We start from the raw sequence: 72,089 nt of genomic DNA, 5'->3' as shown, positions 1-72,089 counted from the left end.
CCTTCTACATAGAAGATTAAAGCACATAAAGTTGAGGCTCAAAGATTGGAATAAGAATAATTTTGGCAATATTTTTGTTGGAAAGAAATCTGTGGAAAATAAAATGCAGGAACTCAACCAAGATATGATTAAGGAATGTTTTGATAAATACAGAAATGATCAAGTTGAGAAATATCATCAAGAATGGGAGAACTTGTGTAAACAAGAGGAAATATTTTGGAGACAAAAATCTAGAGTCCAATGGCTAAAAGAAGGAGAGCTAACACAAGATTTTTTCACAGATCCACCATGGCGAATAGAGCTCACAACAGAATCTGTTCGATTAAAAATGAGGATGGGAAACTTTATCAATCCCATGAGGATATAGAAGCTATGTTAGTTTAGCACTTCCAAGGCATAGCTCAGGAAAACAATTCAAAAAGAGAACACTTCATCAAGGACTTAACCAGACATATACCTAAGCTGGTATCTAATGAGGACAATTTCAATCTTAACAGACCAGTGACTGAAGAGGAGGTCAGTGAGGTCCTCAAAGAAATGTAGAATGGCAAAGCACCAGGCCCGGATGGCTTCAATGTGGATTTATTTAAAGCTTGTTGGAATATTGTTAAAGAGGATATTTTGAATGTAGTGGAGGATTCCAGGGTGAACATAACTATTTTGAAGGTGCTCAATACCTCCTTCATCTCCTTGATCCCCAAATAGGACAATGCCAAAACTCCGGAAAGGTATAGACCCATAGCTTTATGCAATGTGGTATACAACATAATATCCAAGGTAGTGGCCAACGGACTCAAACCTCTGCTTCCTACTCTGGCTTTGGGGAGCAATCAGGTTATGTAGAAGGCAGACAAATATTGGATAACATCATTCAAGCTCATGAAGTGGTTCACTCGCTAACTAGCAAGAGGAAAGCTGGAATGATCTTGCAACTGGACATAGCCAAAGCTTATGACAAAGTGAACTGGACCTACATCAGGAAAGTGCTAATGGCATTTGGTTTTGATCATAACTGGGTTATATGGGTTATGGCCCTGGTGACCTCTTCTAGCTTTTCAATACTGGTTAATGGCTCTCCCTCTGCGATTTTTCTTCCTTCAAGAGGTCTAAGGCAAGGAGATCCACTATCTCCCTTTCTCTTCATCCTCATGATGGAAGGACTTGGTCGGTCTATCAAGCATGCTAGAGTAATGGGAAAAATTCAAGGCCTTCAACTATCGGAGAATGGACAGGCTTTGACTCATCAACAATTTGTAGATGATACCATGTTACAGGGAATCCCCACAGTCAAAGAGGCTCTAGCATACAAACAAATATTGAATGACTTTTCCATGGCTACAGGGATGGAAGTTAATCTTTCCAAATCCAAAATATTTTTCTTTAATACCAACATTGCTATTCAGAGAAATATCTCTAGAATTGTAGGCTTTCAAAGGGATTCCCTCCCTTCAAAGTATTTGGGAGTTCCTCTAACTGCAAAACCTTTGGATAAGAGCATTTGGGAACCGTTGATCAATAAAATGTAGGATAAAGTCAGAAAATGGACCAGCAGATCTTTAAATCTAGCTGGTAGACTGGTGCTGAAAAAGGCGGTACTCCAATCAATCCCAATTTTCATGCTATTAGCACTCCTAGCCCCAAAAGGAGTCTTGCAGCAATTTAGAAACGTCCAAAGAGACTTTCTCTGGGGTAGGGAGGAGATGAGGAAGAAATGGACCTTGGTCTAATGGGAAAACATCTATAAACCTAAGAACCAAGGGGGCCTAGGCTTGGATGATCAGGAGATTCTCAGCAAAGTTTTAGGGGCTAAACTCTGGTGGCGTTGGGTTAAAGATCAAAAGGCTCAATGGGCAAGCATCTGGAAAGAAAAATGTGCTAGCTCTTGGCAATCCAATGATATCATAAGGATGTCTAGGAATATAAAGGGCTCACACATCTAGAACAAGGCCTAGGAAAACAGAGGTTTAGTACAAAAAAACAGTTTTTGGGAAATTAGAGAGGGAGATCTAGCACTATTCTGGGAGGATAAATGGCAACAAGAACCACTATTGTTAAAAGAGGATTTTTTAGGCCTTAAGCATGAGACAGAGACCCAAGGATTGACTAGGGTAAAAGATTTTTGGGATTATACTCACAATATAGGAAAATGGAGGACATGGAAAGATATAGATTGCAGGAATGATAGAACGCTGAAAACAAAAGTAGAGGCTCTTGAGAAAATATTGGAACAAAGGATGATTTTGGTATCGGGAGGGTAGGACCAACTAATATGGGGTTACAACAAAGAAGGCACCTTTAATATCAAGGAAGCAAAAGGTATTCTCATTGAGCTAGATTCCAAGGCTCCGAAAGGGATCTAGTAGAACCTATTGAGACACCAAGGTTGGATGAAGATCAAACTCTTCATGTGGCTGGTTCATCACAATAAAATCTTGACTTGGGACAATATTAGGAAGAGGGGTATGTTGGGGCCTTCCAGATGCTAGCTCTATGAAGCCCAAGAGGAAACAATAGAACATCTTCTCAATAGCTGTAGTTTCCATCCAGGTTATGGGATTCCTTGGCCACCATTTTCCAATAGACCGACAGGGATAAAGATAATATCACTAACACCCTAAGCAGATGGAGAAGAAATTTTTCAGATAATGAAGTTCTTAACTCTGCTTGGGCTCTTATGACAAGCTTCATTATTTGGAATATTTGGAAAGAAAGGAATAAGAGAATCTTCAAAAATGAAAAGAATCCAGCTCTTTGCCTATATGAGTAGATCTTAAACTAGCTTAAGGAGATGGCCAACACTACAATTAGGATTTTCCCCAAAAATCCTCCCTCAGAGGCTGAATTGAGAACTCTCAGGTAGTTAGGTATGCAGGGGATCATTCCACAAGGCCTGGATAGAAAAGCAATCAAAATGGAAACTGAGAAGGAGTTCTGGCATCCTCCCCCGAAAGGTTTTTTGAAATATAACATAGATGGAGCTTTAAAAGGCAACCCAAGAACTGCAGGCTTTGGCGGGGTTCTTCGGGATGAAGTAGGTAGCATCCTCTTCCTCTTCCATTGTCATTTAGGAAGAGCCACCAACAACATGGCGGAATTAATGGCTCTGGAGCAATGCTTAGAATTTCTGAAGCAGGAGAACTACCGAAATGTGATTATAGAAGTTGACTATGAGTTAGTCATTTACTCGGTCAAGAGAATTAGTTGTAGAATAGAGCCGAAGAAAGTATCAAAACACTGGAAGCTAATCTGGGTATTCCATAGAATTCAGGGTCACCTTCAGGGGCTAAACTCGGTAAGGTTCAACCATGTGCGTAGAAAGGCTAAGAAACTGGTAGACATCTTGGCCAACCAAGATGTGAGCTGTAAGGAATGCAGAGTTTCGACAGGGTGGCAAGTATTGCCTCGGGGCAACCTAAAAATAATCTGTCATAACCAAGAGCAAGAGGATAGAGAAGTGTATCGAAATAAAGCTAAAAAGGAAAGGTCTCAATGATTCTCGGCTTGATTCACCAATTTTGGACACTCAGGTCTTAAGTGGGAGGCTGACCATGGTTGGCTTTAGTAGCACTAGTAATATCAACTTCAGAAATCACTGGTGTATGTTGGATGGATTGCTCAGTTCAGAGGGGGGTACCCCAGAGGGAAAGATCAGCACAAACCATGGTTTCAGGTTGAGATGTAGTGATATGGAGGAGAAGGATTGGGTTCATGATTTTTCCAGCAGCCATTTTACCCATAATTTCACTTTTTGGGAGGCAAAACCACCTCCTGAGAAGTTTGTGGTTGATCGCACCACTCTCAAGCAGAAAGTGGTTTTTGTGAATTGGAAGCGATTCCATATAGCTTGCAACACGTGGTTGAGGGCCGGAACTGGAAACCACCCTCATCACACACTAAAGTTTGATGCACATGATCCGTGCGATATTTATCTTGTCCGTTGGATTTTGCGGAGCAAATCAATGATCATAAATGATTGTGTAGTTTGGTGGAGTCAAGGCGTTATTCAGTGTGAAGCTTCTCGGGGAAAAATCCTCCTCCGCCATCGGATTGAGCACATGGATTGGATGGTCCTGATTAAAGAGGCAAGTCTAGTGAATGATGGCGAGGTAATTGGCAAAAAATTTGTCTTCTAAATGGTTAGGTGATTACTTATGTTGGGTTGGGGGATCTTGCCTTAGGCAGTAATCACTACCTTTTGTTGGGTCCACAATGCCTGATGGATGGTTGTACACTATGTAACATATTTTTGGTTTAATGAAATTGAAGGAACGACTCTTTCTTTGGCAAAAAAAAAATAACGACAAATTTATTTAATCAATAAAATAAATGTTATTATTAATAAATCATTAATTATTATTTAAATTTTAATTGTTACTTTTAAGATTAGAAAAGCATTAAACTTTAAACCTAATATGATTAGATTATTATATTGAAGATATTAAAAAGTTGGAATATGATGATAAGATAAATTAGGTCACGGAAATTTGCAATCCTAGTTATCACAATGTGGAAGGGTTCGGCTCATAAGGAAGCAAGGTCCGAAAACATGGTAAAGTTAAAGGTGATCAGCCATCCCCCAGCCAATAGTGTGAAATGTCGTAAAATGCCATTAGGAAAAAATATAACGTCAGAGTGATTATTTTACATTTAAATGAAATGTCCCATTATCTTAGGATAAGGTAAATACTATTATTAATGAATAGTAATTATTATTAAATTAATTTAGATTCATGTTAACTCATAATTGACCAAGCACCAAGAGGGCTCAAATCTCTTTTAAGTCTAGAAAAATTTTCATCTCTAGAGATTTCATCCCTCTTGCCACTTAATAAATATAAAATTAAAATAAATCTAAACTAGTTTTAAAAAAAAAATAGTTTATTTATTTATTTCTTTCATAATTTATTTGCGAAAAGAAAATAAGTACACACTAACTAGTCCTACAATATTATATTAAATTAACCATTTGTAATGGTTGTCTAATAGAAGATGAAACACTGTTTTTTAAAATCAACGCAATATATCATTTGTTCACCAAATATTTGTGTAGTAAAGCCTACACTCAACACTAAACACCCGGTTGGTGGCTGTGGTTGCAGAGGCATGCAGAATAGTGTCGAAGTTGAAAATACCTGAGGATGCACAGCTAGAGGCCAAGATTCGGAAGCTAGTTGCAGGCATTGACGATGCAAAGGCAGAGGTGGTAAGAGTTCAATTAGAACTCAACATGAATGTCACATAACTGGAGCTTAATTCACAGCCTTTGACTCCACTCAAAGTCAAGAAACAATGTGAATCTTCCATTAAGGAAGGGATGGCTACTGTAGATGCCACAATCGGGGACTACACAAATTTGTTTGAACAGGCCATGGATTTGGTGACAACCCTACAGGAAGACCCCAACCTACAGATATTGAGTAAAAAGATCCTCAAACTCCAAAACCAGTATGACGCAGTTAGGGTGACAATGCACTCAATTGGTATAGTGCAGTGCCTCTCCAAGTTCCAGGAGGGGAAGCAACTCCCTGCACAAGTAGAGCAACGCAGAAAAAGGAAGTAGTGCTTAAGGCTAGGTTCACAATGGAATATCAAGTAGGTCACCGAAGGACCAACCATAGAGGAGTTGGTTGAGCAAGTGAAACAGAAAGCCACATAGAGCGCAGCTGAAGTAGCAGTGGGGAGTTGGGGGCCTGCTGGGATGGGGTCCTCTAGGTCAGTTTTGGGGAAAAAGCCCAAGTTTTGATGTAAAAAGATGTAAAGTCTTCGCGAATTGTAGAAGTGGAGCACATAGCTAGTAAAGAGTCAAAAAGGTTTTTTACCCTCGTTTATGTAAAGTTGAGTCGACATTTGAGATCTACCCATGGTCTGCGGACCATGGGATTGTATAAATATGTGGTGGGCCCCAGTATTGTAGCAATAATGCTACAACTCCTGGGGCTTCCTATCTCTAATTTTATCAACCCGGTAGTTCGTACAAACTTGGAAGCGACGGTGCTGTATGCACAAGTACTAGCTCTTGTCGCAGCTGTCACTTGGTCAGCTGGCACAAGTCCGCTAGGGCTCAAGCCAACTTCTATTTGTTCTCAGAAGAAGCTCTATGAGTGATGGACGAAAGCTAACTCAAAGAAGGCTAATCTATTTGCAGGAAAGAAACTGAAAGCTAATGAAGCAGGAAAACCCTAGGAAACCCTAATTTAACTAGCTTGACCCTTACAATGCAAAAATGTGAATTAAACCTCTACCCATGATGCTATTACTTGCAGTGAAGTGAAATAAATGTATCTAAGCTATCTGCAATTGAAAAGACATGTTTTTGTATTTTGTCATTAAGTGGTTGGGTTTATTGTGATGGTGCTTTTGATTAGGGTTTGACTGTGCAGGAGCGGTTTGAATGGAAGGAAAGCGTGGGCAAGGTTAGGATGGCTAGGGGAGGTTCCAGAGGGTCTCTAGCATCAGTCCCTAGAATTATACCACGTTCGAAGGCTCAGCAACTGAGTTTGTAAACTCCTACAGGAAGTCTGCAGGGGATCCTACAGGAAACTCAGAGTATTCTACAGGAAGGCTGTGAAATTCTACAGGATGACCTACCGTGAAGGCTTGGAGCGATGGTGGAGTGATGGAGTGGGTATAGGAGGATGAGTGAGATGGAGATGGACCTGGTGATGGCTCAGGAGCAGCAAAGTTGGATGGAGAACGTGTGCATGAAGTGGTTTGGTGAATGGAAGGGTGGTATCAACGAAAGGCTAAGTAGATGGAGCTATGTGAGTAATGGAGGAGCTAGAAGTTGAATGAGCGGAACAGAGGTTGAGAAGATGACTTGAGGAGTGGTCAAGATGAAGAGGACGGAGATAGAATGATGTGGAGCAGTGTAAATGAAACAAATGACTTATGAATGTCACCAACCGAAAGTTAATTAACCTAAGCTACTTGTGCTATAAACTCATTGAACATCAATGTAAATTGGAAGGAAACTCGTGCATGGAAGTGGAATAAAGAAGTATGGTTCAATGTCAACAGTGCATGGATGGATCTTCAACGAAAACAAAGATGTTGCAGCTTGCATGGAAGTGGAAAGAACTACGTTTCTTTTTGGTGGTTGATGTAGATTTCACCCCAATCCCTAACAGAGATGGCAGTGATCTCTAACAACCTTTTTGTTGGAGCTCCAATGATTTATAACTATCCTCCTATTGAACTTAAGCAACTGAAAAAAATTCACCATAAACTAATCCTATCTAAGCTCATGAAAAAGACTAAGTTAACAAACTGTAAATTCGAATTGCATGTGAAAGTAAACAAACTCAAAGTGCTGGAACGAAATGCAAACACATTACAACACCGAGGAGATCTATTGCTCTCAGGTTGGGCCCTAACCTGAGAGCTATAGCTCCTTGAGAAAACTCAGAACTAGATCAAAATCTGCCTTCTTTATTCATAATCTGATGTCATGCCAAACTGGCTTACAAAAAGAACTAACACCGAGCTGTGCTCAAAAATTACAATAGTAATGCGAGAGTTTCAACAACCTATCCAAGGCTACGGCCTCTCTATTTATGCAAAAACGATGGTCCAACAGGTGTCCTTGAATTGTGGAACTCAGCTGCCCAACTGAAGTTTAACTGCTGATCCTGTAGGACAGTTGTAACTGCTGTTCCTGTAGAACAGTTTGGCTGCTTATAGGCTCGGTGGGGAGATTGTTTGGAGCTCGGAGCTTATGGTGAAAATTACGAGGAAGGTCCCCAAGATTGTGGACATCCTCTCCTAGAAACCAGCAGTGCTACGTTGTTGTCTCCTTGTCTCCCTTTTACGTGGTCTTTTGCTCCCTTTTAATGCCAAAACCTGAAATCATAATGCATTAGTCACATAGATAGAGTGCCTACCCTTCTTCCTACAAACAACATGAATAAACTAAGAAATGAATGCATAAGCAATAAAAAATGAATGGTTTGAGCAAAGTAAGTAGGCTAAATGAGCCCAAATTGTACCAAAATTGGGGCTCATCATCACCCCCCAGCTAAATCATTTGCTCATCCTTGAGCAATTTTGCCCCGGCTCCTTGTCCTTGGCCGAGAGCTGGGACCCGGGACCTGCTTATTCTTTCCTACTTTTAGGGGCTTTGCTTCCTTTGCCTCAGGTGGAGATGAGGGTGGCGCTTCCTTTGCCTCAGGTGGAGATGAGGGTGGCGCTTCCTCCCTCCTTTCTGTTTCCTTGAGCCGGGCTTCTGAGGCTGATTGGCCTATCCTTCTTGTCCAGGAAGTTATTTTCGGGCTTCCCTTTTTAGGGGTGACTGAAGGTTTAGCAGGTGATTTCCCACTGGGTGTAGTAGGGACGTCCTTGTCAGTGGGTTGGCTGCTGGGTGGAGACTGCAGACTGCCCGTTTTTACTCTCCCACTTCTCCTAGCTTCGAAATGCGGAGGGGTCTCCCTCTCCTTCTTCTCTTTTGGCTTTGGAGGTGTGCTGAGGGCGGCTAGTGCAGCTGCTGCCTCCCTTTCGAGCCTATCCGCCTTCTCTTTCTTACGTTCTGCTCTCCCAGGGCTCCCTGTAGAGGGTCCTTCCTCTTTTGGTTTCGGGCTTCCTGTAGAAGACCCTTTCTTGACCGGTTTTGGGCTCCCTATAGGAGCCTCTTCCTTTGCTCTCGGGCTTCCTGTAGGAGCCTTTTCTTTTAATTTCGGGCTTCTTGTAGAAGCCTTTTTCTCTGTCTTCGGGCTTCCTGTAGAAGTCTGCTCCTTAGTGATTTTCGGGCTTCCTGTAGAAGCCTGCTTCTGTTTTCCTGTAGGTACAGGTGTCTCCGTCCTTGCTTGCTTACCTGCCGGAATTTTGCTTTTTGCTTTGGTTGCCGGTACTGTGGAGGTACTTGGGCTGACGTGGACCACCTCAGCTTTGTCCATTCTACTCTTCAGCCTCCTTTCTCTTGCTGACAAAATAGGTGAGCCACCTTTTTCTTCATCCTCCTTTTTTTCATGCTTCCTCTTTTGTTCCTTCTTCTGACCTGCTGCCCTCTTTTCTTCGGCCACTTCTTCTTTGTCCTCACTGCTGGAGGAGCCACTATCTTCGACTAGCATTTTTATGTCCCCATCTCGTGTTAGATTCCTGAATGACTCCCAGGAGAGGGGAACTTTATATGAGTGCAGTGCATCTTCCACAAGCAATTTGATCATCCCATGGTGTGCCACCTGATCTGGGATGTCGTCCTTCAGCTTTGTAGCACACTCCATTAAAGATTGCAACAGGAAATAAGGAATGCTTAATTTCTTTTCTACAGGAAGCTCACTTCGGTGCCTCAATTCGGTAAGCAACCGAAAATGATACCCGTAGACGATGCTATAGCGGCCCTCACAGGTTATATATTTCATTATCTGTAGGTTGACTTCATTCCAAGGTGGTAACAAACTGGTCCTTCGTACTCCATTCTTATCCTCGGAGAATTCTTCCTCAAGTGGAAAGAATTCCTTCTTTGCTTGCTGGCTCTGTTTTCGTTCCTCCTTGTCCCATGGCAATCCCATAGGGAGTTCTGTGATCTGACTGATATACTGTGGGGTAATCTTGAGGCTGAGACCCCTGAAGGTTACTGTAGCCAGTGTCTTAGATTTCGGCCTTAGAGCCTGCAGAATTTCCTCGGCTACTTCATCATCGTAACCCTGCAACTTATCACAAAAAGGCATCCATTGAACCCTTGTGAAGAGTTCTACCACATCCTGGTTTTCTCTCAACTTGGAGGAATCTGTGGGTTCCCGTCGAATAAACCCACCCGGCATGATGAACACGGTGGTTTTGACCAAAGGTGGCAAATGCAAAGGAAATTCGGTCTTATAGACAGAGCATGCAATGAATTCACAAAACACAGTCTAATTATACTGCTATCCTGTAGAAGCGATAGTATAGGCACAACAATCCAATATTTTTATGATCAGACTGTGAATAATGACCTTACCACCTTTGAAAGCCAATTGCGGAAGGAGTTTCAGGGTTACCTTTTTTCGGCCACCTTTCCTTACGTGAGGAATTCACCTTCCTGTAGACTGCGTTCCTGTAGAGACTGCTTCCTGTAGGACTGCGTTCCTGTAGAAACTGTTCCTGTAGGAGCAGTGCGCAAACTTCGGGGAGGACTGTAGTTGGCCAGCGGTCGAGATTTGTTTCACCGGTGTTCTGGTAGCTGAAAGCTTGGCGTATCAACGTGCAGAGGAAATCAGAAGAGCCACTCGAGTTTTGAAGTGGAGGTTGATGAATACATGCGCATAATCTAGCCGATTAGATTTTGAATCAGCGCAGCTCGTGGCGTGGGGGGTGAGCTGTCCCTGCCGGACCGTTGGGCGACGTCACCCATCATTCGCCTACATATTCACTCGCTGCCGCATTCATTCCCACAGATCTGCCGCTGCCCTTTTCGGTTAAACTTGTTTCTCGGTTGACGGGACTATCCTCATGTGCGTGCTGCGTGTTTTATTTGTCGTGGCTGCCACCCGATCATCCGACTATACCATAACTAGCCGACGTGGCCAGTCAACTGGCCTTACGGCCGCTCAACCATTCATTTCTACGCCATGCAAACAAATCAAAGTAATACTCATGCGATTTGGTGGAAGGAAGGGTTGGGACACTTACCTGCGCGCGGCTGCACACGATTTTCAGTTTTTGGACGACGGATCTACCTGCTGCATGCGGCTTACACAGTCCCGGAGGCTCATGGTTACAGGATGCTAGCGATGGAGTGGATGTTCTGATTGCCTGCGCCCGTGTGTTGTTTGCAGATGGCGGTGCTGTGAATGGTATCCACTCATGCAGGTTTGACTGTTACAGGATTCTCGCGGGGTGCCTTGTAACAGTCTCGCCTCCTTGGGTGCATGCTGCACGACGATGGATAGAATCTTCTGATCACGCTCCCGAAGCTTCTGATGCTCGACATGGATGTGGTATGAGCTCTCGGTGCTTGTTTTCCTTTGACAAATGGCTTTTCCACGAGAACTCATTGATTTGGTTTGCTGGTGCAGGGATCTTGGTTGCATGGCGACGAGGATGGTGGAGCAAGATAACAGCAATGTTCAGGGGTGCCAAATAGTGGCATGCATGCATCCAACCCATTCCTTAGCCGCTAGATCTCCTTTTGAAACAAATTTTTGGCCATCCCAAACTTCTACAGGAAGTTTCCTGTAGAACACAGAGCTTCCTGTAGAAATTTTGCACTTTCCTGTAGAAGATCCGCGTCTTCCTGTAGAAAGACTGTCTTTTCCTGTAGAAAAACTGCATCTTCCTGTAGAAGATTCAAACCATGATAAAATTGCACATACCTTGAAAAAACATTGGCATTCTTGGAGGAGGTGCTGGTGAGGTCCTTTGATAGCATGATGAGGGCCCCTGGCTTGGAGTGGAGAGGCTTCTTCTCCTCCATAGAACATCTACAACCTGCATGCAATCTTTCATATTGTGCTTATTATTTTTTCTTTTTCTTTTTTTTTTTTTTGAAAGATAACAGGGGCACCCCAAAGAGGTTTTCACCCTTGCTACCTGCCCTGAGCGCCTCAGAGAGGTTTTCACTCAGGGATCTTTTTCAAACTTTCTCCTTTTTTTTTTGAAAGACAATAGGAGTGCCTCAATGAGGTTTTCACCCCTACCGCCTGCCCTGGGCGCCTCCAAGGGAGGTTTTCACCCAGAGATCTTATTTTCTTTTCTCTTTTTTTCCAACCCATTGACCGCCTCATGGAGGTTTTCAATCAATGAGCCAATCTAAGGCGCCTCCAAGGAGGTTTTCACCTTAGATTTTTATTTTCTTTTTCTTTTTTCTTTTTTTTTTCTTTTTTCATTTTTCTACCCTAACCTACTTGAAAAAAAAAATCATTTTCAAGTATAAGAATACTTCCAATGGAGCCATGTGCACATCGAGATTAGAGAAAAAATGATGTGAAGGCTCGAAATGCATGCTTGGACAAGTATCCAGATCTTAGAGGCCAAATGACCTGGCGTTGAAGGGATCAAACAAAGCTGAGGAAGAAAGTACTTCTGCAACTTAGTGACCTTATGAAACCATATCTCAATATAGCTTTGATATCCTTGGTTCTTTTGCTGATCTGGATCATTCTTCATGTCACCTTCTATCATGACCTTCTGATCTTCCTCTCTTTGTTGATCTTTCTCTTCAGTACATGGAAGATTTGATGGTAACCATGAGGGATCTCTCTCGATCTCTGATTTAGAACTCTTTTCTTCATCAAGTGCAGCCCATGGTTCTTTGATCTCCTCTTTTGAATCTTCTTTTGCTGGATGTGATCCTTCAATGCTTTCAAGATGATCTCTTTTTTGCAATTCTTTTCCCGAGCTTTGGTGAACATCATTGAGCTCACGAGGAATCATTTGCACATGTTGTGCCTCAGATTTGCAATGGGGTTGAGCTGCTCCATTGTGTGGTTTTGGAAATGGTACGGGTAGTTGAGTGGAGGTGTGAAATTGAGATGGAGATGGATGGCATTGTGGTTGGGTAGGCATTTGGGGTTGCCTTGGTGGAGGAGGAGGCGATGGTTGTGGATGAGCAGGTGGTGGAGGAAAATGAGCGGGATGGGAGTTGTACTGGGGCCTCCACTCCTGATAAGGTGCATTCCACTGAGGTTGTGGCTGAGCATAAGAGTGAAACGAATGAGCAGCTGGTTGGGCATAATATGGATCTGTGAAGGAATAAGGAGGAGGTGTGAACCAGGAAGGATGAGCAGGGGGACCCCAAGAAGGCATGAAAGTGGCTTGGTAGGGGTCATAATAGGTCTCAGGTGTCCCTTGCAGCTCCTGCTGGTAAGATCTAGGTCCATGCGGCCAACTTTGGTTCATGTAATAGAGTGATTCAGTGGCTCCCTTGGCTCTTTGATATGCAGCTTTGATTCTGGGCAAGGAAGGGCACCGATCTGTAGGATGGTATTCTTCACAGATGAAACACACTTCTAGAGAGTGCATTGAACATTCGTTCCTAGGATGCTTTCTAGTGCACCTAGGACAAAAAATGGCCAAAGCCCTCTTGGCTTCTTCTTGCTTCTTTTGGATCCGCAAGGTATCCAGTTGCATGGCAAGAGACTGCCTCATATCACTCTTAAAACCTTCTATCTGATCTTCAAATTCGTCTTTGGACAAGGGACTGCTCCCAACATTTCTGCTTGTAGCCATTTGCTTCAGAGGAATGTTTCTTCTTCTTCTCCCCTAGAGGTTCTTCAGATATGTCTTGATGTCCACCCAGGGGTTCTTTCATCACATCCATTGAAGAAGAACGTTGGCTGTGTGAAGCAGTGGGGGTGTTGTGCAATCATTTTTTCTAACTTATCTCTACTCCTACAAAGCATGAAATGAAATCTTTTTGGTTGTTTTTTTCTTTTTTCTACTTCTACTTGCAAAACTGAAATAGATTGAACTGCAACTAACTGTCTTGCTAAAATGAAAATGCGGAATTGAAATGAAAGTAGGAAAGGACTAATCTATTTTGCTCAAATGAAATTGCAGGAATGGAAAGGCTAGTCTACGCTTGCAGAATTGAAATACTAATCTACGCTTGCAGGAATGGAAAGGCTAGTCTACGCTTGCAAAATTGAAATACTAATCTACGCTTGCAGAATTGAAATACTAATCTACGCTTGCAAAATTGAAATTGTGGAATTGAAAGGCTAATCTAGGAAAGCAAGAAATGCTAATCTACTTTTGCATAAATGAAATTGCATAATGGAAATGAAATAAACTACTTAGCAGAAGGTTGTAGTAGAAAATAGAAGAATAGCAACAATCACCAATACTCTGCCGCTTCCCCGGCAACGGCGCCAAAAAGATGGTGGGCCCCAGTATTGTAGCAATAATGCTACAACTCCTGGGGCTTCCTATCTCTAATTTTATCAACCCGGTAGTTCGTACAAACTTGGAAGCGACGGTGCTGTATGCACAAGTACTAGCTCTTGTCGCAGCTGTCACTTGGTCAGCTGGCACAAGTCCGCTAGGGCTCAAGCCAACTTCTATTTGTTCTCAGAAGAAGCTCTATGAGTGATGGACGAAAGCTAACTCAAAGAAGGCTAATCTACTTGCAGAAAAGAAACTGAAAGCTAATAAAGCATGAAAACCCTAGGAAACCCTAATTTAACTAGCTTGACCCTTACAATGCAAAAATGTGAATGAAACCTCTACCAATGATGCTATTACTTGCAGTGAAGTGAAATACATGTATCTAAGCTATCTGCAATTGAAAAGACATGTTTTTGTATTTTGTCATTAAGTGGTTGGGTTTATTGTGATGGTGCTCTTGATTAGGGTTTGACTGTGCAGGAGCGGTTTGAATGGAAGGAAAGCGTGGGCAAGGTTAGGATGGCTAGGGGAGGTCCCAGAGGGTCTCTAGCATCAGTCCTTAGAAGTCTACCACGTTCGGAGGCTCAGCAACCGAGTTTGTAAACTCCTACAGGAAGTCTGCAGGGGATCCTACAGGAAACTCAGAGTATTCTACAGGAAGGCTGTGAAATTCTACAGGATGACCTACCGTGAAGGTTTGGAGTGATGGTGAAGTGATGGAGTGGTATGGGAGGATAAGTGAGATGGAGATGGACCTGGTGATGGCTCAGGAGCAGCAAAGTTGGATGGAGAACGAGTGCATGAAGTGGTTTGGTGAATGGAAGGGTGGTATCAACGAAAGGCTAAGTAGATGGAGCTATGTGAGTAATGGAGGAGCTAGAAGTTGAATGAGCGGAACAGAGGTTGAGAAGGTGACTTGAGGAGTGGTCAAGATGAAGAGGACGGAAATGGAATGATGTGGAGCAGTGTAAATGAAACAAATGACTTATGAATGTCACCAACCGAAAGTTAATTAACCTAAGCTACTTGTGATATAAACTCAGTGAACAGCAATGTAAATTGGAAGGAAACTCGTGCATGGAAGTGGAATAAAGAAGTATGGTTCAATGTCAACAGTGCATGGATGGATCTTCAACGAAAACAAAGATGTTGCAGCTTGCATGGAAGTGGAAAGAACTACGTTTCTTTTTGGTGGTTGATGTAGATTTCACCCCAATCCCTAACAGAGATGGCAGTGATCTCTAACAACCTTTTTGCTGGAGCTCCAATGATTTATAACTATCCTCCTATTGAACTTAAGCAACTGAAACAAATTCACCATAAACTAATCCTATCTAAGCTCATGAAAAAGACTAAGTTAACAAACTGTAAATTCGAATTGCATGTGAAAGTAAACAAACTTAAAGTGCTGGAACGAAATGCAAACACATTACAACACCGAGGAGATCTATTGCTCTCAGGTTGGGCCCTAACCTGAGAGCTATAGCTCCTTGAGAAAACTCAGAACTAGATCAAAATCTGCCTTCTTTATTCATAATCTGATGTCATGCCAAACTGGCTTACAAAAAGAACTAACACCGAGCTGTGCTCAAAAATTACAATAGTAATGCGAGAGTTTCAACAACCTATCCAAGGCTACGACCTCTCTATTTATGCAAAAACGATGGTCCAACAGGTGTCCTTGAATTGTGGAACTCGACTGCCCAACTGAAGTTTAACTGCTGATCCTGTAGGACAGTTGTAACTACTGTTCCTGTAGAACAGTTTGGCTGCTTATAGGCTTGGTGGGGATATTGTTTGGAGCTCGGAGCTTATGGTGAAAATTACGAGGAAGGTCCCCAAGATTGTGGACATCCTCTCCTAGAAACCAGCAGTGCTACGTTGTTGTCTCCTTGTCTCCCTTTTACGTGGTCTTTTGCTCCCTTTTAATGCCAAAACCTTAAATCATAATGCATTAGTCACGTAGATAGAGTGCCTACCCTTCTTCCTACAAACAACATGAATAAACTAAGAAATGAATGCATAAGCAATAAAAAATGAATGGTTTGAGCAAAGTAAGTAGGCTAAATGAGCCCAAATTGTACCAAAATTGGGGCTCATCAATATGTGTGCCTTAGAAAGTCTAAGGAAGATCTATGTCTTTGTCTATGGGTACAATGAATGGAGTCTTAGAGATTTAACATAGAGAAGTAAGTGTTAGAGGGGGAAAAGACTCTGCAGCTGAGTGCGCAAAGGCCTAGAGTAGTGCCCGCAACTAAGTGCGCGGACCCCTGCAGCTGAGTACACATGGAAGTTTTGAGTCTGTAAACCTATATTGAAGATCAATAAAGAAAACTATTGCAGAAATTCTTGTGTTTTATCTCTTTACTTCCGTTATGTTTGGTTATGATATATGTTGTGATGAAATGATGTCTTTATGAAATAATGATGTATTGATGCGCGAAATTACTGGATACATCCAATTAACTGAACACAATTAATGTTAGGTTATTACGCGAAGCTCGTAATAATTTATGTTATGTTTATTAAGCACCTAGGTATATCTACGTAAATAATGATCTAAGGATAATCTATGGTGCATGTAAATAGCTAGTTTTTATGTTCATGGTCCGTAAAAGATGATCGTAGACCTTCACGGAGGTATAGGGGCCAATTGTGGGAAATTACAACTCTAAGCCTTAAGGGCTTGAATATCTGTGCGAAGGAAGATCTAGGTCTTAAAAGGGCATCACACTGACCTTTGGATGCGGAAACTTGGTTACAACATCCCCCCACACTACTTGGGGTGAGACTTCAATCCACGCACCATGGATTGATGCTAAAAGGGCCAATACTGTAGGGTTTTGTTTGGCACAACTAACTCCAAACCTAGGTCAAGACCCACTAAGCCAACAAATGGTTACGTTGTTGGGATAGGGATCTGCATAAAGAGAACTGTGATGTCGCATCACTGGAATCTGACTAAAAAGGAAATTGAGAAGTGTTTAGATAGGAAGATCCATGAATTCATGGTGCATGCGAATAGAAATATGCACATGAGAAAAGAGCATTGGTTCCATATTTGTACACAAAAATAAATGAAATTTTCTTTTGCATTTTCCCAATCGAACTATAAGAGTGGATCGCTAAGTTAGTAGACAACCAAGGAAGGTGGAAACTTGATGGTCCAATAGTGTGGACTTCATAGCTAGTGCAGAGGTTGGAAGTTTCTGAAGATAAGATCATGTGCATTGTCGATCATGAGCTTGACTAAATCATAGGAGGATTTGTAATAAAGTTCATGTTTGATACCTCAGTTAGTTACAGCGAAGCAGATTGACGCTTCTTCAAAGGACCGTGGGGTAAGTATTTGAGATCTTTGAATACTTAGAGTAATATGCTCTTGTGTGAAAAATGGTTTATGCCATTGCCTTGATGTTTGGATCTATGCAAAGTGGATAGGGCTTTATAACCTAAGAAAAATAAGGTCTTGAATATAGCTCCTTCATCAACCTCCTTCAAGTGATGATGAGGGAGCAGCACAGGCCTCACCACGGAGCGTTTTCTAGTTGATAAAGCAAGGTTTTTCACGAATACATCATCCTTCCATGCCACCTCCACCTTCACCTCCACAACATACACCTTCACCCACACCACCACCACCACCAGCATTCAACATGTCGAATACGATGAAGTTTCCCATTTTCAAGGGCTTAGGAAGTGAGGATGCAGATCAATTTTGGTTTGTTGTGAAGGCTATGTGGATGGCACAGTAGATCATGGATGATAATATAAAGAACACGTAGTTGGTTACCACTCTTCAGGATCGCGTGCTAACATGGTACATTAAGTACTGCACCAATAATATGTTGGCGTCATTAGCACACACTCAGGGCACTTTCAACAAAGAATTTGGTAAGCCTAAGTTTGACTCGCAATCATTAATTGGATGCGAAGAAATCATGATGAGGGCCAGAGAAGCGCCTGGGAGTTAGATCAAATATTGAAGTGTGAAATCCGTGAAGCTAATATACGTCTCACAGATAGTCAGAACCGCAAGTGGTTTATAGCCTCACTCCTGCCCACCTAAGGATTTCTTTATTGTAGCAAGCTCTTGAAATCGCAATGAGATTGCATGATATTCCTATTCAGGATGCACCTTTAGGAGTCCAACACATTCACTCACATTTGCAAAACCTCTACTTGGAATTGCAGAGCTTGAAGAAAGAAAAAGAGGCTAGGCCAGAGGGCGTAAAGAAGTGTGGTGCCTCAAATGTAAGAGCCAGGGGCATGATAAAGTTCACTGCCCTGTCTTCACAAATTATATCACAAGGGGGGGCCAATGCCCCTGAGGCAGGAAGCTCCAACAGGACCAAGTGCGTGACCTGTGCTATTGTGCGCTATTTTTCAGGTGGCTGGAAAACATGTAACAAATAATTGTTATTTGTTGCAAAAGTTTGTGCAGACACTAGAACAATTATTCTGCAATTTCTGCAAATTGGTTGGCCACAATGAGTGCCACTTCCATAGCTACGAATTTATGATGGAAAGGATGCCTACATATCAAATGCAAGAAGAAACTAGACCTCCAGATTAGGATGCTGGGGGAGTGCACAGAGGATATCAGGGGCGCGGGCAAGGCTAAGGAGGAGGAGGATCTGGTAGAGGTCATGGAAAGGTCACTGCCTATAATTGTGGAACACCAAGGCACTATGCACGGGAGTGCACAAGTCAGACACGCTCATCATGTCAATACTACACTCAGTTTGACCACACAATAGAAGAATTACCTATGTTGAAAGCTAAGATGAAGGAAAAGAAGGTGCAACCTCAAGAGCCTACCCAAAACTTGTAGATGATGAGGTTTGAGCCTCACAAGGAAGATCCGAATGTGAATATTGTGTTGAGAATTGGAATAACAACTGGTGACGATAAAGGGAAACAACCTAAGGAAAGTGGGTGAGCCCACAAGGCCCTAGAAAAGGAAGTTGGCTTCGATATAGAGCGTGTGAAGGAGATGTTTATGGAGGCAAAGAAAATCTTCGCTGAGGCATCCACCTCAGCTAGTCAGGACAAGCTACCAAAACCCACCGCGGCCCCAGAGGTTGATCCCTCTGTAGTCACCATGTTCTTGGAGACCTGCATGAAACTGTTGTGCGATAGCAAGGCTATGAAAGGACTATAGGAGTTGATAAATAAGTGCATGGTAAGTAAAATGCCCCTGAAGGTCACTGCATAGTCAAAAAGATTGGTAAACATAAGAAAATGACAGGCCATGAGATGAGACTCACTGCACAAATAGGAGACTATGAGACAGACCAGGTTATTTTGGATCTGGGATCTGATGCGAACATTTTGCCTAAACAAACATGGGAAAGAATGGGGAGACTTGCACTGCAGTGGTCTTTGATTCAATTGGGGATGGTGAACTAGCAGAATATTATCCCTATGGGATGATTGCATGGAGTTATCGTATATATACAGGGTGCAAGCATGCTGGTGGATTTTGAGGTGATAGAAATTGTTGATGAAAACAATTGATCTAAAAATCACTTATGTATGATCTCAGTTAATTAATTAATGAAGGTATTACAGACTCATGTGCTGGTGTGTGTCTATGTTATCCTAGGCAATGGATTGATAAGATTGCAAAATACACAGACATTGGAAAATATTAAGAGAAACATAGCAAGCAAAATAGAACACAACAAAATTTAATAAGGAGTTCACCCAATCCTCCTAGGCTACATCTCCAGTCCAGCTTTCAGAGGTGGCCTTCTTTTATTATGTCTTTAAGCAGAGTTTTACAATGAGGAGCTCAATTTGAGTCTCCTAAAACAGATGATGCTTAGTAGGGTGGTTCTTGGATTCCCCAAGCCACTAGAGTGCATAGACTCCCCCTTACTAAGTCTCGACCTCACTAGTCTTAATGGGATGAGTCCAATTTGGTACTCAATTCTCAATAGGTATCCTCATAGGTATTGCATGAACCTATCAAGCCTAGTTCTATGTGCTCGATGATACCTTAACTCTGTAGTTCAGCTTGACTCTCTATTTTCTGCTTCTGTATCTTCTGTCTCCTTTCTCCCTTGTCTCTGTTCTCTGTCTATTCGTGACTTAAATCCAATCCATCCCTTGACTATTCGTTTCCTCTTCCATCTCTTCGGATCGCCTGTTGCTGTCTGCTTGGAATTCCCTGCCTCTGTGTCATTTCCACTGTATAATGTTTCACAGGGAGGTGGCCACTTGTCCTCTCACTAACTGAGCACCATATCTTCCTCGACGGTTCGGTTTTTTGGTTACTTTGTGAAATGATTCATCCGCCAGGTCAACAGTCAAATCGGACTTCAACCCTTTTTGCGCCGTAGCTTATTTTCTCTGTCAAATCTGGTCTCCCATCGGGTGCGATCTTCGCCGTTAGATCCGGGGCCTCCAGATCCTACGGTTATCACTCTTATCATGTGGTTGACTTGCTTGACCGTTATCCTGTGATGAGAGAAGTTTTCTCTCTTATCTGCCAACACGTGTCATTCAGTGAATGGCATCGCTGGTCATCAGCCAAACCCGCTTACCGCCTGAAATGCCTTCGATATTCCATCGGTTTTGGAGCGCTGGACCTGCCTGTCATTTCAATGCTTTTTCCACGATTCTCTGGCTTCCCTTGTGACTAAGCACTCAGGGATTTTCCTTCTTGAGGGGTTTTTCCCAGCAATGTGTGATTAGCGCTTTGCGTTAATCGCGCATCAGAAACAACCTTTGTTTCTTGATCTGGATTTTCTAATTTCTAGTTTGTGCCACTGCGTGGTCTCCATGGGCCTCGGTCACCATGCTATGACTGAGGTCCTCATCATTCTGTGCTAGCTACAAACTGCCACTGTCTAGAGGTCCTTCCTAATAGCTCTTTGTTCACAAGTTTTTGAAGTCTATCATGATTTGATGTAGTCATAGAACTCTAATAATTTTCATGGATCCAATTCAGATCATGGCCTTCCCACTGAAAAAGCTTTTGGACCACCAAAAGTTAATTTTTCAAGCATCAACTAAGTGAGGGCACAATTATCTCACTTCCAATCTCTATCCATTTTTCACTACTTGGTTTTGAACCCTTGAGCCCAAGGTACTCAACATCTCCCCTGTACGTCATCCTCACCTTGTTGTCTAGAACTATGTCTTTCTGTAATTCATTAAGATATTCAAGTAAGAGGTCATCAATAGAAGGAAATTGACTCTATTCTTTAGGATCTTCAATTAGTGAAGGTTCAAATAATCTCAAGCTATCTGCATTTACGACTGAATAGATATGCATGTAAGCTGGTAGATCAAGGCAAAAAGCATTCTCACAAATTTTCTCAAGTATCTTGAAAGGTCCATACCTGATAGCCTTTAGATTTTTACCTTCACCTTGCATTATGTCCTTGCTGATATACAGCCAAACTTGGTAACCAACTTGGAAACTATGCTCCATCCAATGCTTGTCATGCCTTGCCTTGTATTTGGCTTGGCTCTTTTCCAGCTATTCCTGTACTGCATGGTGGATTTCTTGGATTTGTTCGATGAACCTAGTTGCCCTATCCACATCATTATGTCCCTCAACTAGGGTATCCTTACCAAAGACAAAATCCAAGGATGACCTGGGTGTAAAACCAAAACAGGTCTCAAAAGGAGATCTCTATGTAGAAGAATGTTTTGCTCAGTGGTAAGCATGTTTCACATAACACAAATGTTCATCCCAAAGCTTAGGATGCTTTCTGCAATATCCTCTGAGTAACTGGATCACCATCCTGTTGACTACTTCAGTCTGGCCATCATTTTGTGGATGGAAAGCTATGCTTTTCTGCAATTTGGTGTCCATCAGTTCCCACATACTTGACCAAAACTTCCCCACAAATCGGGTGTCTCAATCATATACAATGAAAGTGGGTAATCCAAAATGAACCCATACATGTTGAAAGAACAGTTTTGCAGTTTGTTCAACGATAATCTGTTTACTACAAGGTATCAAAATACACATTTTGCTGAACCTATCCACAACAACATATATATAATCATGACCTTTCCTAGATTTAGGCAGTCCTCCAACAAAATCCATGGAAACACTTTCCCAAGGATGAGAAGGAACTGGTAATGGAGTGTACAAGCCTAGTTTTTTGTTGTTGGGCTTGCTTTTAGCACACATAGTACACCCTCTTACATATATAGAAACTATATCATTCATTTTTGGCCAATAACAAAATCTTTGCAGCTATGCAACTGTTTTACTTACCCCAAAGTGACTGATATTAGAGAAGTGTGCACTTCTCGAATTATCTTTACTCTTTCAGTTTATGGAATGCATAGCTTCCCACAATGATATAGGAGTCGATCCTTTACATGATAATCCAATTCTTCTATTCGTTTGCCTTGAATTAAAGTTGCATATACATCTTTAAATTCTATATCTTGAGCATATTGTTCAATGTAGCTCTCATGTAACATAGAATTATGATTAAGTATAGTAGATGCATTTATAATGGGTCTAGATAACATATCTGCAACTTTATTGTGTATGCCCTTTTTATATCTGATGAATAAATGAAACTGTTGTAGAAAACCCATCCATCTATAGTGTCTTGATTGTTGCAACTTAGTTTGGGAGTGTAGATATTGAAGTGGTTGATGATCAGTATGTATTACTGTTTCTTTGCCCATTAAGTAATGTTTCCACTTTTTCACACTCTGTACTAATGCATACAATTCTTTATCATATGTAGGATAGTTAACTACTACAGAATTAAATGTCCCAGAATCATAACATATGGGTTTACCGTGCTATGTCAACACTGCTCCCATGGCATAGTCACTGGCATCCATTTGGATCTCAAATGGTCTTTGAAGATTCGGCAGTGCTAGTACTGGTGTTGAATTAATCTTTTCTTTCAAGGTGTCAAAGGCTTTCTGCTATTTGCCTCCCCACTGAAACACCTTGTTCAATCTTGTTAAAGAATGTAAGGGAGCTGCAATTAAGGAAAAGTTAGAAATGAACTTTCTCCAATATTGTGCTGCTCCTAGGAAGCTCCTAACCTCTGTAGCAGATTTTGGTTTAGGCCAATTTACAATGACTGCTTAGAGGGATCTATCTTCAATTCACCACCCCCTACTATATGTCCCAAATAATTCAAAGATGTTTTTCCAAATTCACATTTTGAGAGTTTAACATAAAGTTTTTCTTTTTTCAAAACACCTAGTGTCTGCTTAACATGCTTTAAATGTTATTCCCATTTTTTACTAAATACCAGAATGTCATCCAGATACACAATAACAAAATCATCAAGAAAAGGTCTGAGTACATCATTCATTATTCTCATGAAAGTAGCATGAGCATTAGTTAAGCCAAAAGGCATAACCATCCACTCATACAATCCCTGCTTTGTTTTGAAAGTAGTCTTCCATGCACCTTGTTCTGCAACTCTGACCTGATGATAATCCACTATGCAAGTCTAACTTGGAAAAATAAACAACTTCTTTCAATTGATCTAACAGATCATCTATGCGAGGAAGGGGATAACGATTTTTGATTGTTATCTTATTCAGTGCTCAATAATCAATACACATTCTCCATGAGCCATCTTTCTTTTTCACCAAGATGATTGGAGATCCACAGGGTGATGTGCTAGGTCTGATGAACCCCTTCTCAAGCAATTCTTGCACCTGCTTCTGGATTTCTGCATTCTCTAAAATGGACAACCTGTACATTACAATGTTAGGAAATGGAGCATCTTGCTGCAAATTAATTTCATGCACTATTTCCTTTTTGGGTGGCAGACCTTTAGGTTCTTGAAACAAGATATCATACTATGAAACAACTTTTTCTAAATCAGCTTGTTGTTTAGCATCACAGCCCTCAAATTCATTGGTTTTATCAGGTTTCTTTTCCTTTACAACCATCAGTAAAAATTGTTTGCATGAATTTATCATTCATTTCATCTGCCTGAGTTTATGAGAGTATAATTATTCTTGAGCTTATGAGCTCTTACAAAGCATTTGATTCCATCTTTAACGAGTAGATACTTGTTCTCAGCTCTATATAAAATAGCTTTTCTATCATGCAAGTAAGGACTTCCTAAAACAATTCCACATATATCCAAAGGAATTGTATCTAACTCAACCTTATCTACAAATGCTGACCCAAAAGAAAACTTGAGTTTGCATTGTCTAGTCACATGTAGTTGTGCTTTATCATTTAACCATCCTAATGGGTATGGTTTCTTGTGAGGTGTAGTGAGTAATCCCAACTTCTTTACAATTGCTTTAGAAATTAAATTTACTTGTGAGCCACTATCGAACAAAGTATCAATCTTTTGATGTTTGGAAATAACTCGAATATGGAAAAGCTCATGCCTTTTTCTCCCATTTTCTTCATCAATAGTAGATTGTGTAGAATTCTTACCTTTTATACCTGTGGCTGAAATAGTTGTTTCATCTCCTGAGTTTGACCCCAAATCTTTCCGTATAGCTGCAGCAGTCTTCTTCTTTTTTCCCTCAAACTTCTTAGGTCTCAGCTCCAGATGCAGAATCCAACAGTGCTCATCATCATGCCCATCCTTCTTACAGTGAGTGCATGAAGCCTTGCTTTTTTATGCAGTGTTGGCCTTCCTTGCTTTCCATTTCTGTTTTCTTTTCTCCTTATTCTTGCTTGTAGTGGGTTGGGATGATCCCCCAACTTCTGGATTTCCATTCTTTCCTCTAGCTTGTAGATGTGTAGCTTGAACAGATACCTCATCTATACTAGTGGGATTAAACATGAGGATAGTGTGCTTCATGTAGCTGTGTAGACCACCAATGTACTTCAACAAATTCGTAGGTGAGTCTAATGAGATTCCTAGAATCAATGCTCTCTTCCTAAATTCTTGGGTGTAACCTTGTACACTTTGCCCTTTCAACTGTCGAAGAGTTTGCCAGCTCATCATGGCTTGCTGCATGTAGGCCAATGGATAGAACTTCTTTTTGATTACGGAAACAAATTCACTCTAGACAAAAATGGTCTTACCATGTCTCTTCATGTCATCTTGGGTCCTTCCTTCACACTAAACCAAGGTAGAGCCTCCATGGTGTAGGCCTGCTAGCTGAATATTTCTCTTGTCTGAGTTGATACTCTGCATTCTTCAATAAACATCAATTTGTCTGATCCAATTGTCCAGCTTTTCTGCATTCAACTCTCCATCATATATTGGTAAATCAAATTTAACATCTAGTTTAATCAAAGATGTCTTCTCTTTATGTTTAGGGCTATTAGGAGGTGTGAGAAAGTTTTCCTCTTTCCCTTTGCCTTTTGAGTGGTCATGGAGGAGAGACTCATCTTCTCCTTTGTCTTGTTTGAAGCCTGATGAATCTTCATCCTTGTGTTTTCTAAAGTCCTTATACATTTTATCTACCATGGACCTTATGCCCAGGAAACTATCTATGAATTGAGGGTCTATCCCCATAGAACCTTCCTTCGACATTTTCTTCTGAGGATAGACTCTTCCAATTTTAGGATTAGTTTCGACCAAGTCTCTCCTTCTTCTGATTTGAGCTTTGATCTAGTTAGCATTCAACAGCTAAATCTAGCACAAGCTTGTCTAACCTTAACAGCCTAGAGCTCTGATACCACTTGATTTGAAAATCACTTATGTATTATCTCAGTTAATTAATTAATGAAGGTATTACAGACTCATGTGTTGCTTTGTGTCTATGTTATCTTAGGCAACGGATCGATAAGATTGCAAAATACACAAACACTAGAAAACAGTAAGAGAAACACAACAAGCAAAATAGAACACAACAAAATTTAATAAAGAGTTCACCCAATCCTCCTGGGATATGTCTCCGGTCTAGCTTTCAGTAGTGGCCTTCTTTTATTGTGTCTTTAAGCAGAGTTTTACAATGAGGAGCTCAATTTGAGTCTCCTGAAACAGATGATGCTTAGTAGGGTGATTCTTGGATTCCCCAAGCCACTAGAGTGCACATACTCCCCCTTGCTAAGTCTCGACCTCACTAGTCTTAATGGGATGAGTCCAATTTGGTACTCAATTCCCAATAAATATCCTCATAGGGATTGCTCAAACCTCTCAAGCCTGGTTCTGTCTGCTCGATGCTACCTTAACTCTGCAAGTCAGCTCGACTCTTTGTTTTTTGCTTCTGTCTCTTCTGTCTCCTTTCTCCCTTGTCTTTGTTTATGGCATAAAGCCAATCCATCCCTTGACTGTTCGTTTCCACTTCCGTCTCTTCGGATCGCCTGTTGTTTTCCACTTGGACTTCCCTACCTCTGTGTCATCGCCACTATGTAATGTTTCACAGGGAGGTAGCCACTTGTCCTCTCACAAACTGAGCACCAGCTCTTCCTCGATGGTTCGGTATTTCAGTTACTTTGTGAAATGATTCATCCACCAGGTCAGTGGTCAAATCGGACTTCAACACTTTTTGCGCCATAGCTTATTTTCTTCATCAAATCCAGTCTCCCATCGGGTGCAATCACTGCCGTTAGATCTGGGGACTCCAAATCCTATGGTTATCTCTCTTATCGCGTGGTTGACTTGCCCAACTGTTAGCCCGCGATGACAGTGGTTTTCTCTCTCATCTGCCGGACATGCGTCATTTAGTGAATGGCATCGCTGGTCGTTGGCCAAACCCGCTTACCGCCCGAAACACCTCTGATATTCCACCGGTTTTGGAGTGTGGGACCCACCTGTTGTTTCAGTGCATTTTCCATGATTCTCTAGCTTGCCTTGTGATCAAGCACTCGGTTCTTTTCCTTCTCGAGGGGTTTTTCCCAGCGATGCGTGATTAGCGCTGTGCTAATCGCACATCAGAAACAACCTCTGTTTCCTGATCTGGATTTACCAATTGCTAATTTGTGCCACTGTGCAATCTCCATGGGCCTCGGTCAGTGTGCTTTGACCAAGGTCCTCATCGTTCCATGCTAGCTACAAACTACCGCTGTCTAGAGGTCCTTCCTAATAGCTCTTTGTTCACAAGTTTTTGAAGTCTGTCATGATTTGATGCAGTCATAGAACTCTAATAATTTTCATGGATCCAATTCAGATCAGCAATCCATACCCCACACTCCTTCGAATTGATTGAGATATTGGTATGAATGGGGTCATCAATTTGGAGAAGCAGAAATTTCATTTGAAAGGAAATCACTCCGTGTTGTAGTACCATGGACCCTGTAGAGGGATTGCGCTATACTAAACTAGTCTACGACTATGAAGAAAGTGATGATGACTTGGATCAGATCTATAAAATTATAGCGCGAGACGAAGATTGGATTAATACAATAGTTGATGGATGGATTGCATGGGAACGTGAAATATCCTCTACCTCAAACTTAGATGAAGAATTGGAGCATTGGAAGAATAGGTTGCATGAAGTATCTACGTTGTGCTGCAACATGATGACTAAATCACTACACTATGTGTCATCAGAGGTAATAAATTTACCTTATTATGATGGTTTAACTGACATAGATAATTTTTTGGATGCCATTGAATGAGAAGTCCCTGAGGATCATCGCTTTCAAACGTTGAATTTGGCACTGTGCGCTACACCCGAACGATGGTGGGTAATGCACAAGGATAGCTTTGATGAATGGCACGATTATCAGAGAATGATGAGGTTGCGATTTGGTCACCCAAAATTTGAGTAACTGAGAAATATGATGGAAGAAATGATCCATGCAATCATTTAGCAAAGTGGACTAAGGTTTATGGAATGGAGCCACAGCTAGAATGGGTGCATTTATTCTGTCACACTCTGGATATAATTCGTATGAATTGGTACTTGGAAACAAAGCACCGACGTGGCACCACGAACTGGGATATATTAAGGGAAGGATTTTTAATGACCTTTAGTTTTAAAGATGGGTTTGAAAGCATTGATGAAGCTTTGTAGGAGGTTAAAGCAACGATCTTTAGAATTCTACAGGATCCTTTGGAATTAGTTCAACAAGATTGGAGCACCCAATTGCACCATACGCTAGAATGCTATAATGTGACTACTGAGGGGGAGGATGAAGATCCAAGGAATCTCAATATCCCAGGGGAAGAGGTTCACCGTGAGGTCGAAGGTCCATAGATAGAAAATCCGAACATCACCGCACCATTGAAAACTATAAAAGTAAAAATTGGTACGGAAGCAGAGCCAAAATTTGCAAAGATTGGGGATTACTGGGATGATGCCACAGTGGATAAGGTTGATGAATTACTTTGTGAATATCAGGATTTGTTTCCTACAAGATTTTGTGACCTGAAGGGCATGTTGTAGTAGCTACAACCACCCTCCAAAATTTTGTCTTAGCTTTGTTTTGGAGCCTCCCTACCAACCTTTCACAACACCTTGTTTTCTTCATCAAGTACACAAGATTTAGTGTTTTTCTTGCACAAAGACAGCTTGACGATCAAAGCTTGAGGCATTCCCCTCACAGGTTGTTCATCCGGACTTGGTCCAGCTACCGGCTGAGTAGCTCCCATAAGAAATTGCGAAATTTTGGAGGGAAACTAGCCTTCCCTCCAGAAATTACGCAATTCTATCTGGTAGCCTGTTGGGCTCCTGAATTGCACAATCCTGCAAGATAGGCTTCACCCAGAAAATTGTGCAATATTTCCCAGTAAGGTTGCTTAGCCCAAGAATTGTGCTATCCTAGGTAGCACTCAGCTACTCTACCTAGAAATTTTGCAAATCTCCTCGGTAGCCAACCCAACTCCCATCCAGAAATGTGCATTTCCTCCCAGCAGTTGGGTTGATTAGTTCCACTCGGGACCAAGGAAACTTGACTTGCATGCATGCCTTACTTTTTCCTGGAATATCAAAAGGAAACATGCAAAACGCATCCCTTGATTTAGGGAGGTATTTTTAGCAATTGGAGGTTACATGCAAAGTTCGTTTAGAAACTTTCCTCCAAGTGTCGCTTTTTCCTAGATTTGTGGAATGCATGTCATGAGCCCAATCTTATTTATTCAACGCATCAGAGCTCATTATTTCACATCAATCTTGTAGCTTTGACATCCCACAGCACATCCAGGACTCTTTGACACATCTGACTCAACTATTCACGGGTAAGTGGCCTCAACTTGTCTTTTTCAACATTTATGTCGCTTTTTGTGTTTTCGCTTGTGTGAGTGTTGTTTTCTTAATTTATTTGAATTCTTGCTATCGTTTACATGCATACTATCTTGTACTAGAACCGCTTCAGTTTTCATTGCTATCTCACTGTTGTCGCATGCATGAAACTATTTTGCACGAACAATTGCCGATTCGACGACTCGCTTCAACCACATGCATGTTGATTTATTTACTAAATATTTCATTCAATGTTTTCATGCATGATTAATCACTTCTTCTTTTGCTTAGTGTCACCATGCATTCGCTTTCATATTTTCTTTCAGTTTCCTGTCGGCAAGTCTAGCCAACCTTGGCCTGGACTTTGCCTTCACCGAGACAATATTATGCAATCTAGGGAAGGAAGGCTCTATCTTCCTCTCAATAAATGCACATTTCTTCCTAAGCACTATCCTCTAGGACTGTTTTTCATATTTCTGAGGGACAGTGACTATTGGCTAAGAAAATTGCGCAATGCATTCCTTGAGCGTGCAATCATTTCTAGCTAGAATTGTGCATTGTGCAATCCCAACAATCAACAGTTAGCCTATATTGTGCATTATGAAAATATAGCAGCCAGACAGCCTCCCCAGATAGCCCAGACTTCCTTTTGTTTAGTTCTTGTAGCCAGTCACCAAGCCTCCCAGAAGAAATTGCGTAATATTTGCCTATCATTCCTAGGTATGTGCTATGTCATTCCCCAAATTTGCTTTGGTTTTCCTTGACAAATTTCTTTCCATGCATGTCACTTTGTCTCCAGATATTTCCAGTGTTCATCCACCTCTTAGTAGTACAGGATCAATAGCCTCCAAGGTGTTTTCGGGAAAACTAGTGTCTTTTCGATCTGCTAGTCCCACTAAGATTGGCAACTATCTTAGAAACAAACAATCAAAGCAATTTATGATTTCCTTGATAGAGCTTGCAACTCCTTTCCTGCTTGTCCCGCTTAGAGAATACCTGTACAGACAAAGTAACAAAACACCATCAAAGCATCTCGATCTATAATATCATAAACAATGCAGAATCAAAAATACATTGAACATACAATTACATTCACAAATAACAAGATTCACAAGTACACAATATAGAGGAAAACTCAAAGCACTTTATTAGAATAGAAGTGAGAATTACAACCTAGCTGTTTGATCCAACATCATCCTCTCAACATCAAAGCCCTCTTCACCTCATGAAAAGCAAGATCACCCAACAATACAATGCCTCTTCTCAAAGACAAACTAACATCACTTCCTTACAAATTACAACATTCTAGCCTCCAGATCTCTCAGATGAGGGATCCATATATAGATGTCTGCAAGGGTGTGAGTCAGCTCTGGGTTTTTTATTAGTGTCATTCCACTTGTAGTTCTTGGTTCCACTTGGAGATTTCATTGATCTCTTACTCATCCCTGGACGAATTCAGAGAGGCAAGTGTCATAGGGGATGTTTCTAAAAGATTCCATGATCATCCACTTAGCAAATTGCCTCAGACATTTGACCATTCTCACTCATTGCGCCTCACAGAAGGCATTTTCAGTATGCACTTCACCTGGCTAGTGTAGGAGTTAGTATGCATCACATCCTAACAGTGGAGCAGTTAGTATGGTCTAGTTTTAGTTTTGAGTGGTCTTTCAGGTGGAACTTCTGGGGAATGATGTAATCAGTTGAATATGATCCTTTAGAGTATGAAACAACACTTTTAGGGGTTAAAGAGCCCTTGGTTTATCGACATATAATATTTGGGTTGTAGTGCCCAAATATGTCTATAACATTTGCCCCCTAAAGCATGAAGTCATAAATCTTTTGATGTCGGGTGAAATGATTTATCATGAGGATCCGAGGTATTTGAACTGGAAGGTGACCTATATAAGATACAATACAATACATCATCATCATATTATTTTCATGATCTAGCTGAGGCGAGCATTCCCATGCTCAGCTTTATAAATTCGTTTTCATTTACATAGGACAGATAATCGTCTGCTATTGCAGACTGGTGATTCTTTATGTGTAGATTCATCATCCCTTAGCTTGGATGATCATCTGTGCAGCTTCTGTGTACATTTGATGTCTTTATTTTCCTGAATATATCGTAGCCCAGATGGATGAAACTAGATCTAAGGTCTTCAAACTCGTTCAATGTTCACTCGATGTACAAGTCGATCCATGTGAAAAGATGTTCTGAAGTCAAACATGGAAAGACATCGCCTGATTACCAGCCAATGATGTAAGCTATTAACAGGTGCGAGAGGAATCATCGATAATGATAATGACCCTCAAGGTACTATAGTACAATTCACATGGTGTGAATATATGATCTGATGTCAAACACCACGCAAAATCTTTCGGTCGAAGGTCATTGATGTAAACGTATCGCCGGAAGTGAGAAACTTGCCATTGAGGCATGCAAGCTTCAAAGTACTGAAAGGGTTGTTTCTAAGTCAACTTCTTGGATAATGAGTTGATTTAGACAAGAATTGACCCGTCATAGGAGGGCCTTATTGTATCCCACATCTACGACATGAAACAAAGCAAATGATTTTTTGGAGATGAAAACTATCTTATGATACAAGGTTCAGGAATGGCAGTCATGAAAAATGAAGGGTGAAGGTATTGCAGCGGATGAGGTGTTTAACTGGATAGTGAATTCTCTGAATGACTTCTCTTGAACATATCGGCAACACTAAGATGGACTGGTAGTGTTAACCCCAAAATATGGATGGTACGGAGGACCAATGGTGATATGACTGGTGAACGGAATAACCCAACCGGACTCAATCATGGTGATGGAGTGAAAGTGTCATGTTCAAGAGCGACCTACTACCAATAAAATTCTTCAAGTTTTCTTCCCTTTTTCCCCAGTCATTGTTGACCAGTACCTCTTTATTTTTGTCAAGCTTGAGGAGGATAACATATGCTTGTTCTATAATTTTCCCTTCAGGCAAACCTATCTCTATGTTTTAGCGAGCCTAGCGACAATGAAACTCGTTCTTGTCTGGGTGGACAAGTTTGTTGCTATTCTTTTAACAAGTTTAATGACAATGATAACTTGATCTTTTTCATGTTTAAAGAGTTTGAAAAAGTACAAAAAGGAAACTCTGTCTCGTCTTGGGCAGACGAGTTTGTTGCTATTGTTTTAACAAGTTTAACGACAAGGATAACTCAGTCCTTTTCATGTTTAGAGAGTTTGAAAAGGGAAAAAAAGGAAACTCCAGTGGTTCTTTTTCTTAGCATAATCCCTTAAGTCCAAAAAAGATTAAAATAATATGAAAGGGATGACTTTTCGATCATTTTAGCGAGCCAAAAAAGACAAGCACTCGATCTTTTTATGGGATGATCCCTCAGGTTCAAAAATATTAAAATGTACAGGAGGGATGGTGCTTCTCATTACTTTAATGAGCTGGAAAGGCCAATATCTTGACAATATTTTCATATTTAATGAGTTTGAAAATAGTTTAAAGGGGACTCATTTTTGAGGAATGAGTGGTGTTTTTAGGGTAGCAACTGGTTCCGAGTAAGCTTGGAACTTCTCAAAACATGGTGATGTGAAGAGGGTGGCTAACAAAACCACTCATTGCAGCTGTTTCTCAAAAAGGTAAACAATCAAGTGGAAGTGTATGATCGGCCAAAAGAATGGAGGTGATGGCAGGGACACAAGCAAGGCTCAAAAGGCTGATAATAGAGCAATCACAAAGGTTATTTACCGTGGGTGGTTTCATTTTTTAATGAGCCTAAACTAGGGGAAACTATGCTCAGTGGTGGGTTTATTTTTTAATGAGCTTGAACCTTGCAGAAACATTGCTCATACCAATAGTTAAAGATGTCTCTCATTGGTAGGTTCATTTTTTAGTGAGCTTGAACTCTACGATAACAGATGCTCATTGCCTTTTTACGTAGGCTAGAAACGACCGAACTAAAAGCTAGAAAAACTAAAAAGCTAAGAAACTACTAAGGTTAGGTAGGATGGTTTTGTCTTCCATCTAGACAAAACCATTCTTTTGGTCCCCCTGTTGTGCAGACATTTCCGGACCAACCGCCCAACCTAAGAAGTTAAAATTAAAAAGCTAAGAAATGAAATTGGTCGATTTTCGCTTGCATAACAAGGTTTGCATGCCCCCAGGCATCGAGAAAAGGAGCATCTCTAGTAACCATATGGAAATCACTGTGGTTAAGCAGGATTTTTTGTCCGTAGAGTAGATAAAAACATTTCCTTGGCTTTGTCCGCAGTGCAGACAAAGGTGAATGGTGTGGGTCGGCACTTCCAATCACTTAACTTACATGGAAATTCATATGGTAGGATGGTTTCTTCTACAGCGTAGACAAAACACTTCCTTGGCTTCATCTGCGGTGCAGACAAAGTGAGTAGCGTGGGTCGGCACTTCCAATCACATAACCTACAAGAAAACCTATTTTTTCAGCTAGGTTCGTCTGCTGAAGTAGACCAGGGTGCATGCCCCCTAAGCTTCGTTACATTCACCGGACTACTCGCTGAAATCAGGTGGATGGAATGAAGGTTGAAGAGACATTCTTGATGCAAAGAGACCATTTAGGGATGATGTTTGACTTAGCTTTGTGTTTGAAGTGGGAAATGAAAGCTGGTCGATAAGCTGGACAATTTTGCCTTCATGCGGGAAACACATTACTCGAAAGACTGTGGAAACAATAGCTTCCATGCTATATATATATTCACGTCCAAGAAGTAGATTGTAATCTAATGGTCCTTGGACTACCATCACGTTCAAGTGAATAGTTTTCCTTTTCAAAGTTATCGGCAACTTCGGAAGGATCCCTAATGGTCGACTAGTTCCTTTGTTAAAGCCTGATAAATTCTATGTAACAGACGCAAGCGATGGCGAACCAAGTTCTTTCCAAGTAGTTGAGGAAAGGATACTCACTGAAGCCCCTTCATCTATGATAGTGCCAGACACAATCATTTTGTAAACTTGTACTATGATCCGGAATGGTACATTAGATGGAAGGCGGGGTCTTGCTAGTTGATTCCAATTGAAGGAAATGACTAGATTGCTGGGAGGGGGTACCGGATAAACGGTTGAATGAACCCATTGAACTGGGGGAATTTCCTCCTGTAGTAAAGGAACAGGCAGATTGTCTCCAAGTTCATCAGACTCTGTATCAACAAAAAGAATTTGAACAGTATTGTTCTCATTCTCATTGAAAATATTATCATTTGAAGGTGGACCTTCTGATGGTAAGACTGGGTCGACTGCCATCTCAACCCGCTGTCTTTGGTCCAGTATGGGCTCAGAAGGTTCACTCTCAATGATAAGTGTTTTGACCGACGGTTGAGTCATGTCAGTTGGATTTTCAACTAGTAAATTACATGGGGAGAGTTTCTTGTATCCAGGTGGAAGTCGCTGCGGTGAAGCAGGACAATTATCCAAGACTCTTTTGGCTTCATCTAAAAAGGGACAACGGTGAAGAGCATGATTTCCTTCACATAACCTACATGGAAATCTAACCTTTCCTTTCTTTCCATTGACTTCACTATTACTAGTTGATGGTGTGCTGTCAACATGATCACCAGAGGTTGACAACACCTGATTTTGCGAACGGGCAGACCATTCTCTCAAGATCCGAGGGATGCACGAACATTCTTGATGAAGGTGGTCTCCTTTAAAAATTATGCATGGAGATTTGTGCTTGGAAAGTTCAGTGTGCGGATTTTCACCAAATGCTGCATGGTTGCCCCCTTGCTTAACTGACTTCTTCTTTTTCTCCTTCCCTTTCTTCTTCTTCTCGGTCACCTGGTTACTAGCATCGCTACTTTCACCAAGCGAAGAGGAAGAAGGGGAGGGAGAAACAAACAAAGTAGAAGGAAATGGGTCAACTTTAGTATCAACTGGTTGCTAATTTGATTGCTGAGGAATCATGGTATTTTGAACGACAGAGGTTGAGAATAGCCATACTGGCAGACCAATTGTGATTCCTGGAAGGGACAATGTGGCCATATACGGAGCACCAATATTTCCCCAAGAAGAAAATGGACTAGGATTGTTTCAAGGAAAACTAGTGTCGATTCGAATTGCTAGTCCCACTAAGATGGGTCGCTATCTTAGAAACAAACAATGAAAGCCTTTCAAGAGTTCCTTTAAGTGTGATAGATTAGAGGGAAGAAAAGAGAACCAACCTGGATCTTCTGCTTTGATCCTAGCTTGATTTCTCCTTTCCTTGATAGAATTTTCCACTCCTCTCCTACTTGTCCCGCTTCAAAGAGTACTTGTAGAGTCAAAGTAACAGAAAACAATGAAATGATCTCCATCTAAAACGTCATAAACAATGCGGAATCAAAAACACATTGACCATACAATTGCATTCATAAACAATAAGATTCATAAACACACGATTGTATGGAGGAAAACCCAAAGAACTTTATTAATAGTAGTGAAAGAGAGGATTACAACCCAGCTATCTGATCCAGCATCATCCTCCAAATGTAGAAGCCCTCTTCACCTCATGAATAAGCAAATCACTCAACAATGCAATGTCTCTTCTCACAGATAAACCAACAATACTTCCTTACAAAATACAAAATTCTAGCCTCCAGATCTCTCAGATGAGGGATCCATTTATAGATGTCTTGCAAGGGTGTGAGTTAGCTCTAGGTTTTTGATTAGTGTCATTCTAGTGATAGTTCTTGGTTCCACTTGGAGATTTCTTTGATCTCTTACTCATCACTGGGCGAATTCAGAGAGGCAAGTGTCACAAGAGAAGTTTCTGGAAGATTCCATGATCATCTACTTAGCAAACTGTCTCTTCCATTTGTCTATTCTCACTCATCACACCCTATAGAAGGCCATTCTAGTATGCATCACACTTGGCTAGTTTGGCAGTTAGTATGCATCGCACCTTGACCATGGAGCAATCAATATGGTCCAGTTTTGGCCAATTTTGAGTAGTTTTTCATGTGGAACTTTTGGGAAATGATGTAATCAGTTGACCATGATTCTTTACGGTATGAAACAACACTTTTAGGGACTAAAGAGCCCTTAGTTTATGGACATATGAGTTTGGGGTTGTAGTGCCCAAATATGTCTATAATAGCTACCCCCTAAAGCATGAGGTCGTAAATCTTCTGATGTCGGGTGAAATGCTTTATCATGAGGATTCGAGGTATTCGTACTGGAAGGTGACCTATATAAGATACAATAAAATACATCATCATCATATTATTTTCATGATCTAGATGAGGCGGGCATTCCCATGCTCAGCTTTATAAATTCATTTTCATGCACATAGGACAAACAATCGTCTGCGATTGCAAACTGGTGATTCTTCGGATGAAGAGTCATCTTCTTTTGCTTAGATGACTATCTGTGTAGATCCTATGCACATTTTATGTCTTTATGTTCCTGAATATATCGCAGCCTAGATGGATGAAACTAGATCCAGGGTCTTCAAAACTCGTTCAATCTTCGCCCTTTGTACAAGTCGATCCATGTGAAATGATGTTCTGAAGTCGAACATGGAAAGACATCGCCTAATTACCAGCCAATAATGTAAGATGTTAACAGATGTGAGAGTAGTCGCTGATAATGATGATGACCCTCAAGGTACTACAGTACAATTCACGTGGTGTGAATATATGAGCCGATGTCAAACACCATGCAAAATCTTTCAGTCGAAGGTCATTGATGTAAACTTGTCGCTGGAAGTGAGAAACTTGCCATTGAGGCATGAAAGCTTCAAAGTACTGAAAGGGTTGTTTCTAAGTCAACTTCTTGGATAATGAGCTGATATTGACAAGAAGTGACCAGTTGTAGGAGGGCCTTGATGTATCCCACATCTATGATGGAAACGGAGCAAATAATTTTTGTGGAGGTGAAAACGATCTAATGATATAAGGTTCAAGAATGGTGGCCATGAAAAATGAAGGGTGTAGGTATTCCATTGGATGAGGAATTTGCTGGATGGTGAATTCTCTAAATGACTTCTCCTGAACATGTCGGTGACACTGATATGGAATGGTAGCATTAACCCCATGGATGGTACAGAGGACCAATGGTGATGGTGAATGGAAAAACCCAACCCAACTCAATCATGTTGATGGAGTGAAAGTGTCATGTTCAAGAGCAACATGCTACCAATAAAGTTCTTCAAGTTTTCTTCCCTTTTTCCCCAGTCATTGCTAACCAGTACCTCTTTATTTTTGTCAAGCTTGAGGAGGATGACATATGCTTGGTCTATAATTTTCCCTTTGGGCAAACTTGTCACTTTGTGTTTAGCAAGCCTAGCATTAATGAGACTCGTTCTTGTCTGGGTGGACAAGTTTGTCGCTATTGTTTTAACGAGTTTAACGACAAAGATAACTTGGTCATTTTCATGTTTAGAGAGTTTGAAAAGGGATGAAAAGGAGACTCCAATAGTCCTTTTTCATGGCATAATCCCTTAAGTCTGAAAAAGCATAAAGTAATATGAAAGGGATGTCTTTTTGATAGCTATAACGAGCTGACAAATACAAGCGCTCAATCCTTTTGTTTAATAATCCCTTAGGTCCAAATAGATTAAAATATATGAGAGGGATGGCATTCCCTTTACTTTAATGAGCTGGAAAGGCCAATGGCTCAACAATATTTTTATATTTAACGAGTCTAAAAAGAGTTTAAAATGGAATCATTTTTGAGGAACGAGTGGTATTTTCGTGTAGCAACTGGTTCCAGGTAAGTTTGGAACTTCTCAAAACATGGCAGTGTGAAGAGGGTGGCAATCAGAATCACTCATCGTATCTGTTCCTCAAAAGGGTAAACAATCAAGTGGAAGCGTATGGCTGGCCAAATGAATGGAGGTGATGGTAGGAACACAAAAAAGGTTCAAAAGGGCTAATAACAAAGCGATCAGAAAGGTTATTTACCAAAGGTGGTTTCATTTTTTAATGAGCTTGAATCAGGAGAAACTATGCTCAGTACAGGTTTATTTTTTAACGAGCTTGAACCTTGTGGGAAAATTTCTCTTACCAGTCTTTTGGTAATGTCTCTTGGTATATTTATTTTTTAACGAGTTTGAACACTACTATAACATGTGCTCATGGCCCTTTTATGCAGGCTAGAAACGATCGAACTACGAGGTTAAAGGGTTGAGAACCTACAAACTAAAGAAAATAAAAGGTTGTTTTTCACTTGCATATAAAGGTTTGCATGCCCCCAGGTGTTTCAGTAAAAGGAGAGTTTCTAGGTTACCAAATGGAAGTCCCTACAGTTAGGAAGGATTGTTTCTGTCGACAAACATAAACTCTTCCTTTGCTTTGTCCATCGAAATGGGCGAAGGTGACTGGTGTGAGCTTCCAAGCACATAATGTAAGATGGTGAATGGTGTGAGCTTCTAATCAAAATCGTACAAAGGAAATAAGTGTTTCAAACTGAGTACATAACCTAGATGGGAATGTTTCTTCAGTCCAAGCATTATGACCTTTCAAGAAAATCTCTCTTTTCCTCTGGGTTCGCCTGCTGAAGCAGACTAGGGTGCATGCCCCCTCAACTTCAGAACATTCACCGAACTACCTATGGCAATTAGGTGTATGGAATTAAGGTTGAAGAGACATTGTTGATGCTAAGAGACCATTTAGGGATGATGGTTGATTCATAGCTGTGTTTGAACCAGGAAATGAGAGCTGGTTGACAGGTTGCACCAGTCTGCCTTCATGTGGAAAACACATCACTCAAAAGAATGTGGAAACAATAGCTTCCATGCTATATATATATAGTCACGTCCAAGGAGTAGATTGTAATCTAGCAGTCCTTGGACTACCATCACGTTCAAAGGAATGATTTTCTTTCTAAAAATTATCAGTAACTTTGGAAGGATCCCTAACAATAGACTGGTTCCTTTGTTGAAGCCCAACAAATTATGTTTTTCAGGCAAAAGCGATGGTGAACCAAGCATTTTCCAAGCAGTTGAGGAAAGGATACTCATTGAAGACCCTTCATCTATGATAATGCCAGACACGATCATTTTGTAAACTTGTACTATGATTCGAAATGGTACATTAGATGGAAGGCAGGGTTTCGCTAGTTGATTCCAATCAAAGAAAAGGACTAGATTGCTCGGAGGAGGTAACAGATAAATGTCCGGATAAATCTCATGAACTGGGGGGGTCTCTTCTTGTTGTAAAGAATTGGGTGGATTTCCCCCAAGTTCATTAGACTCTGTATTAACAAAAAGAATTTGAATGGTGTCATTCTCATTCTCTTTGGAAATTGTATCATCGGAAGGTGGGCCTTCTGAAGGCAAGACTAGGTTGACTGCCATCTCGACTAGTTGGCTTTGGTCTGGTATGGACTCAAAAGGTTCACTTTCAATGATAGGTGATTTGATCAACAATTGACTTATGTCAATCAGGTTTTCAACTAGCGAAGGACTTGGTAAGAGTTTCCTGTATCCAGGTGGAAGTCGTTGCGGTGAAGCAGGATGGTTATCCAAAATTCTTTTGGCTTCATCCAAAAAAGGACAACGGTGAAGGGCATGATCACCTTCACATAACCTACATGGAAATCTGACTTTTCCTTTCTGTCTACTGACTTTGTTTTCACTAGTTGATGGTGTGCTGTCAACCTGACTGTCAGAGGTTGATGACACCGAATGGTGCAAACGGGGAGACCATTCTCTCAAGATACACATAATGCAAGGGAAATCTCGATGGTAATGCCCCCCCATGAAAATTGTGCATGGATTTTTTGGTTTGGAAAGTTTAGTGTGCAGATTTTCACCAGATGATGCATGGTTGTTCCCTTGTTTAGCTAGCTTCTTATTCTTCTCCTTCCCTTTCTTTTTCTTCTCAGCTACTTGGTTTTTAGTGTCACTAGTTTCACCAAGCGAAGAGGATGAAGAGGAAGGAGAAACAAATGAAGTAGAAGGTGAAGGGGTAACTTCAGTATCATCTGGTTGCTGATTAGATTGTTGAGGAATTACAGTGTTTTGAATGACAGAGGTCGAGAAAAGCCATACCGGTAGGCCGATTGTGATTCCTGGAAGGGACAATGTAGCCATATATGGGGAACCAATATCTGCCCAAGAGGAGAAATGACTAGGATTCCCTCCAAGAGGGATTCCTTGATTGGTAGACTCCATTATCTCAACCTCAGATCAACGAAGGAACCGGGATGTTATTCCAATTTAAATAAATTTTAAGACACTTTGACACAACTCGCTTTTTCAATTTCTAATAGTCGAGGAAAACCTAAAGGTGACTCTAGTCACCTTTGATTTTTAATAAGCCTAAAGTGACAAGTGCTCAAATGGACCTTTTCTTTTAAGGAGTCGAAAAGGAACGAAAGTGACTACTCTGGAAATCTAGACCGAGGGATTACCAAACCGATCGCAAAACTGCAAAACACACATTGGTGATAAATGATAGAGAAATTACCAAGGACTTATGTACGACAGTCAATCTTCTCGAATGTTGTGTTCAATGCATTGCAATCGATAAGGCGGCAGACACAGCTTCCTAAGGATAAAGGATATCGGCCTATTGTGGTCTCCCAATATATACTCGACTGTACAGGGAGCACAAGTCCATATAGGCACTTGTCGTATCAAAGAGGAGGAATCACCCAACCTTCGATGAAAATGATAGTTACCAGGTTTTACAACGCCGAAAGACATCTCTAGCCTAGACTTCTAGATGTGTTGCGTTAGGTTCCAAAGCGTTTTTATGTTCATTGAGATTTATTTTAGAGTTGATCTTGCTTAGGAGTTTGTCTTTCAAGGTTCACCACGTGCTGTAGATGTAAAATTCCTAAATATGCAATATAAAATGATAAACAGTCATTTATGTTATTTTAGCAATGAAAATCCTAGCTACAAAGGAAAGAAGATTATGATTTTTCTTTCAGAAGAGAGCATAGAGCACACACTAAATGCACTTTCCTAAATCAAATTTTGCATGCAGTCAAAATGAAAATGCACATGCATGTATTTGTTTTCTGCTTCCTTAATGTGCGAATGCCAAAAAGGAAAGCTAAGTACATATCTGAACTATTTTCTTTAAAAACGACATTTCTAACAATTTTGTTTCGAAACAAAAGGATTACTAAGACGACACTTTTCATTTTCGAATTGAAAACTGTTTTTCGACACTTCAAATACTAATAACTCAAATCGAGCACAATGACAAAAGTACAATCACCTATCTAGAAGAGGAATACTTTACGACACTCTTCTTTTGATTCAAAATGACAATTACGACACTTGCAACAGAAACGACAGTTCGATTAAGCTACTTTGGATAAAGGAAGATTGTAAATGATTCACAAAAACACAAAAACATTTACAATTCCTAACTGATGGAGGCTGAAACATGTGAAGGAAGAAGGTTCCAGTAAGAAGGTACTGATCATGAACAACAAAACTATTGAATAAAGCTGAAATCAAGGAGGAAAAGCCAACTCTCAAAAAGAAAAAAATAGTATCACTCAATCATCGCACCTGCAACACAAGGAAACAGGGATGCATCTCACCTGCAACACATGGGAGGTGCGATTCATCCAGGTTTCATAGTTACAGATAATGCGATGGACCAGGGAGCGGAACTGAGCTTGGATTTTGCTCAAAATTTGCAGCTAAGTTTAGTGATTTAAGCTGAGTTATGATGGACAGTAAAAACAAAGTATAGGGGTAAGATCTTATGAGGTTCTGAGCTACCACAAGGGCACTTAGAATGTTTTGTAAGTAAGATGTTCAGTTCATAAACCAACTTGGAGATTGACTGAAGCAGCATTCATCTACTTCGCAATTGCATAGCAAAGGCATTTCGAAGGCTAGCTGGCTAACTTCAGGCTCCGTCTGTAGTTTATAAAGCAAACAATAAACAAATGAAACAAACTATTCATTCCCCAGCGGAGTCGCCATTTTGTTTCAGGGAAAACTAGTGTCAATTCGAATTGCTAGTCCCACTAAGATGGGTAGCTATCTTAGAAACAAACAATGAAAGCCTTTCGAGAGTTCCTTTAAGTGTGATAGATTAGAGGGAAGAAAGAGGACCAACCTGGATCTTCCACTTTGATCCTAGCTCGATTTCTCCTTTCCTTGATAGAATTTTCCACTCCTCTCCTACTTGTCTTGCTTCAAAGAGTACTTGTAGAGTCAAAGTAATAGAAAACCATCAAAGCATCTCCATCTAAAACATCATAAATAATGCAGAATCGGAAACACATTGACCATAAAATTGCATTCATAAAAAATAAGATTCATAAACACATGATTATATGGGGGAAAAATGAAAGAACTTTATTAATAGTAGTGAAAGAAAGGATTACAACCCAGCTATCTGATCCAGCATCATCCTCCCATTGTAGAAGCCCTCTTCACCTCATGAATACGCAAATCACCTAACAATGCAATGTCTCTTCTCACAGATAAACCAACAACACTTCCTTACAAAATATAAAATTCCAGCCTCCAGATCTCTCAGATGAGGGATCCATTTATAGATGTCTTGCAAGGGTGTGAGTCAGCTCTAGGTTTTTGATTAGTGTCATTCCACTGATAGTTCTTGGTTCCACTTGGAGATTTCTTTGATCTCTTACTCATCACTGGGCGAATTCAGAGAGGCAAGTGTCACAAGAGAAGTTTCTGGAAGATCCCATGATCATCCACTTAGAAAACTGTCTCTGCCATTTGTCTATTCTCGATCATCGCACCCTATTGCCAATCAGTATGCATTGCACCTTGACCATGGAGCAGTCAATATGGTCCAGTTTTCGCCAGTTCTGAGTAGTTTTTCAGGTGGAACTTCTGGGAAATGATGTAATCAGTTGACCATGATCCTTTAGGGTATGAAACAACACTTTTAGGGACTAAAGAGCCCTTAGTTTATGGACATATGAGTTTTGTGTTGTGGTGCCCAAATATGTCTATAACAAGGATTCCCCTCAGGAGGGATTCATTGATTGGTAGACTCCATTTTCTCAACCTAAGACCAACGAAGGAACATGAATGTTATTCCGAATTAAATAAATTTTAATGACGCTTTGTCACAAATTTTATTTTTCAATTTTTAAGAGTCGATAAAAACCTAAAGATGACTCTAGTTGCCTTCGATTTTAATGAGCCTGAAATGACAAGTGCACAGATGGACCTTTTCTTTTAAGGAGTCGAAAAGGAACGAAAGTGACTACTCTGGAAATCTAGACAGAGGGATTACCAAACCAATCGAAAAACTACAATATACACCTTGGTGGTAAATTAAAGAGAAATTACCAAGGACTTATGTATGGTAGTCAGCCTTCCCGAATGCTGTGTTCAGTGCATTGCGATTGATGGGGCGGTAGACACGACTTCCTATGGATAAAGGATATCAGCCTATTCTGGTCTCCCAATATATACTCGATGGTACGGGGAGCACAAGTTCGTACTAACACTTATCGTATCAAAGAGGAGGAATCACCCAACCTTCGATGAAAACGATAGTTACTAGGTTTTACGATGCCGAAACATGTCTCTAGCCTAGAATTCTAGATGTGTTGCATTAGGTTCCAAATAATTTTTAAGTTCATTGAGATTTATTTTAGAGTTGATCTTGTTTAGAAGTTTGCCTTTCAAGGTTCACCATGTGATGTAGATGTAAAATTTCTTAATATGCAATCTAAAATGATAAACAGTCATTTTTTTATATTTAGCAATGAAAATCCTAGCTACTAAGGAAAGAAGATTATGATTCTTTCAACAAAGAGCAAAAAGCACACACTAAATGCACTTTTCCTAAATAATTTTTACACACAGTCTAAATGCAAATGCAAATGCATGTATTTGTTTTTCATTTCCTTTAATTTGAGAAATGCAAAAAGGAAAACTAAGTATAGATTTGAAAATATTTTCTTCAAAGCGACATTCCAACAATTTCTTTTTCAAAATGAAAGGAAGACTTAAACGACACTTTTCAATTTTGAATAGAAGTTTCTTTCAACACTTCAAATATCAATAAATCAAATCAAATACACGACAAACAGTTCAATCGACTATCTAGAGGAGGAAGACTTTACGACACTCTTGTTTTTTACACAAAACGGCAGTTACGACACTTTTTTGCATCAAAATGACTGTTCGATTTAAGCTACTTTTTGACAAAGGATCGTAAATGATGGACAAATACATAAAAACATTTACTAATCCTAACCAATGGAGGCTGAACTATCTAAAGGAAGGAGGCTTCAGCAATGAGATACTGATCATAAGTGGCAAAACAACTAAATAGAGCCGGAAACAAGCACAAAAAAACCAAATTTCAAAGAGAGAAATGATATCACTCAGTCATCGCACTTGTGCTACATAGAAATAGGGATGCATCTCACCTACTACACTCAGGAGGTGCGATGCATAATGGTTTCTAGTTACATATAGTGTGATGGGCCAGGGAGCAAAACTGAGGTGAGTTTTGGCTCAAATTTGTAGCTAAATTCAGTGAGTTAAGCTGAGCTATTATGAAAAGTAAAGAACAAAGTACAAGGGTATGATCTTAGGAGGTTATTGAGCTACCAAAAGGGTATCTAGAATGCTTGTAAGTCAAATTTTCAAATCATAAACTAAACCAGAGATTGAATGAAGCAGCATTCATCTACTTTGCAATTGCAGAGTAAGAGTAGTTCGAAGGCTATTTGGCTAACTTCAGGCTCCATCTATAGTTTATAAAGTAAACAATCAACAAAAAACAAACAAACTATTCACGAGGTGTTGCCCCCAAGCCACATAGAATCTTCGTAGCAATCAATTTTTTGGGCCTAGGCAGCAAACCCAAATCAAAACTCAACGAGTTTTGGATAGATAGGTCTCTAGAGTATGGTACCTCCTCCAATCCTTGGTCTTGTATACATTCTACAGATGAAGGAATCATTTAGTCGATAATGATAGGAGAGAAACCGTGGGAAGATTACCACCATCGTTCCCACCTTCAAGATAATAGTGAAGATTATTCAAGCAACCTTATTCATAATTCAGTTTCTGATTTTCTATCAAATACTATAAATACAGTGGATTCCGAGCGAAATCTATTCAATATAGAGGAAACTATCGCCATTAATATCTCAACCAAACCTAATGTTGTAGAGAATATTCATGTTGGCAAATCTTGTTCTCCTTTAGAACTGGAAATATACTACAATCTCTTTGTGAATTCATAGATGTCTTTGCATGGTCATATGAAGAAATTCTAGGCATTGACTTGAGTATCGTTGAACATGAAATCAAGATGTACCCAGATGTCAAACCAATACGACAATGGCTTAGACCAGTTCACCTGAAGAAAGCCGCTCCAATTAAGGCAGAAGTTGAAAAACTTTTACATGCTAGTTTCATTTACCTTGTTCCTCTCACTGATTGGGTATCGACTATTGTTCCTGCGATGAAAAAGCAAGGAACAATTAGAGTGTGCATCAATTATAGGGATGTAATCAAGCGTGTCCAAAGGACAAATACCCTACACCCTTCATCGACCAGATAATTGATGAATGTGCCAGATGTGAAATCTTTTCATTCATGGATGGATTTTCCAGATACAATCAAATCAATATCCACCCACAAGACCAGTCGAAGACTGCATTTATATGTCCATGGGGCAGATTCGGGTACCACAAACTACCTTTCAGTTTGAAGAACTTAGGGGAAACCTTTCAGAGGGCAATGAACTACACCTTCCATGACATCCAGCACATCGTTCAACCATATCTTGACGATCTACCGGCTCATTCACGAAAGCAGACTGATCATCTGCAACATTTGAGAGCCACATTTCTACATTGCCGACACTACAAGGTACAAATCAATCCACACAACTGTGTTTTTTGTGTTGGTTCTGGTTGATTACTTGGTTTTGTAGTTTCTAAGGACAGAATTCAACTCCACCCATGTAAGGTTCAGGAAATCCTTGACATGCCTCCACCTTCAAATTTGCTTCAGATTCAGAAACTGCAAGGGAAAGCTAACTTTCTAAGGAGGTTCATTCCAAATTACGCCGAACTTGCTAAAGGTTATACGAGTCTTTTGAAAAAACAAGTACCCTTCAATTTGGATTAGGTTGCGCAAGCTTCCATTGATGCTTTAAAAAGTTCCCTAGTAAAAGCATCATTAATGTATGCTTCTGACTATCAAAAAGACTTTAACCTGTATCTCGCTGCTACAGATACAACCATCGCCATGGTTTTAGTACAAGAAGACAATGGAATAGAATATCTTGTGTATTATTTAAGCCACAACTTAAATGATACAGAAAGCAAGTACTCCTATGTTGAAAAGCTGGCTTTAGCACCTGTTCAAGCAATACAGAGATTTCGACACTATATTCTCTTTCGCAAAACTACCATTTTGTTAGATTGCAACCCTATGACCTACATTCTGTCGCGTCAATTACTAGGGGGCAAATATTCCAAATGGATAGCCATTTTGCAAGAGTTTGATCTAGAATTCACCAAATCCAAATCAAAGAAATATCTAGTCTTTGCAGAGTTACTTTGTGACCCCCCATCATCATCCAACAATTTAACATCTAAAGCATCAATTGTGGATGAAACTCTATTTCTGATATCATCAAGCGATCTGTGGTATGGAGATATACTGGTCTATCTCCAAACCTAAACTTTAAGGCCTAACAACTCTCACTCTGAATAGTGATGTATTAGATACCAAGCAAAAGACTACATGATCATCGATGATACACTTTACCGTCGTGGTGTCGACACAGTGCTGTGAAGGTGCCTCATGCATGAGGAGGCCGAAAAAGTCCTGAATGATTGTCATTCAGGTGCATGTGGGGGATATCTATCTGTTTATGCTACTGCACAAAAGATATTATGAGTTTGTTACTTCTAGCCCACTATATTCAAATATTGCATAATTGCAGTCAAAAGTTTCCATGCTTGTCAAATTTTTGACTGCAAAACTAGATTACCACCTACACCATTGCATCAAGTAGTTGCTATTGGGCCATTCGCTAAAGGGGCATAGATTCCATGACATGTAACCCCACCTCGACCGGGGGGCATGGGTATATTATAGTCGCTGTCGACTATTTCACAAAATGGGCCGAGGCGATGCCTACATTAAACAACAGTGGCGAAATGGTTGCTCTTTTCTTTTTCAATCATGTAGTCTCTAGATTTGGTGTTCCACAGGCTATAGTTACAGATCATGGATCACATTTTCACAATCACATGATGGTTTAATTGACTTCCAAATTAGGACTATCCCACGATAGTTCTACTCCATATTATCCACAGGCTAACGGATAGGTTGAGGCAATCAACAAAGTCCTGAAGCGCATGCTGCAGAGAATGATTGGAGCCCACAAATGGAATTGGAACGTAATCTTGTACTTAGCTCTATGGGCATATAGGACATCAGTGAGAAATGCAATTGGATTTATGCCCTTTCAGTTGGTGTGTGGTTTGGAAGTTGTCTTACCAATTTAGTGTGAAATTTTATCTCTCAAGCTTGCAATTGATCTACTTCTCGAAACTTCAGAGGAAGAGGCTTGTTTCATGGAACTAATCCACTTGGATGAAACCCGTCATGACGTCGCGCTAGCTAACGAAGCACATAAGAAGCGTGTCAAAGAAAAATTTGACAAGAATGTCAAGCCTTGTGTCTTCTTAGAAGGTGACCTGATCTTGCTTTATGATCAGGACTCTGACAAATCGGGAGCAGGTAAGTTCAAACCATTATGGATGGCCCCTACATTGTTAAATGAGTATTGGAAAAAGGAGCATACGAGCTGGTAGATTATGATGGGATTCCATTGTCGCAGCCCCGAAATGGGTTGTATCTTAAGAGTTATTATGCTTGATTAAGTGTAGTAATCTCTTGGTAGATATGCTTTTGTTACATTTTTGTTTTCTTTTAGAGTTATCATTTTGGTTAGGTAATCCACTTTGCATTTGTTGCAGATGTCAAAATTTTTGGAAACATTCGTTGGATACACCGATAGAGCTAGTCGTAGTACGCGGAACCTATCTTCTGCAGCCTAGGACATTTTTGCTCCAAGCGGCGAGTTAGTGAGTTTCAGGGGGATATGTATTGGTCGATCAACAAACAACATCACTGAGTATAGCATGTTGATTGAGCTTCTCTCTGATGCCATTTTGCATGGCATACACCAACTTTTTGTCAGGCTATATTCGCAACTCGTCATACTACAGCTTACTGGCATCTATTCCGTTCAGAACCTAGCTATTCATCGTATGTTCCTAAGAGTCAAGATTTTGGAAAGATGGTTTGATTCTATTCAATATCAACACATTTCTAGAAACTTAAACACATTAACCAATTCATTAGCAAATTATGTGTTAGTTAGACATTTGCAGCATTTTTAAAGAAAAGCATTTCACATTAACATTTGCATCTGGATCGCATAACTTAACCAAAATAAAACTCTAAAAATAAAAAATATATAACTGTTTATAGTTTTTACAAAATGTTTTGTGTACAAGGAAAAATTGGTCATATGACAAAGAAACTCAAAAATGAATGCAAAAATCATCCTAGACTAATGATGCTGGTGATAACATGTCACCACCTGTGCGATCATACACAAGAGCCTAGTCCATCGACTCGGCACACCAGTAGTATGGCACTGTAACCTCAGAGGTAACTCGTCGATACTCACATCCTGAATACCAAGAGTGAGACCGTCGATCTGATCCTGCAACACTGCCAGAGTCTCTACTATGTTCAGATCGTGAAGGACAGCCCTCCCTACAGCCTCTCCTACTGGAACGTCAGCTGTCGTCGTTGGGCGTGCCGCTAGTCGCACTAGCCCAACATTTGCACAAGTATATGAGTTTGATTAGTCTTGATAACTTTTAAAAACACAAAAACATTATAAAATTGATAAACAAAGATATGGTCAAATCATTTTACCCATGACACTCCACTACTCGCCAGCTGGTAGTGCCAAATACAGGTCACCTCGAAAATCCATCCTGATGTATGGATACTCTGCAAACACCATCTCCTGACGGTCGAACCAATCAAAGAAGGAATCAGAGAAAGAAATCTATGACTGACTAGCATGTCTAGCCATCAGATCAACCTATCTCTACATCCGTGGTTCCCTCGGTGCTAGCAATCCTAGTGAAATGTACTAAGGCTGCATCAGTGGAATCCTCTCCAAGGAAAAAGCAGTCAAGATGGAACCGTAGCCAAAATTCTTGTACCTTCCATTCTTTACCTTGGAGAGTTGTTCTTTTATGACCAGAAGTACTACCTCACACCAATTGAATACCTTTGGCTCCAGGCATTCCAGGGCGTACTACATATAAGATCTGTTTGCCAAATGAAGAGCCGCACTACCAGCCAATCTAGCAAAGGTGAATAAAATGGTCCTCAAGGGCCGATCAGTGAAATCTCAGATATTGATCTTGCTGTCTCTACTAGGCTGAGATCCATCTCTACAAAACTGATGGATATAATCTCTCACAGATTTGCCCCCACGGGTGGATCCCCACAGTGAAAAAGGGGCACCATTCCCCGATAACCCCGTCAAAAAGTAGATATCGTCGACTATCAGTGGAATAGATTTGCCTCTAATCTATAATAATTGGTTGATCAGATCCCAAGCATCGAGAAAATACTGCAACAAACTAATTTTTTGCCTCATGCTAGATATATGGAAGAATTTGAGCAATCCACAATTTCGTAATGCAATAACTGTTGAGTCTTGAAAATGTCATTCATTTCCATTACACTTTCACTATTATGTCCATTATATCACCTCCATTTCACCTCCATTTCACCTCCATTTCACTACTATGTCACCACATTCATCCCACTTTCATTATCATTGGGCCACATTTATGTTTTTCCAATCTTTATTAATTCTAAGCCTTTTAAGTGAATTTGTGGTTAAAAATTAGAAAATAATGTGCATATGCTTATACCTAACAAATGGGTTGAGATTGTTGACATGTGTAGGTTGAAAGGAGGCTTCTAGAAGACCCTTATGTGGCACTCTAAGGCCAAACTCGAATTTGAGTGGAAAGAATCATGGGATCATGAGGATATGTGTCACATCTCCTAATTGTATTGTAACTCTAAGAAGACATGTGTCTTATCAGTTCCTATTTTGATTAGGACTCTAGAGGTAGAGGGAGAGATTCATGGACTCTCATTAATGAGATGGCTCTCATCTTTTTGTATAAATAGGAGATCTCTCTCCTTCATTTGTTAGTTCTTAGTTCTTAAGTCTTTTAGCTTGTGAGTTCTTTAGCTTGGAGTTTGTAGTTCTTCCTTGATGGCTTTTGAAAGCTTTGGAGAACTTTGTTGTACTTTGTAATTTTGAAGAATTTGAATAAAGCTTTGATGTTCTCAACATGGAAGGAGATGTGAAGTAGATGTCATGGAGCATATTAGAATGTAAGGTAGAGTAGATTTCATTTTGTAAATTTTGCTTTGATTTCATTATGTCATTTGATTGCTTTCAAGTTTGATAGATTAGATTTTTCATTCATGCAATTTTAATTCATGCAAGTGTGTTCAACCGGTTGATTGTAGATTAGTAATGCACATAGCTTTTAATGACTAAAGACATGATGGAATCATCTTGTCCTTCTGCTGATTTATTTTCTGAGTTCTAATTCCAACATTGTTATTTATTTCAGTTTTTTTTTGCTCATTTACTTTCATGCAAATTTAGATATCATATTACTCCATTTGTTTATGATTACCTTCCTATAGCCAAGCGACTCAAATAGTGAGGAATCATAATATTATTTGATGTAGTATGATTTAGTTTCATTTTATGCAATTTCATTTCATGCAATTTAGATATCATATTACTCCATTTGTTTATGATTACCTTCCTATAGCCAAGCGACTCAAATAGTGAGGAATCAGAATATTATTTGATGTAATATGATTTAGTTTACTTTTCTGCAAGTTAGTGATTAGATTACTCATGTCATTTTCGGTTACCTCCTATAGCTAGAGCGAGTCGAAAGGTGAGGGATTGAAGTATGAATGCGTAGTTTCATCTTAGTTTCATTTTATGCAATTTCATTTTATGAAATTTAGATATCAGATTACTCAATTTGTTTATGATTGCCTCCTATAGCCGGAGCGAGTCGAAAGGTGAGGGGTCAGAAAATGGGTTGATGTAATATGATTTAGTTTACTTTGCTTACAGTTTTTGAATTGCTTTAAGTGAAGTTTTCGTTTTTTATACAGCAGCAAGGATATTGGGTTTCATAGTCACTAGCTCATTGATTGGTTGTTGCATTCTATTTTGATTGAAGTAGCTACATATTTACACTTTTGTTTAAGTACTAATTCCATCAATAACATGTTTTAAGATCTTTTGAAGTGCTAAGTTTTGGAAGTTACCATTGGGACATAGGCCTTGTCTTGAAATCTCTATCCATACTTGTCCTTTAAAAGTATTCTTAAGACCTTAGAATAGGATTTCCATTTGCATTAGACACTTTAGGAAACCAACAAAAACAAAACTCCAAAACAAAATAAAATCTATAAAACAACGAAGTAAGAAAAAGGTTAACTAAGCACATATGGTGCACCACACTTCATCAGTTTACGATACCCGGATTGATAATTTATGTAGAGCAATTTAAGACATTAAATTGACTAGATAGTAATAGTACCCTGATCATGTAAGGAAATCATGTCCTCTTCTTCATGTTCATGTTCACACCATGTAACAACCATCTTGATCCAACAAATATCTGAGTCGCAGACAAAAGATGAATTAGGATCCAAATTTGAGCAAAAATAGGCAAAAATTTCATGAAAAATCACTGTAAAAAGTTTCCCTTCTACGCCCATGGCACCCTACCATTGAACTAGGTGAGATGCATACTGACTGGCTAGTGTACAGCTCAATATGCATCGCACCTTTCGATATAGGCCAGGTGAGATGATGGGAGAATGAGTTCTTCAAACCCCACGGTCCCAGAAAGAAAGAAAAACTTGCTCAAATAAAAAAAAGATGGAATGAAAATGAAAAGCTGAGCATTAGCTCCTACCTGGTCCTGACGGAACAGAGAATAGTCCACTGGATTTCCTGAAATCAACTGATGAAATTTGAGGGGGAAAACCACTCCAAAGCTCCAAAATCCCAAATTTGAAATGAAATGGTAAAAATGAGATGTAAAACTACTTTTTATGTTATTATTCACGTACTTCAAGTAAAATGTTAGTTTTTAATTCATTTTTCAAGCATATATATGTATTTCTAATCAATTTGATGGAGCAATTGAGCAGGTTGAATGACCAACGAAATAATCTAACGTGTTAAAAGGTGAATTGAATATCTTTGACTACAATGATCAATGTTTCTGCAAGGTTCAAGATCGTTAAAAAATAAACCCACGACTGAGCATAGTTTCTCCCAGTTCAAGCTCATTAAAAAAAATGAAACCACCCTCGGTAAATAACCTTTGTGATTGATCTGCTATCAGCCTTTTGAGCCTTGGTTGTGTTCCTGCCATCACCCCCATTCTTTTGTCCAATCATACACTTCCACTTGATTGTTTACCTTTTCGAGGAACAACTACGATGAGTGGTTCTGTTAGCCACCCTCTTCACATCACCATGTTTTAAGAAGTTCCAAGCTTACCTAGAACTAGTTGCTACCCTAAAAACACCACTCATTCCTCAAAAATGAGTCCCCTTTAAACTCTTTTCAGACTCATTAAATATGAAAAGATTGTTGAGCTATTGGCCTTTCCAGCTCATTAAAGTAATGAGAAGCGACATCCCTCCTGTACATTTTAATCTTTTTGAACCTAAGGGATCATCCCACAAAAAGATCAAGCGCTTGACTTTTTCGACTCGCTAAAATGATCGAAAAGTCATCCATTTCGTATTATTTTAATCTTTTTCGGACTTAAGGGATTATGCTACGAATTATGCTATGAAAAAGAACCACTGGAGTTTCCTTTTCGTCCCTTTTCAAACTCTCTAAACATGAAAAGGACCGAGTTATCATTGTCGTTAAACTCATTAAAACAATAGCGACAAACTCATCTGCCCAAGACGAGACAGAGTTTCCTTTTCGTCCTTTTTCAAACTCTTTATACATGAAAAGGACCGAGTTATCCTTGTCATTGAGCTCGTTAAAACAATAGCGACAAACTTTTCCACCCAAACAAGAACGAGTTTCACTGTCGCTAGGCTTGATAAAACACAGCGATAGGTTTGCCCGAAGGGCAAATTATAGAACAATCACATGTTATCCTCCTCAAGCTTGACAAAAATAAAGAGGCATTGGTCAGCAATGATTGGGGAAAAAGGGAAGAAAAGTTGAAGAATTTTATTGGTAGCATGTCGCTCTTGAACATGACACTTTCACTCCGTCACCATGATTGAGTCGGGTTGGGTTATTCCGTTCACCGATCATATCACCATTGGTCCTCCACACCATCCATATTTTGGGGTTAATGCTACCAATCCATCTCAGTGTCACTGATATGTTTAAGAGAAGTCATTCAGAGAATTCACCATCCAGTTAAACACCTCATCAGTTGCAATACCTTCACCCTTCATTTTTCATGACCGCCATTCCTGAACCTTGTATCATTAGATCATTTTCACCTCCAAAAAATCATTTGCTTCATTTCAAGTCATAGATGTGGGATAAATTAAGGCCCTCCTATGATGGGTCACTTCTTCTTGACATCAACTTATTATCCAAGAAGTTGACTTAGAAACAACCCTTTCAGTACTTTGAAGCTTGCATGCCTCAATGGCAAGTTTCTCACTTTTGACGATAGGTTTACATCAATGACCTTCAACCAAAATATTTTCCGTGGTGTTCGACATCGAATCATATATTGACACCACGTGAATTGTATTGTAGTACCTTGAGGGTCATTATCATTATCGGTGATTCCTCTTGCGCCTGTTAACAACTTACATCATTGGCTGGTAATCAGGCGATGTATTTCCATGTTCAACTTCAGAACATCTTTTCACATGGATCGACTTGTACATTGGGCGAAGATTGAACGAGTTTGAAGACCCCATATCTAGTTTCATCCATCTGGGCTATGATATATTCAGGAAAATAAAGACATCAAATGTACACAGAAGCTGCATAGATGATCATCCAAGCTAAGGGATTGATGGTGAATGGGTGCATTGTTAAGGCACTCATTGCCATAGGTCACTTGTTCAAATGCCCAGTGGAGTCACCATTTTGTTTTCGGGAAAACTAGTGTCTTTTCTATCTGCTAGTCCCACTAAGATTGGCAGCTATCTTAGAAACAAACAATCAAAGCAATTTGTGATTTCCTTTATGTATGATAGATAAGAGAGAAGTAAAGGGACCAACCTAGATCTTCCACTTGACTCCTTGCTTGATTTCTCTCTCCCTTGATAGAGCTTGCAACTCCTCTCCTACTTGTCCCGCTTAGAGAATACCTGTAGAGACAAAGTAACAAAACATAATCAAAGCATCTCTATCTATAATATCATAAACAATGCAGAATCAAAAATACATTGAACATACAATTGCATTCACAAATAACAAGATTCACAAGTACACAATTGTATGGAGGAAAACTCAAAGCACTTTATTAGAATAGAAGGGAGAATTACAACCTATCTGTCTGATCCAGCATCATCCTCCCAGCATCAAAGCCCTCTTCACCTCATGAAAAGCAAGATCACCCAACAATACAATGCCTCTTCTCAAAGACAAACTAACAACACTTCCTTACAAATTACAACATTCCAGCCTTCAGATCTCCCAGACGAGGGATCCATATATAGATGTCTGCAAGGGTGTGAGTCAGCTCTAGGTTTTTGATTAGAGTCATTCCACTTGTAGTTCTTGGTTCCACTTGGAGATTTCATTAATCTCTTACTCATCCCTGGGCGAATTCAGAGAGGCAAGTGTCATAGGGGAAGTTTCTAGAAGATTCCATGAGCATCCACTTAGCAAACTACCTCAAACATTTGTCCATTCTTGCTCATTGCACCCCACAGAAGGCCTCTTCAGTATGCAGCGTACCTGGCTAGTGTAGGAGTCAATATGCATCACACCCTGCCAATGGAGTAGTCAGTATGGTCTAGTTTTGGCCAGTTTTGAGTGGTTTTTCAGGTGGAAATTCTGGGGAATGATGTAATCAGTTGACTATGATCCTTTAGAGTATGAAACAACAATTTTAGGGGTTAAATAGCGCTTGCTTTATTGACATATAAGATTGGGGTTGCAGTGCCAAAATATGTCTATAACACAAGGGAGCAGGATCAAAAGACACTAACGGAAGTACAACTGGAGCAGCAATTAAACGGGTGTCCGCATGTCTACAGATCTATGAAGATACCAAGCTATTTCTAGACAAGGACATCAAGCTGAAATGGCAAGAGGTCAATGAAGCATTTGCAGGCACTTTTGAAGAAGACCTCAAAGACTGTCAGGTGTATGTGAACATTCACAAGTCTGGCTTGTACCAGATTTCATGCAGATACCCCGTGTTCCCATGCACTAACATGATACACTGGATCGTCTCCCACACTGATCCCAAGACGATGACTTTGAGCAGTGTCACTAGGATGAAGATTGCAACCTTATAGGCACAAGATTATGATGAGATGTATCGAATGTCAGAGCCCGTGACTATCATGAAGACTCCCTTCAGCTTACCCAGCAATAGTGCCAACTCCAGATGAATTTTAAGGAACTGGGTAAAGGAGTCAGCTAGATTTCGAATGACACCCAACCATATCTACAATACAAAGATATTGTGGAAGGCGTATCAATACTTGGTCATATTTTCATGTCGATTATATGGCCAAGAAAGCACAGAAACCTTCCCACAGAGTTGGGTGATCATGTTGGACACACTGGCCAGTGAAGGAAAACCATGTGACTGGTCCGGCATGTTGGCTTATCAGCTGAAAGAATAGGTGACGAAGGCTCGAAAGTCACTCGGAGCTATGCAAGAAAAAATATACATGTCTGCCTACATCTTAGATGTAATCTGTGGCCAAAAGGAGTTCTTAGGCTTGGAGTGGGCATGGTCACCGGCGGAGACTTTTGTGAACACATATTGTAAGTTGTTTTCCAAATGCAGCTTCAGAGGAGTTACCACACGAATGTCCGATCATTTTGTCACCCTAGTTTACAAGATGATATTCGAACAGGATCCACCTTGAATGTTAAAGGAAGCAATGGAGGCATTGATAGACATTGCTGATTAGTATGCCTCACCATCTGGCACCTTCATATGAATTTTAGCTCAAAGAATCCTCTGCATGTTCTACCGAAGTTTTCCTTGGACATACTCATCATGTAGGAAGTAGCATATCACATCTCTGGAGGATTGATAGTGAGACTGCACCAGAAGAAGAAGGCACCTTAGCTCGCTCTTCCATTGTGGATTGGGTTATATGGGATCTGGAGTTTCAAGCAAGTGGATGTCGAAGTAGAATAGATGAAGAAGTACCCATTTGAATTCTGAAGTTACAATCTTTATGACCCACATTGAATTGTGAATGATCACTGCACGAGAGTACAGTTCAACTGGATCCACGGGGCATTTCATTGGCCTAAGGAGGACCCATGGAGGTATTGCTAGAGTTTCTCCAAACCTAATGAATAGGTTAGCTTCGTTTGTCGAGTGGTTAGCGAGGCAACATGAAGCAACATCCCGGAGAGCACTAGCACCAAAACTAGTGGCAGTAGCAAAGGAAAGCATACTAGTGCATGATAAGGGAAAGAGGAAGATTTTCGATCGTATGGAGGAAGAGAAAAGTTGCAAGTTCCAAGAAGATACACTTGTAGAGAAAGAAACTATGGCTATACAGGTAAAGAGGCAATATTGCGACAAGAAAATCGCATAAAAGGTAGAGAGACAAGTAGATAATGGAGGAAATAGAGAAGGAGTTGTGTGAGCTAAAGGAGCAACTCTGGAAGGAAGAAGAGCTACGAAAATAGGAGAGGGAATCAAAAAAACAATAGGTACAACAGGGAGCACAACATATGAAAATAGATGAAACAGTGCCCGTACAGATAGTGGATTCATCAGAATAGCGGGAATCTGGTAGAGAGGGTGAACCATCGCAGGAGGAAGAATTCGCTCATGAGATAGAGAAAGCACTTCAACAGTTGGATACGGACATGAAGCAATATGAATTGGAATAGGACATCGACCTCATGCCTCACCAATAAGAGGTTGACTTGCCCACTTCATCGCATCTAGATGAAGAGAAAGTCTCAACATAGAGTTGTGTAGTCTCGTAGAGCATCAACTCCGGAGGATCATACATCTCTTATGCAAGTTTAGGAATAGATGATTGTCTCTGACATGCGTAAACATCTAGCAGCCTTGGCTGATGCAACCAGAGTGTATGTCGAAGCCACTAGCTCAAGTGTTTTCTTTCTGATAGCTGAGAATGAGTGAATGGCTAAGGAACTATAGACAACCAAACAAGAAGGAGAGTTGGTGATAGTGTCTACCCAAGATGAACTGAAGAAGGCAATAATATATGAAGTATTGTCCCTTGACACAGTTATGCAAGTGTTGTACTAGGAACAATGTGCTAGGAGAGCACGTATCTTGGCAAACTTACATGCTGCTATTGATTACAGGCAAACATGGACGATGAGATACAAGGGAGCCCCACTTCAGTTACCTAATATGATGAGGGCCAGTGCGGTCGAGCTAAAGGCACGTATTTGGATCCAAATATGAAACTATGAAGAACTCCCGCAGCTCATCACTAGTATACAGGCCTCTCATGCACATGTATTCAAGAGTATAGATGTTGCAATGTGCGCAGATGTGGTCCCACCTATTGGGACTCTCACCCAGTTGAAGATAAAGTCACAGGTCTAACTAGAGATTGACTTGTACTTCGACGAGTTGATGTGAATTTCCACCAACCTAGACTTTCCCATCACTGCAGACATCATGCATAAGTATGTTGTTGGTGCAGCCGCATTGAAGAATATGATGTGTATGCTTTCAGATGAGTTGGATAGAGGAGCCTGAGCAGAGTACCCAAATGCTATGGAGGCAAGAGTCAGGATCCAGACAGATGTCACCTTGGAGCACATGGACACCATCACAGACTACTGATCTTGGCATCAGTATGTTACTGTTGATCAACGTGAGGATGTTGAGGAGTCGGACTTCCATGGTTGTCTAAGTCATAGTGATGTCTAGCATGGCTTTCTCAAGACATTTTGTGTCAGATGGGTACATGTGCATTATAATGTAATGTCTTTTCAAGTGTAATTAAAGAGTCAATAGTTGGATGTAATAGTCATAGAGTAGATGAAGGTACATGAACTGTCACAAAGTGGAATGTCAAGGGTCACCCCACCCTTTGCTATAAATATTCCCTCATAACTCATTGTATATTCTTTTGGTTAGCTAAGCTTTTGATAAGACTATCTTGGAGAGAGCTTGGACATTATTGTAACGAGCCTTGGCTTCTCCACTATGCAGAGCTAGTACATCTCTTTGGAGGAGTAGGCGGTTGTGACTCTAACGTTCTACTATCAGAACTAGTGGTTGGACATGGCTGTATTATATGACTGGAACTTACACTTCTTAATATAACAAGATCCAACACGTTTCATGCAAATGTTGTATTGTATTGTATGTTATTTGGTTTACTCTAAGTTATATATGTATTTGTTTGCTTACGCATGCATGTATAGACTATTCTGTATAAGTATGTATGAATCTTTCCGAAATGTGTTATTTGTTTAACCATCACTTTGGATTTCTCGCTAACTTTCCTTCCATGTTGTGATGCATATTTACTTGTGTGTTCACTTCTTAACTTCGTGCTATCAAAAGTTTCCAAGGGGTGCACTCATCTCAACCCCCATGTGTTAGAACCTCTGATGCACCTTCCTTGGCTCACTGCAGCTGTCAAACCCTTGCTACCGACAGAGTTATCTTACTTTCCTCTCTGTGAAATAGTGGTCAAGGCATTACCATATGACCCACTAATGGGACTCCTACACCAAACGATCTGAGGTCTAATTGGAACTTCTTACTAGGGAGATACCCTGACATGTTGGCTGGTCTAGCACCATCAACAGGGCATCGTAGGCGATTTGGGTGTGATGAAAATAACTTTGAATTTGGATATGAAGCCTATTAAGCATAGGCCATATCACCTTAACCCAAAATACAAGGAAAAGGTCTGCTTGGAGTTGGACAAGATGCTTAAGGTGGGCATTATCAAACAAGTAGAGGAATCTGATTGGATGAGCCCAATGGTAGTCCAAGAAAAGAAATAGAAGGGAGAAATACAGATTTGCATAGATCTTAGGAAGCTTAACGATGCCTATGTCCATGATCATTTTCTGACGCCATTTACTGATGAAGTACTGGATAATGTTGGAGGACAGGATGCCTACTCATTCACTGATGGGTTCTCTGGATACTATCAGATTAAGATCGCGCGAGGAGATAGGAGAAAAATGACCTTCGTGATGGAATGGGGTTGTTTCCAGTATACGATGATGTCGTTTGGAATTAAGAATGTGCTGGCAACATTCTCTTGCATGGTCATTGTGGCATTCAAGGAATTTATTCACAAATTATTGAAGGTATATTTTGATGACTGGACAATGTTTTGGTTAGTAAAGTGCCATGTAGCCAGTCTACGCTTAATGTTGGATATGTGCTGAAGGTATGAGATCAGATGAACGTAAAGAAGTTCTTATTATGTGTCCCCTTTGGAATTTTGTTGGGTCATGTGGTTTTCAAGCAAGGACTACTAATGGACCCTACCAAGATCGTGGTAATAGTCAATTTGGAGGCCCCAAGGAGTGTCAAATAGCTGTGTGCAATGCTGGGATATACTGGATATTATCAAAATTTCATCAAGGTTTATGCTCAAATTATCGTGCCTATGTAGAAGCTATTCAAAAAGGATGCTACATTCTATTGGGATGAAGAATGTCAGCGCAGTATAGAAGTATTGAAAGAAAATATGGTCACCACACCGATCTTGGTCTTCCTAGATTAGAAGAAGGAATTCCATGTGCATGTCGATGCCTCATGTATTGTGTTGGGAGAAATGCTGACACAAGCTGGTGAAGTAGAGATGTATCATCTTATAGAATTTGTGAGCAGAATTTGTCAAAGGCTAAGAATAATTACTCAACAAAAGAGCGTGAAGGATTAGCTATGGTGTACATGCTCCAAAAGTTCAGACACTATTTGTTGGGCAGACATTTCAAGATGTACAAAGACCATTCTACCTTGAATTATTTAGTTAATAATCTTATGTTTGGGGGGAAAATATGCATATGGTTGTTGTTATTTCAAGAATATGACTTTGAGGTAATTGTGAAGCCAAGAAGCTTGAATGCAGGACCTGACCATTTTTGTGAATTGAAAGAGGGGAAGAGCCTACTAATTTGGAGGAAGGGATACCTGATACGCAACTCTTCACAGTGCGCATAGTGGATAACCACTTTGCAAATATTTTCCACGTTTTGACCATAGGGATAGCTCCAAAAGGATACACCAATCAGCAGAAGAAAGAGTTGGTAGTGCGTGCTACAAATTTCTCAGAAATTGTAGGACATTTACATAAAATGGGATTGGACAAGATACTCTAATGGTATGTGCCTGATTTTGAATGAAATATCATCCATGCTAAAGCTCATGGAGGAGTTTCCGGAGAACATTATGCAAGAAAAGCAACAATGAAAAATATTTTTTGCACATGGTTGTGGTAGTCTATGCTGCATAAATATTCTAAAGAAGATTGTAGGGCATGTGAAACATGTCAAAGAATGGGTAAACCGTCGCAGAGGGATGAGCTGCCATTAAATCCTCAGGTGTCATTACAACCATTTGAGAAATGGGCAATCGACTTTGTAGGACTGATTCAACCCCCAGGCAAGAAAACATGTGCGTGATATATCATCACTGTGATAGAGTATCTGACTAGATGGGAGGACCCACAATAGCTAAATTCTTGTTTGAGTACATGTTAACTAGGCTTGGCTGCTTGAAAGTGTTAATGAGTGATCGCGATACACACTTCCTCAATGAAATGATCAATGCGCTGACAAAAGAGTTCCAGGTGTATCATCAAAAGAGTACACCCTCTCATCCTTAAGCTAATGGAATAGTTGAGGCCTTCAATAAGATTTTGGAGAACGCGCTGACAAAGATTTGCAACATGTAGCAAAATGATTGGGATGTATGCATACAAGAAGTGTTGTGGGCTTATAGGACTACTTGCAAAAAGCTAACAGGTTAGACACCTTTTCAGTTGTTCTATGGCATAGAAGCTATGATTCCTATGGAATATATCATGCCTAGTCTGTGCATAGTAGCTTTCACCAAAATGGCGGACCATGGAGCCTTGGAAGAGCGGCTCATGTAACTAATGGAGCTTGCAGAGGACAGGTTCTTGGTTGGATTCCGTCAACATGTTCAGAAGGAATGTGAAAAATATTGGCATGATCGGCACATCAAACTGCACACATTCAAGGTAAATGACTTGGTTTTATTATATGATAGTAAGTTCACTAAGTTTCTAGGAAAGTTTTAGATGCACTGGTTGGGGCCATATGTCATGAAAGAAATCATAGATGGGGCACGATTCAGCTCGCAAAGTTGAACGGATAACCTTTTCTGGGAAAGGTTAATGGAAGCCGATTAAATTCGTATACAGGAGACCTGACTCAATGACTATATGACGATCAGACAGTCTTAGCACTCCAAGCAGCTGCAAGGGAGTGTGGGACTGTAAACTACACTGCCCAGTTTTGGGGACTACGTGATAGGGGCTGCACGAAAAGGATTGATGTCATAATACCAGAATCCGCGTGAAGGGAGCTTTGTTATGGAGGGAGATACCATGCAACATAGCCAGAAAGTGACTATCAGAGTCACTGTTCATGATTTGACAGCCAAGAGATGGTTACGAGGAGCGGGTGGGTGGAATTTAAGGCATAAATATTTGGAGATTTGTTTTCAAATAAGCATTAATGGATGAATTTTGGGGGGAATGGTCGAATTTGAGTTCAAATTCCCCTATGAATTATGCATTACATCTAGTAGAGAACACTTTGCACCCTTAGAGTTTTTGAGTTGTGCTGCTTGTTGCATATGAATTGTGCATTCTTTGAAGATTTGGTCACAAGCCCCACATTTGATAATCTACACGAGGAATCCAAGAAATTCATTTGTGACATCATGTTAGGACCAGGCCCCGCTGATACTGCAAGCACTGGAGGAACTATTGCCTCTGAAGGAGTTGCTTGGGAAGTTGTAAGCATGGAGGCTCTGGCTCCTGTGCCTACGATGTCGAGGTCGCCTAGGCCGAAGCCTACACCAATGCAAGAGACCCAAAAGACAAAGAAAGACAAGTAGAAAAGGCCAATGCTAGTGCGCGAGTCACCTAGAAATCATTCTGATACCTAGACATGGAAGAAAGATAAGCCACCTGAGAAGGTTGTAGATTTGGAGGTGGAAGATAGTGCTGAACTTATAGATGCTGAGGGCGTCGAGCCCATCACCAAGTTTTTGGAATATACCCCTCCGTGAAAGGGAAGGCGAAGGTTGCCAAGGACCCAAACTCAGATAAGTTCCTCATTCACGTGCCCCTATTGCTAGAAAACATAACCATGGAAGGTCCACACGTGGCATGGTTTCCCCTTTTAAAGATGGAATATTGGAACCTGGATGACCATGAGAGGCTCCCCCACCTCGCGATGGAGAATTATATAAAATGATTTTATTACAAATACTCCGGTGTCTCTAAGTTGGATTCAGTTGAATGGATCCGTGGAGTAGAGCAATCCGAGTTGTTGAACCTGTTGTGGGTGCCCCACTACCACCGCTCTAACATTAATACTGCCTGTATACGATACCTATGTACTTTGATACATGATGAGTTCTTATGGCTTGTAGTGCCTCTCTCCATCATGGACATGCTCATTCATAAGATCACACTCCTGCCACATGAGTGCTTGAACCTGACTAAGGAGTTTGACAGAAAGACAAGCGAGAGAGACTTGGCAGAGAAAATGAAAAAGAAATTTGAGATTCTAAAGAAGCCGTGTGGTTACTCCATAAAATCCATCAATGATCCCATGGTAAAAATTGCCACCCAGATACTAGTTGCCAAGGTTATGAGGGAGTGTCACATGGATGCGGTTTCAGCACCTATGACCTCGTTAGTTGCATAATGCATGGAGGGTGTGCAATTTAACTGGTCACGCTATTTATGTAGTGAGTTCCTTGCGAACTGTCGTGAGGCCCAAGATGAGAAAAATACCTTCCACTATGCATGGCCGATGCTCTCCATTGTGTTGGTTTCTTGGGAGCTACCGAAGCACAACCAATTTTGTCCATTGAAGGCAGGATTGCTGGAGGCTGCGTAGTTTGCCTCCATTTGGGCCATGAAGGACCCCGCGTGGTTAAAAAAAATGAATATTTCCTGAGTATTGATGGAGGTTCCTGAGTATTGATGGAGGTGAGCATTTGCATGGCTATCAACCAGTGCCCATAGTTGTCCCCAACCATGTATGAACAATTGTGCGAATATGTTGAGTTTAAGGTAGACTTTGACCGCGTTTATATTCGAGCGTGGAAGGACCTACAACAAAAGTGGTTCAATCTACCATATCTCACCACTGATGATGCCATATAGGAAGTAATTAAGCGATTCCCAGCAGACTGGCACTTTTTGCCTGACTTGGCCACAGGTACCAACAAAGGCATGAAGAGCTCAGCGAAGAAGAAATGGAAGGATGCAGGGAAGCAGGCGATGCAAAAATTGGATGCATGGTAAAAGAAGGAGGCAAAAGTGAAGGCCCAGATGGAAAAGGAACACGCTACAAAGGAGCAGGTTGAATAGGAACATCGCGACTCCGAACAAAGCAGTAAATCGACTTCGCTCGAAACCGAGGAGGAAGAGAATTCGGCGCAGGGCGATGGAGGTGATGAGGGGAAGAGCACCCCATTTCAGGTAAGGAAGTGTAGAGAACAGTAGCATGAGGGGTCCTGAAAAAAGACAAAGGTGACTAAACCGCGGGTGGATCCCATTACGCTGACAGAGGGTGATCTCAATGAGATCGGGGACAAAGTGCACAACACTACAACCGAACTGTTGCAACAATTCGAGCAACAATACATGCAATCATTGGGTAATGTTCAGAAGGATCTGCACAAACTACAGACCTAGAACAAAAAAATATAGGTGGGTGCAGGTTAGGTAAGCGCCGCACAGATGAGCTTGGCACCAGGGACAAGTCAAGTTGTCGAGCTAGTCAAGACAGTGGACCTCAGGACAATTGTGCTACCAGAAGGGTTCCTGAGTGAGGAATCAGCTGATGAAAAGATCATCAATAGCACCTTGAAGAACATCGGCCTCAATATTGCAACACTCCCTAACGAGTATCTTCACGCACTGAAGACAGGAGTAAGAAAAGAATTGAGAGTGTGGGAGAAGCGTGCTCTCATTTTAATAAGTGAGTACTGTGTGAACAATGAGAAAATGTTCACCGAGAAGACATAGGCCCTGAAAGAAATATATAGGATCTAGGTGTATAATTCCCAGTTGCCAGCCGTGGTTGCAGAGGCATGCAAAACAATGTTGAAGTTTTACATACCTGAGGATGCACAACCAGAGGCCAAGATCCGGAAGCTAGTTGCAGGCGTCCACGATGCGAAGGCATATGTGGAAAGATTTTAATTTGAAATCAACATAAAAATCATGGAACTTGAGCTTAATTCATAGCCTTCGACTCTGCTTGAAGTTAGGGAACAACGCGGAGCTGCCATCAAGGAAGGCATGGCTACTATGGATGCCATAGTCATGGACTACACAGCTTTGTTTGAATAGGCCATGGAGTTGGTGACAACCCTACAGGAAGACCCCAACCTACAGATATTGAGTACAAAGATCTACAAACTCCAAAAGCAGTATGAGGAGGTTAGGGCGACAATATGTTCAATTACTACAGCACATCACCTCGCCAAGTTGCAGGAGGGGAAGCAACTCCTTGCACTAGTGGAAGCAGCGCAGGAAAATGAAGCAATGCTTAAGGCCAGGTTGCGTCCTTGGTTGGAAGAATTCTACCAAGTCTCAACCAAAATTCATGAAAATATGATGAACTTACAGCTCCCATAGCAAAAGATTAAGCAGGTTGGTGAAGGACCAACCATAGAGCAGCTAGTTGAACAAGTGAAATAGGCAGTCACACAAAGCACGGTTGAAGTAGTAGTTGTGCAAGTAGAGTTGGGGGATCTTCAATGATCATTGCACTAGATGAGTGACTCGAGGGCAAGGCATGACCTTTGTGTTGGGGGCCTGTTGGGATGGCGTCCCCTGGGTCAATTTTGGGGAAAAAGCCCAATTTTTGATGTAAAAATATGTAAAGTCTCCGCAAATTATGGACGTGGAGCACTTAGCTGGTCAAGAGTAAAAAATGGTTTTTACCCTCATTTATGTAAAGTTGAGTTGGTTTGTGAGATCTACCCATGGTTCACGGACCACGGGATTGTATAAATAGGTGTGGCTTAGAAAGTCTAAGGCAGATCTATGTCTTTGTCTATGGGTACGAAAAATGGAGTCTTAGAGAGTTAGTGCAGAGAATTATGTCTTAGAGGGGGAAAAGGATTTGTAGCTGAGTGCGCAGAGGCCTAGAGAAGTGTCTACACCTGAGTGCACAGACCCCTGCGGCTGAGTGCACAACGAAGTTTTGAGTCTCTAAACCTATACTAAATATCAATAAAGAATAATGTTGCAGAAATTCCTGTGTTTTATCTCTTTACTTCCGTTATGTATGGTTTCGATATATGTTGTGATGGAATGATGTCTTTATGAAATAATGATTTATTGATGCATGAAATTACTTGATACATCCAATTAACTGAACACAATTAATGTTAGGTTATTACACGAAGATCGTAATACTTTATGTTATGTTTATTAAGAACCTAGGTAGATCTAAGTAAATACTGATCTAAGGATAATCTATGGTGCACGTAAATAACTAATTCATCTGTTCAGGGTCCGCAAAAGACAATCATAGATCTTTGTGGAGGTCTAGGGGCCAATTGAGGGAGATTATAGTGCTAAGCCTTAAGGTCTTGGAGATCTGTGCGAAGGCATATCTAGGTCTTAAAAGGGAATCACATTGATCTCTCGGTGTGGAAACTTGGTTCCATCATCCCCCCATAATGTTTCAGGTGAGACTTCAGATCTCACACTGCGGATTGATGCCAGAAGGGCTAGTAGTGTAGGGTTTTGTTTGGCACAACTAACTCCAAACCTGGGTTAGGACTCACTAAGCCAACATACAGATTGTCTCTTATTTTACTAGATGATTCTTTAGATCCCCATCCTTCCTTAGGATCTCTCTAACCTCGGCTTGAATTCTTAGGCATTAATGAGGAGGCAACCTCTTTTAGAAAGGGACATACATTCTGAAGGTGACCAACTTATTGGCAATTCCTACATCAAAAAGTTGTGTTTTCATAATCCAAGGTTTGAGAAAACACAATTCCCATCCACTAGAGCTCTATTTTATTAGGAAAACCTTTATGGACATCAACTTCAACACATATGTGGACATAGGTGAAAATTCCTTTTGATAACCTTTCCTCATCTATTTTGATGAATCACCCAATTAAGTTACCCAACTTTTCTAAGAGATTTAGATGCATCAGGTGAATGGTAAAGTCGGGAAACCTTACCCATATTAGAGTCAACATTGTTGGTATAATCATAAGATTAATGTCAAGGAACCACTGCTTCATTTAAAGACTAGCATGTCCCCAAAACCATGGACTTTAGTTAAGGATTCTCTCAATTTCCTTGTGACGTTTGAAGACTACCATAAAAAGTCCCTTTGAGCATAATGTCAACTCCAAATTCTGAGCCCATTTTTTATAGAACCAATCTTTGAGGGCAGATGACGAGGACCAAAATCCATTGAAATGACATATAATTGTTTTATCTAGGAATTAAACAATCTTAAAATTGGTATCTACATCATTCATTTCAAGGCATGGAGTGTCCATAGGATGTTCAACCGTGAAGCCTAAGCTAGAATGAGCTTTGACAGTTGGAGCATTGGAGTCAAGTTTAAGGACATCCTTCAAAGACATGGTCTTAGAAGTGGAAGGAGGTCCCCCTCCCCTAGCACCCCATTTAAGCCCTACAATGAGGGAGATTGAAGCATCATTATTGATGGAATAGTCCTTTAGAAATAAATCTTCCTTGACTATCCTTCCTTTAAAAATAAGCCTTGAAAGAGAAACTAAAATACATGTACATTCCTATATTTTAGTAGTGAGCATTTATATTGAATCAACTACCAACATCATGATACAAAGAGTTCCTTGAGAAAAGGGCTTTAGAAATATTGAGATGTTGGAAATGTAAAATTAATTTAAATAATATATGGTGGAATTGTTTTAACTACACACATGCATATAGGCATTATTGAATGATTTATTATTTTTAGTCACATAGACAATGAAGATGAATTTGGTTGGCTTGTATGGAAGAGGAACCATTGTGGATATGTTTGTATATCTATCCTTATACATGCAATTTGCTAGATTTAGCTTCGTAGTCACAATGGTGTTGAGAATGAATCTAGAGGGATTTTATGGAAGATGTCCCATTATGAAAACATCAAGGCTTAATTTGAAAATACGGTTTGTTGTTGTAATGTTTATCACAAATAGTAATATTAATTTTAAAAATACTTAGTATTAATAATGAGTCAAATAATTAATAAAGGATCATAACTGGAGTGGTTTAGTGAACAATTAAACTCCTTGGTTGTGTGAGTTCAAGTCTTTGAATACATGTTGTAACTGTCCTATTTGTAGAATTTATGAAATAGTTGTATCTTGTGGAATAGTGAAAGGAAATATTCTAAAATCACTAATTCTCAAAAAATCTCATTCTGATTAAAAAAAATGTTTCGAATGATCAATAATAATAAAGATTAAAAATAATAACAATTATTTTTTCTATAATTTTGTTTTCAAACTTTTAATAAAGAAATTAAAAAACAATAACAAAAATGATGAAAATGAGATTGTAATTTCCTCCATTGAATTAGCTTTTATCAAGAAATAAAGAGATAACATTGAAATTTGAAAAAACCTATGTAAAAGTCATTTGTATGCTCATTTTTTTAGTTAAATTCTCAATCGCATTGTTGTTAATATACCTGTTAGCCTCCTGCTGCAGCAGGTTAATCATCTTTCATGATCGACATTTTTACATGCCAAATATGTCATACTTTGCTTGCTGCAATGCTCCATATTTGCTACAGATGGCCAGAGAAGTATCCATGAAGGTGTGCTAGTTTTAATGCTACTGCTTTGTTCCATTTTTTATAAGTAATCCTTTTTTATGAGTTTTCAGCTAAGGGAGGTCCAAACAGCTTAACCTTGGCTTCCCTAGGTTTCAATTTCCTGTTGTAGAATATAGAGAATGAATATCTATCCAAACAGCTTAATCTTGGCAGATTTGTAGATAGGTAGAGAAACAAGGGTGCTCAACAGCTTAATCTGAGCCCCTGGATGTAATAAGTGTAGTTTTAAATAGGAGGACAGCAAGAAGAAAAGAATGAAAAGCTGGGTATGCTAGTTCAAGTGCACCCAAACCAAAAGGAAGAGAAAATGCTAGGTGAGTAGGTCGGGTAGGTAGCTTTGTGGTTGCAGAATCATGGCTTGTGATCCATTTCATATTGTCAAGTGTTATATCTATCATATCACAAGTTGAAGGTGGTTTTTCAGTTGGAGGACTTCAAGAAATGCATGTCTAACTTCCCCCTTCTTCCTCTCCCCCAAATCACTCACTAACTTCCCCCAAAGAGGTCAAGATCTGCTTGATACCTCTTAGTTTCATCATTCTCCATATCTTTTGCCTTGGTGAAGGTCTGCTTCACTCAAGGAAGGTCCATATTGCTTCTATGAGTCATTTTCCCTCTTAATAGCCTAAGATTCACATACTTAGCGCTTTCTTATCACTTTTCATGTTAACTACTAACTTTACTATGTAGCTCCCTATCTATTTCCCTTTCCCCTACTAAACTATGTATATAACTCCCCTATATACTTATCCCCTCCCTCTGGTTGAAAAATAACCATATATATCCTCGGGAATTGCTAAGTTTATCTGAAACTCAGCAAGAACCCTCATTAACCCCTCTAACCATCTTCCAAATGTATAAGGGCTCATTCCTTTGCATAGTTTCCCTTCACATGTTTGAAAAATCACCCCTTTCACCTTGGTTTGCCTTTAGAAGGCATGAAACCCTCTTTGGTCACTAAACCTCTCTCAAAACCACATCACTTTCCTCCTAAGTGCCTTTGGACTCCTTCCAAGGCATAAGAATACAAAAACCATGAAAAACCTTCACAAAATGATAAAATTCTCCCTTTTTGGCTATCAGACCCCTTCCGATGGCTTATAAACCATTCAAAAGCATAAAGAATACCCCTCCGAATTCATTTGCCTTGCATTTTTGTGCAAATAATGGCTCCGACAGCGAAAATGCCGACCAAATCTAAGCCGTCCATCTTTCCGCCCAAATCAAACGACCCTCGGCATTTCGGCGATCGCAATGTGTAAAGGTTGTGCCCTCCACCCCGCCGATTGCCGAAGTCCCGAAATAATCACAGCCATCCATTTTTGGGCCCCAGATCAACGGCCCATATGTAATCGCATCGCTCCCATATGGCTCCGACCAGCGGAGCCGAAAAGTAATAAAGCGCGGCATAAATATATTTCGGGTCCGATGGGTTTCGGCGTTTCTATGTGGCAGCCCCATGACCCCGCCGATAGCGAAATGCCGACGTAATCTCTGCCGTCCATCGCCTTCACCAAATCAACGGCCCATGTTTGATCGGCGATCACCCCTTATGTTTGGCTCCGATATGGCGGAGCCGAAATATTATAAAGGCGGGTCTTATAAAAGCTATCGGGTCCGTAAGGTCCCCGGGCACAGCGAAAAGGGAGGTCTCCGATATTCCGGAGCCGATAATTTATAAAGGGCAGTTTTGAAAGGGATTTCGGGTCCGTTGGACCCGTTTCAAATGTAAATCCGCCGATATGATGGGTTCCGATGGTTCGAACCCAATCTCCATAAAAAATGGGCACAAAGGCATTTCGGGTCCGCAAACCAAATTTTTGTAAATCCGTCGATATGACATCGCCGATGGGCCGGACGCGATTCCAAATAAAAGGAAGGGCCTATAGCATATCGGGTCCACGCAGTTTCGGCGATTGTTTATGTGCCACCCCCCGGTCCGCCCGACGCCGATATTGCGATAAGATCTGGGCCGTTGGATCGGCCCGCGCCGGATCCAACGGCCACGATTTAATTCAATGAACAGTGTCGCTATTGGGCCATTTTTTCAATGAAAATTCATGTTTTTATGGCATTCCGCCTGTTTGTAATAAAAGGGCCATTTAAATGTTTTCTGTGCGGCGCCCATGCCCGCCCAGGTATAAAGGAAATGATGGTTTCCTTAACCATTTTGAGATCGCTCCAAGCCCTGGTTTTGCTCCAGGGGGCCAGTATCGGCCTCGGCACAGTCGGCAACACTTTTTCCTCCTGTTTGCACCATTTTTCAAAGTTTAAAGCTAGTTTTGATCGGCCAGAGCGCTGATAGCATTCCAAAGGCCACGGAAGCTTTTGCGGCAGTTATTTCGCCTTGAATAGGCAGAAAGGGGGCGATGGGACAGTTTAAAGAGTATCAGCGGTGAGAAAAGGCCCAGATTCAGTGCCAAAGTGTATCGGGAGGTGGCAAAGTGTATCAGTGAAGGTGTTCAATGGAAACTTTGAACCCGAAGCAGGAAATCATTAAAGAGCCTCCCAGCAAAGTCAATAAAGTAGCTCTGAGCCATAAAGGCTCACCAACTCACAGTTTTGGCCACTTAAGGTAGCAGAACCACTTGCAGGCGCAGATGAATGAATTTAAAGCACAATTATGGCTAAAAGAGCCAGCACAGAGCCATAAGGATAGATGTTGATCCATTTTTGAGGCAGCTGCCCTAGCGCAGCACTTAGATAAATGTTTTAAGCATATACTTCAAGATAAAATAGATTAAAGCACTCATTTTCCTCAGATCTGCCTAAGATCTGTTGTAATAGATATTTTGAGATCCAGTTGCCCCAGTGCAGCTGTTAGATAGATATTTCTGCCATTTACTTCTGTACAAATTAGGTTAAAGGCATTTATTTGAGGAGATCTATCCCATATCTGTTGTTTGTAGATATTTTTTCTATTTAAACCACCCTCTGTTATGAAAAAAGGGTTGGTTGGTCGATAACTTCCTCTAGAATTGCATTGTATTTTCTGAGAGTCTCTATAATCAAAGATCGTGAGAATGTTTGGGAGATGAACTGACTGTTGTGTTTTAATGACTGAAGAGTGACTATGGAATCCTAACACTTCTACATAGCCCAATAAGTGTTTCTTATCTCTGTTTACAGTTTATATGTTTTATGCCATCATTGTTTTACTATCTAAATAGCAGAAAGAAAGAATAGTTCAGAGCTCACTTAGTTGTATTCTGTTCTCAATTTCTGTGATTTATCTATGTTTTCCTCTGAATTAGTCCTGAATATGAATACTGATTTGCTCATATTTACGCTAGTTCCTTCATATATGAATGTTGTTTAGGAATCCTTGACTGCTCCTATATAAATGTTCATTCACCTTCCCTCTGTTAGCATAATGAGAGCTACTTAGTTGCCTTTCATTCACTGACCTTCATTCCATCTTTATTCCAGCTCGATATTGTTTTATGTGTAGCTATCCTGCTCTGTATTCCTCTTGTGACCAAGAAAACGCAACAGCAAGTCTAATCCACGACTCCATGCCCAATGGTTTGAACTTCTCACACTATGCATCCCAACTCTACTTGAAAACATCCTCCTTCCCACCAAACTTAAACAAAACCCCTGAGCTCAATAACTAGCCTAAAATCATCATCAACAAAGCTAAATTATATAGAGAGAGCCCTCTCTGATTGCAGGTAGGCTAGGACCTGCAGTCCAAAGATTGGTTTGTGGTTACCTTGGCCGTATCCTTTAAGGAGCTTTAAGGACAACCTGAGTGATAACATAATGGCGACTCCACTGGGGAACATCCTCAGATAATTTCACAAATCAAGGTGGAAAGCTCCACTGTGAAGGAACCAGACCTTCAAAAGTTTCTTTCTAACCCTTATATTCTTAGAAAAATCCCCAAAAAACAAGCTAGAAGCTGGCTCCCAAA

The sequence above is a fragment of the Pinus tabuliformis genome, chromosome 8 (assembly GCF_031772625.1).
Source record: "Pinus tabuliformis cultivar Carrire ecotype Pingquan chromosome 8, CPIR1, whole genome shotgun sequence".
Taxonomy (NCBI): domain Eukaryota; kingdom Viridiplantae; phylum Streptophyta; class Pinopsida; order Pinales; family Pinaceae; genus Pinus; species Pinus tabuliformis.
The sequence above is the reverse complement of the archived record's forward strand: the minus strand, read 5'-3'. Positions refer to the sequence as shown.